Source organism: Odontesthes bonariensis, chromosome 19 (genome assembly GCF_027942865.1).
Source record: "Odontesthes bonariensis isolate fOdoBon6 chromosome 19, fOdoBon6.hap1, whole genome shotgun sequence".
Lineage (NCBI taxonomy): Eukaryota > Metazoa > Chordata > Actinopteri > Atheriniformes > Atherinopsidae > Odontesthes > Odontesthes bonariensis.
The window spans coordinates 23,475,675-23,547,763 of NC_134524.1; the positions used below are offsets into that span (position 1 = coordinate 23,475,675).

Genomic DNA, 72,089 nt, shown 5'->3' on the forward strand with positions numbered 1-72,089 from the left:
CCCAGGCTCTTATTAACTCCTCCCAATTTGTAATCTTATGAACAAGACATAACAATTGCAACACACCCTATTCTTCAACTCAAAATGGCGTTTGTCACAGTTTTGTAACAACTTAAGAAAGAGGAAGAAATGCAATTTGACACGCTGTGGACAGGGAGAAACACAGACCAAAAGATACAGAAACGATGCATAAGCGAAAAACTTTCTTTATCAGGAATGTCAAAAATCACGTCGAATGGCATGACAAACAATGGCTTAGAGACAGAAACTCTCCTCTAAGTTTGCGAAACCCTCATTTACTCGACTGATAACAACTCTGCAATTAGCACATTACCTAAAGAAAACTAATAATTATTACAGTTCAACCATAAAGTGCCCTGGAAAACAAAAAGGAAAGAAAATGTGATTACACACGAACATCTGTGAGTGTGGAACAGCATAAGAATGTCAAGGACAACGGCGTGCACCCGCACAAACAGCGGACACCAGCGTGCACGCGCAGCACCTCGCTCTCCCCCTGAAACCCAAACACCTCCAACTAGCCTGTTGAAACCAGAACTTAGAAACCTAAAACAAATCACAAGGCAAGGCAAGGCAAATTTTATTTATAGAGCACAATTCATACACAATGCAATTCAAAGTGCTTCACAGCTATATAAAATCACAAGAAGGCATTAAAAAGAAATAAGAAAATAATAGAAATAAAAATAAAAAAATAGATAAAATCAGAGAAATAAAAAGCATGATTTAAATTGGAAACAAAAATAAAGAAATAAGAACAATATAAAATCAGTAGTTAAAATGTGATTCAATAATTCAATAATAATAGGATGCACTCAATAAAAATTCACAATATTGAAGAAATCAACACACAGCGTTTGACACACAGCTCATCACTGTAACAACACCTTATTTCAACAAACTATCAATGCGGCAATTATAACAATGAAGCAAATCTGAGTGTCTCTGCACTCACTTAATCTTTTATTTAGCCTAAGATTATATATGTAAGACATTGTGTTAACTCTATGTGCGAATGTGTATGGAACTTCGATTATATTCACCAAAACTACGTGTGTGTTCTTAATCCTAAATACTCAAAATGACTAAAAATACTCAAAATTCAAGGGATGAGATGAGTTGGAACCTTGATTTCTCACACAAAATAACTTTTTTCTTTTCTTCTTTTTTCCCTTAAATTCACATAAAACAGCAGGATTTCACACGCAGTTACACACACATTGACAGAGACAGAGACCGGTCACACACACACCCCAAGTCAGTCGGTCAGAGTTTTGTGTCAGTCACCGTTCAAATCTTCACAGTTTTAAATGATCAATTTCTTTCATTTAGACTTTTAATTTTTCAGGAGATATTGGTGTAGGCAATATATGAAATACAAAAATGTGTTTTCTCTATAAGCCTTGTGATATGGTCTCTAAGGACCAAAGTAACAGACGCTGATGTGTAGCCTACTTTATCAGCCTCCCTGTGACCTCTTTATAATAACTCCTGTGGCCAACTCATGAACGAATTTGAATTTTCTTCTCAAAATGTCTTTATACTGAGGTCTCGGATAACTCCAAAGAGTTCTAAGCAGAGTTTTCTTGAAAGTCTTATTGATTCCACAAACGTTTTCTGTTCGCAAGTCAATCAATTATCAGTATTCGTCTACTCCTTGACTAGTGAAAATAATTTTCACATATATTAATATCTAATATGCCCCGTACTTCCGCAAGTATTCCCCCCCAATGCATTGAAGGATGGCTGTTGGTTGTAAGAGGCACCATGAACGATTGCTCAACAACCTGTTCGCTTCTTTAAAGCGTATTCATCAATCCAGTTCGAACTCATCCGATTCATTACCTGCCAGGGCAATAGCGACTAGTCCTTCTTAATTACCACAAAAATATATCACACAATAGCCCGACCAGCTGCTCACAGCCGTCTGCTTCACAAACACGTCTCACATAAGCTGCTGTTTACCCAATTTTTATCTCAATTCAAACATTCGGCTCCTCTTGGCCCAAAATTTCTTATACAATCTCAGCAGCCCCCCTGCGCAGAGGAAAACAATGAAATGATTACCGAATGCAGAATCTGTACTCTCTCCTGTGTTCTTTTAATTTGGGGAAAACCGGAAAGATCCGTCACCTGTAGACCACCAACAGAAATCCGGTTAGGAAAAAAATAATGGTTAGGAAAAAATCCCACCTGCCGGCCGGCTTTTAACAGCTGATGTCAGTTGTCGGGGCACAGAGGACACGCTTTGCCGGGCTCCAGATGTAGAATCTCACGAATTCGGGGTCACCATTTCTGTAGTGGAGAAAAGGAGTCAAATCCGCGTCGGTCAGCCTTTCATCTGGGAAGTTTATTTGAACAAGCCGTCACAGCAAATGTGCATAAAGAATTGTCCGAAGTTCTCCACCGACCTAATTTTGTGACAACCCTTTATACTGCTCCTGGATCATAACAAGCGTACGTGGCCAAGCCCAAATCTTCCTCAAGCGCCTAGCTTTTGCCATCATCATAAACAAGCTCATTCTAACTGTCAACAATATTCATATGAACCAGTCAACAAAGCACACGATGTAATTAGGCCATGTCATGACAGTTCTCTCCCACATAATCTGATCAGTTCAGTTCAGTTTTCTCGTGTTAAACGGTTCAATTCAAAGTACCGTTAGCCTGCTTAGCTGCCTTTTCCCTCAGTGCAGCCATAACGTTTGGACTAAAATCCGTTCACACATTGATTCCAACACAACAGACATTTGAAAGAGTTTCACAGCTTGAAGTTGAGCCTCGTGCCCTTTTAGTGTTGGAACAGCCTTAACTTTCAGCTTCAGTCATGAGCATCATACAGCTGTCTGGGAAGTACAGGGAACAACTCCAAACCTTTTTCAGACTGCGTTAAAGATTTCTGGGTCTTTGGGGAAGATGATAAGGGTCAACTTTCCCTCGTAACCAAACACACATTTTTTTCAAAAATATCTGTATAGCAAGAACATGAAAAGCATGAGAAAAGTTAACATCTGACCTTTAATGAAATGCAAAACAATGAAATACAGACGAGTGTAAAGCTCGACTTCACATCAAACTGAAATGATATATTGCTCCTTCAGATGTTTACATAAATACCCACAGCTGGTGGAAAGCTACTTTGTGGATCTTAACTTTAAACAAAACAAATATGTTCAGTATAACAGAATAAACATGTTTCTACTTTCAAACAGACTGCATTTTGTTCTGTCCATCAACTCACAATTGATGCCATGTTTGTCTTGAACGTCGGGAGATCCGTCCCCAGTTAAAGATATCCCAACAAATTATAAAGCACTTTCAATGGTTCTTCAAACATGTGCTCCCCACAGAACATTCAGAACTAAAGTCCTGATAAGAGAAGGTGTTAATCCACAAAAAAATATTTTTAATCTGAACAAAGGCAAGGCTTCTGATTGGAAGTTCCTGTTGCTGCTGCCAGGTGAATGTTTGCTCATCTGCCATATAAATTGTTGTTGATTTATGCCAATAATTTCTCTGCAGTGTGACAACGTTGGTGTCTCTTTAGATTACCTGATGCAGTGAAAGCTGCCCCACACTGGCCACAGATGAAAGGTTTCTCTCCTGTGTGACTACGTTGGTGTGTCTTTAGACTAGATAATGCAGTGAAAGCTGCCCCACACTGACCACAGGTGTATGGCTTCTCTCCTGTGTGACTACGTTGGTGTGTCTTTAGACTAGATAATGCAGTGAAAGCTGCCCCACATTGACCACAGCTGTATGGCTTCTCTCCTGTGTGACTACGCTGGTGTGTCTTAAGACTACCTGATGTAGTGAAAGCTGCCCCACACTGACCACAGATGAAAGGTTTCACTCGTGTGTGAATACATTGGTGTGTCTTTAGATGAGATGATTGAGTGAAAGCTGCCCCACACTGACCACAGCTGAAAGGTTTCACTCCTGTGTGAATACGTTGGTGCGTCTTTAGATGAGATAAATGAGTGAAAGCTGCCCCACACTGACCACAGATGAAATGTTTCTCTCCTGAGTGAATACGTTGGTGTGTATTTAGATTAGATAATTGATTGAAAGCTGCCCCACACTGACCACAGATATAAGGCCTCTCTCCTGAGTGAATACGTTGGTGTGTCTTTAGACTAGATAATGCAGTGAAAGCTGCCCCACACTGACCACAGATGAAAGGTTTCTCTCCTGTGTGAATACGTTGGTGTGTCTTTAGACTAGCTAATGTAGTGAAAGCTGACCCACACTGACCACAGCTGTATGGCTTCTCTCCTGAGTGAATACGTTGGTGTCTCTTTAGATCAGATAATCTAGTGAAAGCTGCTTCACACTGACCACAGATGAAAGGTTTCTCTCCTGTGTGAATACGTTGGTGTCTCTTTAGATCAGATATTCCAGTGAAAGCTGCCCCACACTGACCACAGCTGTATGGCTTCTCTCCAGTATGAAGCCTCTGATGATACCTCAGATTTGATCGTTTGATAACTTTCCCACAGTCCTTACAGCAGTGCCATCTGGATCCCTCTTGGGCTCTATGTTTCTGCAATGACAGAGAGGAAGAAGACTTAGATCCTTTTGAAGTTCACACAAAAGATTTCTCTAAGCTAACCTACGCTAACCAACATATTCTAACTGGAGCTGGACAGACCGAGCCACACAGGTCTCAATATCTCAGATCAAACGTGAATGCTGAGGGTGCGTTTATAAGTGCCCTCAGCTATCAGCACTGTGCTCTGATGTGTTCTGCACACGTTCAGCTTTTTAACCAGTAAACTCTGGCTTTTTGCTCTTTTACTAATTCTTTTTGTCATGATGAAACTCTGAAAAGGAACATAGATAGATAGATAGATAGATAGATAGATAGATAGATAGATAGATATTTTTAACCAGGAAAAACACAAACTGAGCAAATGGAACATTTATTAACCCCTTAACGTTTTTATGTCCCGCCGGCGGGACGTTGCACACTTCAGCGCAAATCCGGGGTTTTCCTCAGCCCGCCTTTATATGTACCTACATATGTTATATACCGTTGGAAAGCTAAGGCTCTTGTGATTCCAATGATGTATCCAGGATAAAATCAGAACTGTGGACGCAGTAAACACTTATGTAAAACCAGTCGCAAAAAAAAATAAAGTGTCAAAGTCACCTATAAAGCCTCACAGTATTCTAAGAAAAGATACAATTTCAATAAAAACGGTCCTGTCACGTTGGCAAGGGTACAATTAATGTACTCCAGTAAAATAGTTAGTCTACAACAAGTATTTCGCCCACAAAAGACACAAAGTCTGCGGCGGCTAACTTTCAGAATTTCTGTCGGAAGCATATTTTTCCGCACATTCTTGATCATAACTTCAGTTAGCATGCATGTATTAGCCCCAACGTCATACCGAAACAGCTCTAGTCGTTTAGCTTTTGAATGACATCTTACTTGTTCCAATAGATGACTGTTTACCCTGTCTGCTGGGACACAATAGTCAGTTACTCACTGATGCATCAAAAGTATCTGCACTACTTGTTTCGTGTGCGGCTCGAACCAGTTTACTTTGGAGTGGCGGATTGAATAGCAAATGACATTCTGAAAAAAAAAATGGCATGACGCGCGATGGGGGGGATTTCTCCCATAAACAGCCATAGGTCTGCGCAAACATTTCCTGTGCAAGTAGTTACTGATTTCAGGAGTTGCAAATTACGCATCGCTGTGCGTAATTCGAAATTCTGCAGTTATTCGTCTTCTTGTGTCTGCAAAATGGCTAAACGGACTTGGAAAACTAAATACACTATGGAGGAAGCCTTGGAGGTTTGTCTACGGCGGGACAGTGATGCTTTTAACGAGTGTGTGTCAGAGGAAGACAGTGATGTGTCGTTCATTGACTCTGAAGAAGAAGAAGCATTTTCTGACGACGGAAACGTTACTCTTGACACGTAAGTATTATTTACATTTTATTGTTATTTTCTTTAATATTGTTGTACTCATAGCACCCCCATGAGCTGTCACCTTACCATGGTGGGGTGGTTTGCGTGCCCCAATGAGTCTGGGAGCTATGTTGTCTGTTTGCCATTGCTCACCCATGGCAAACAGATCCTAGATGAGGGACCAGACAAAGAACAGCTCATAAAACCCCCATGATGAAGAAGATTTTTGGAGAACGTGTACCTTCGCCCGGACGTGGGTTACCGGCATCCCCCTGGAGCCAGGCCACCTTGGCGGTCTGATCCTCGGCTACTGAAGCTGGCTCTTGGGACGTGGAACGTCACTTCTCTGCTGGGGAAGGAGCCTGAGCTGGTGCACGAGGCTGAGCGGTTCCGGCTAGATATAGTTGGACTCACCTCGACGCATGGCTTGGGCTCCGGAACCAGCCTTCTCGAGAGGGATTGGACTCTCTTCCACTCTGGAGATGCCCGCGGTGAGAGGCGTAGAGCAGGTGTGGGCATACTTATTGCCCCCCGGCTGTGCGCCTGTACATTGGGGTTTACTCCTGTAGACGAGAGGGTAGCCTCCCTTCCGCCTTAGGGTGGGGGTACGGGTCCTGACTGTTGTTTGTGCTTATGCACCGAACAGCAGTTAGGAGTACCCACCCTTTTTGGAGTCCCTGGAAGAGGCACTGGAGAGTGCTCCTCCGGGAGACTCCCACGTCCTGCTGGGGGACTTCAATGCTCACGTGGGCAATGACAGTGAAACCTGGAGGTGCGTGATTGGGAGGAACGGCCCCCCCAATCTGAATCAGAGTGGTGTTTTATTATTGAACTTCTGTGCTCGTCACGGACTGTCCATAACGAACACCATGTTCAGGCATAAGGGTGTCCATACGTGCACTTGGCACCAGGACACCCTAGGCCGCAGCTCAATGATCGACTTTGTGGTTGTATCGTCGGACTTGCGGCCGTATGTCCTGGACACTCGGGTGAAGAGAGGGGCGGAGCTGTCAACTGATCACCACCTGGTGGTGAGTTGGCTCCGCTGGTGGGGGAGGAAGCCGGTCAGACCTGGCAGGCCCAAACGTATTGTGAGGGTCTGTTGGGAACGACTGGTGGAATCCCCTGTAAGGAGGAGTTTCAACTCCCACCTCCGGCAGAGCTTCAGCCATGTCCCGGGGGAGGTGGGGGACATTGAGCCCGAATGGGCCATGTTCCGTGCCTCCATTGTTGAGGCGGCCGACCGGAGCTGTGGCCGTAAGGTGGTCGGTGCCTGTCGTGGCGGCAACCCCCGAACCCGCTGGTGGACCCCAGTGGTGAGGGAAGCCGTCAAGCTGAAGGAGGAGTCCTATGGGGCCTTTTTGGCCAGTGGGACTCTGGAAGCAGCTGATGGGTACCGACAGGCCAAGCGGAACACGGCCTCTGCGGTTGCTGAGGCAAAAACTCGGGCTTGGGAGGAGTTCGGGGAGGCCATGGAGACCGACTTCCGGACGGCCTCGAAGAGATTCTGGTCCACCATCCGGCGGCTCGGGGGGGAAGCGGTGCACCGTCAACACCGTGTATGGTGAGGGCGGGGCTCTGCTGACCTCAACTAGGGACGTTGTGAGTCGGTGGGGGGAATACTTCGAGGGCCTCCTCAATCCTACCGACACGCCTTCCGATGAGGAAGCAGAGTTGGGGAGCTCGGACGTGGGGCCTCCCATTTCTGGGGCTGAGGTTGCAGAGGTTGTCAAAAAACTCCTCGGTGGCAAGGCCCTGGGGGTGGATGAGGTCCGTCCTGAGTTCCTCAAGGCTCTGGATGTTGTAGGGCTGTCTTGGTTGACAGGCCTCTGCAGCATTGCGTGGACATCGGGGGCAGTGCCTCTGGACTGGCAGATCGGGGTGGTGGTCACCCTCTTTAAAAACGGGGACCGGAGGGTGTGTTCCAACTATAGGGGGATCACACTCCTCAGCCTCCCTGGCAAGGTCTATTCAGGGGTACTGGAGAGGAGGATCCGCCGGATAGTTGAATCTCGGATTCAGGAGGTGCAGTGTGGTTTTCGTCCTGGCCGTGGAACAGTGGACCAGCTCTATACCCTCCGCAGGATCCTGGAGGGTGCATGGGAGTTCGCCCAACCGGTCTACATGTGTTTTTTGGACTTGGAGAAGGCGTTCGACCGTGTCCCTCGGGGACTCTTGTGGGGGGTGCTCTGGGAGTATGGAGTGCCGGACTCCTTGATATGGGCTGTTCGGTCTCTGTATGACCGGTGTCAGAGTTTGGTCCGCATTGCCGGCAGTAAGTCGGAGATGTTTCCTGTGAGGGTTGGACTCCGTCAAGGCTGCCTTTTGTCACCGATTCTGTTCATAATTTTTATGGACAGAATTTCTAGGCGCAGCCAGGGCGTTGAGGGGGTCCGGTTTGGCGACCTCAGAATTGGGTCTCTGCTTTTTGCGGACGATGTGGTTCTGTTGGCGTCGTCGGGCCGTGACCTTCAGCTCTCACTGGAGCGGTTCGCAGCCGAGTGTGAAGCGGCTGGGATGAGAATCAGCACCTCCAAATCTGAGACCATGGTCCTCAGCCGGAAAAGGGTGGAATGCCCTCTCTGGGTCGGGAATGAGATCCTTCCCCAAGTGGAGGAGTTCAAGTATCTCGGGGTCTTGTTCCTGCTCAATGGAGCAGGAGATTGACAGAACGAGAGAACCGAAAGAACGAGATCGCAGATACAAGCGGCCGAAATGAGTTTCCTCCGCAGGGTGGCTGGGCTCTCCCTTAGAGATAGGGTGAGAAGCTCGGTCATCCGGGAGGGGCTCAGAGTAGAACCGCTGCTCCTCCGCATCGAGAGGAGTCAGATGAGGTGGCTCGGGCATCTGGTTAGGATGCCTCCTGGACGCCTCCCTGGTGAGGTGTTCCGGGCCCGTCTCACTGGGAGGAGGCCCCGGGGAAGACCCAGGACACGTTGGAGAGACTATGTTTCTCGGCTGGCCTGGGAACTCCTCGGGGTCCCCCCAGAAGAGCTGGAGGAAGTGGCCGGGTGAAGCGGCTGCGTGTATCCCTTTTCCAACCCAGTTTAGACATAGTCAAAAATGTCTCGAACTTGATGTAAAACAGAGTGAAACTTGTCCTCACCTGTCGCCGTTGTTCTGAATCAGCTGTCCATTCTGTCTTTTAAACTCCTCACGTCACGCCACGCCCATGTCCGACCCGCGTCGATTGCGTTCACACCAAACTCGGCTCGGCAAAAAGACTAGGGTCCGACGTGGGTCGAAAGGCGAGTCGAGTTGACGCGGCAGCCCGGGTCGTCAGTGTGAATGCAACAGCAGACACGCTAAATTCACGGATTAAACGCGGGTTATTCCTCAGTGTGAAAGGGGCTTGTGTCTGTCCCTGTCGGAACTGACCCTCACTGAGCATTAAATTCCGACGCCTGCTCGGAATCGTGCAAGCTTTGTGAAACTGTACTCAGGCGGTTGAATGTACTGGGGATGCTGTTAAAAATAAATAAAAGCCATTGATCGCGAACATTGCTTTCCGGGGGAAGAATATGTAACGATCGTAGTCCGCTTTCACAGCCTTGGAAGGCACACAAGTTCCTGTTTCTCGCCGAAGGGGCGTCTGAAACGGTGAAAAAAAGTGACGTCACTTTTTCACAAAAACGGATTGGCACTTTTCTGGGGGATATTCAAAAAAGGGGAGTACTTGAAACAGAGGTTCTGACACTTGCTGGCACTTTGTGTGTACTCCCCACAGCGGGGAGACTCAGAATTAACACAAAAAACGTGAAAAAGATGATTTTGATTCTCTATCCCCTTTAAACAGTGGTTGAAAACAGCCAGAGCTGCTCTCATGGGTCACCTCTCCGTCTTTTCCCTTTTGTGTACGAACTCTTAACTTTGATGTGAATCTTTCTAAATATTTTCTGTTTGTTTGTTCTTTAGTTTTTTGTCATGGTGTATTGTCTGTATGTTTTTATGATACCTGCCTGAGGACAACGGATGAAATTTAGCAACTGTGCTAACTCCGGCATATTTACATGGATGCTTTGCTGAGATGTTGATTAATGTGCAGAGTCCTAACCCAATAAATAAGAAATAAAATAAAAACCTCCCCCACACTGACCTGTGGCCCGGTGGACCCAGAGGATGAGCCGGCTCTGTTCCTGGTGGAGGGGTTCAGCTCCTGGTTCAGCTCCTGGTTCTGCTCCTGGTTCAGCTCCTGCTTCAGCTCCTGCTTCAGCTCCTGCTTCAGCTCCTGCTTCAGCTCCTGCTTCAGCTCCTGCTTCAGCTCCTGGTTCTGCTCCTGGTTCAGCTCCTGGTTCTGCTCCTGGTTCAGCTCCTGCTTCAGCTCCTGCTTCAGCTCCTGCTTCAGCGCCTGGTTCTGCTCCTGGTTCTGCTCCTGGTTCTGCTCCTGGTTCTGCTCCTGGTTCTGCTCCTGGTTCTGCTCCTGCTTCAGTTTCTGGTTCTGCTCCTGGTTCTGCTCCTGGTTCTGCTTCTGGTTCTGCTTCTGGTTCAGCTTCTGGTTCTGCTCCTGCTTCAGCTCCTGCTTCAGCTCCTGCTTCAGCTCCTGCTTCTGCTCCTGCTTCTGCTCCTGCTTCTGCTCCTGCTTCTGCTCCTGCTCCTGGTTCTGCTCCTGGTTCTGCTCCTGGTTCTGCTCCTGCTTCAGCTCCTGCTTCAGCTCCTGCTTCAGCTCCTGGTTCTGCTCCATTCTGGTCCGACTGATGGACTCTGCAACAGTCAGCACATACGATAAGATCCAACTGTGGCGTGCAGCGTTCAGTTTTTAACCATCCAGTCACATTCCATTAAACTCATTACTGTGCTTTTTATTTAAATCCCTGTGAACTTTAAAAGACCCACTAAGGTCACAGTTCAAAATATTTGTAGCTTTTTGATCAAATTCAGAAAAAAAAATGTAATAATAACTCTGTAGACCGACAGCCACTGTGTGCAATATCCCATAAATCTCATCTGAGTCAGTGGAACACCATCAACTTAAATCATTTTACTACATTAAGACAATGATCCTGTTTGAGGAAAGGGTCCCAATATCATCCCAAAGACGGAGGTTCAGATTCTCTCCGTTTCTAAACCATTTCCAGAACCTTTTTATCATGTGCTCAGTCCTTGTTGGTTCGTGGATAACAGAAAATATTGGATATGTAAAGGAAAGTGAATAATGCAGCTTTCATGAGACACTTCTGAAGAGGACAGTCAGACTATCTTTTAATGGGCTTTTGAGTGTAAATCTGAGAAATCACACACTGATACTGAGGAGAACTGGATTTCTACTGCTCCTGTGATACTTTCCTGGATCACCCACAAGTCTTTATAAAAATGCTATGACTCCTCTTCACACAACTTAAACTCTTCATGTCATTAAAGTGTAGCAGCATAGATGCATGACCAGTTCCCTCACCTGCCTGTAGGCATGCTGTCAATTATTCAATCAGAGGAGTGGCAGAATAAAAGGAGCCCTCCCTCCTGCTTTCCCTGTCTGCTTCCATCGAATTGACTGCTTCCGGGTTAGGGGTCATTTTCTCGACAAGTTGTGGCCGTTATGCATCCCTGGCTCCAGTGGCTCTCGGGGTGCCGTCTCCCCTCGCGGTGTTAACAGGTGGACTGCCGCCTGGGTCGCTCTCCTCTCCTCCTCCAGAGCGTGTGTCTGTGTCATAAGATGCCGTTGTAATTCTGGTCGCACTGACCGGTAGGCTGGAGACACTGCTGCTCTGCACGGAGCTTTTATCCTGCTGCTCTGCACGGAGCTTCTGATCCTGCTTTACTGACTGACAGTTCATCCAACCTGCTTGGGGTTTTTATCTATCGCCGATATGTATTGCCTGAAATAGGTCTTGCTTGGGATTCCCTGTTTTAATGTTGTAATCGTCTAGTGCTTCAGCCTTAACGGCTGCGCCCGGCACCAACGGACGGCAGTCTGAGCGCTGTGCCTGACGCACGGAGCGTCTCTGGCAGTTTTAATTGATTTTGAGGTTACCCTCCCTTAGTTTCTGTTTTGTTTTCTTTGTTAGTTTCCGTTAGCTACTTTATGATAATTTGTATATTGTTTTCTTTTGGAGTACATTTATATTTTGGTTTTGTTTATTTCTTTTTCAGTTACTAAATTGACCATTACTAAGATTTGTTTATCTCCTTCTCAGTGCTGGCGTCTGGTGGTCCGGGTGGTGGTCTTCCCCCTTTCTTTTTGCTGTGTTCCTTTGGGATTTGAGTTCTCACATTTTGGTGCCTTTAAGTTGGTTTGTTGTTTCTTTATATATTTTAGTTAGGATTCTGCCCCCCTTCTCACTAGCCCCTGTTTCCCCAGTCACGCTCAGCACTGTTTAGGTCTTCTTTCATTTTTCTGTATGAATGTTTTTAAATCGTATTATAAAAAGACAACTATTATAATAAAAACTAGATCTTTTTGTATAAACATCGAACTACGTCTTCTCATTCATTGTATATTGAACCTGCATGTCCTTGAACCTAAACTTAATAATTCTCTGGGTGAAAATCCTGGAGTGCCGTTGTTGGATCACACCGAAAACCATTTGAGCTTAACTTAGTCTGCTCGGCTGCCACAAAAGGATTTATATTGAGCATAATTAAGTCCCATTTTAAGATCTAATCATGAAATATGGCACATTGTGTACGTTAAACACATCAAATCACATGTTTTGGCTGCACACTTCTATCAAAAAGCCAAATGATACTCAGATAAGTCTGGAAAGAACCATTCTACATTTGGCATTGATCATCAAACTTTTTAAATCACAAAAGATTTCAGCAAAACTACAGAAAGAAGTTAAAGGGGAACTCCGGGGCATTTGAAGCGCGTTTCCATTGCTAGAGGTTGTCAAATACTGATAGTAGGACACAGAGAGGTGCGTATCTGCGCTCCCTGTGTGAAGATCGCTCTGTCCGCACAGCATGTCATGCGAGGCTAATACGTGGTGGCTAAGGGGCAAGAGCTAACCCTTCCACGTAAAACAACAACTTGCACACAGCAGAAACGTCACACCACATCATAAACCATCCGACAATAAAGTCACAAGCCTTACCATCAAAACCATATGCATGGTTCTCACATTACTGGCATGGGAACGTTACAAAACAACTTTATAAACAGCATGTCACTCACCGGTTAGTTGTACGCTCGTGCATGTGAAAGCCCAGAAGAGTCGATGGAGAATAATCCCATATACAAAAGAATTATCTTCTCTAGAAAAACTGCGTTCAAGTATTTAAAACATTACAACAATACATGCCCAGTAATATTCTTGTAATGTTTTAAATACTTGAACGCAGTTTTTCTAGAGAAGATAATTCTTTTGTATATGGGATTAGACTCTTCTGGGCTTTCACATGCGCGAGCCTACAACCAGCCGGTGAGTGACATGCTGTTTATAAAGTTGTTTTGTAACGTCCCCATGCCAGTAATGTGAGAACCATGCATATGGTTTTGATGGTAAGGCTTGTGACTTTATTGTCGGATGGGTTATAAAGTGGTGTGACGTTTCTGCAGTGTGCAAGTTGTTGTTTTACGTGGAAGGGTTAGCGCTTGCCCCTTAGCCACCACGTATTAGCCTCGCTTGACATGCTGTGCGGACAGAGCGATCTTCACACAGGGAGCGCAGATACGCACCTCTCTGTGTCCTACTATCAGTATTTGACAACCTCTAGCAATGGAAACAGCTTCAAATGCCCCGGAGTTCCCCTTTAAGAAAACTGCAGCTTTAGTGGGAAATGTGACAGGATGGTCGAAAAGTCCCCCAAAAGGTTAGAAAAGAGGAAGAAAAGGGCTCAGAAGTATGTTTCACACACAGCTAAAAGGATAAAGCTCCATTTTATTTGGCCATCTGGCCGGCTTATTGAAATCTATAGCTGAGGTTGTGTTTCTGGGATGGTTTAACGCTTTAACGGTTAGCATTAGCTTTAGCATTAGCATGCCGGGCTAACTGTGACTAGCAGCCAGGTTATCTGAACTTTATACTCTCTGCTGCATGCTCTGACTGCCCGTGTCCAGCAGCAGCAATCAAACCAATGACACAGAGCACTTTGAAGACATTTCTGCTAACGTCTGACCGCTAAATTCATTCTTTTCTAGACTCACCTGCATGCAGCTTTCTGTTGCTATGCTACCAGATGTTCCGAGATGAGCCGAGGCTTCGCAGTGTGTGTCGGGTAATGGGCCGTTTCTCAATGTGCGTATTTGTCTGTTGTGATGTTTCCAACTATGGAAGCAAATCGTAATCAAAATTCAAATTCAAATGCATTATCAGAAATGCTTTTTCATTTTAAGAATGTGGCTGCATTATTTGACTCATAAATAAAATTACTAATCAAACATCCTATTTGCATTTCAATTTTCTTCTTCAAGACTGCTCATTCTTTCACTTAATTCAAATGAAAAGGACAAAGACATTTGAAATTTAATTTTCAAAATATGCCTCAGCAAATAGATACCAAAATTCAATTTGAAATGTAAAAGTTGAAAATTCAAATGCATTATCAGAAATGCTTTTGCATTTTAAGAATGTGGCTGCATTATTTGACTCATAAATAAAATTACTAATCAATCATCCTATTGCATTTCAATTTTCTTCTTCAAGACTGCTCATTCTATGCCATAATCAAAAAGAAAACTAAGCGGACATTGCTTTTTCGTTTTAGTGGTCTGCATGCAAAATACTGCCCACAATTCGATAATGAAAAAGCAATCTGAGCGGCGCAGGAGAGTGACGTCACGCCTGCTGACCGTGCTACCCATCATGTAGGCTACGGTAGGGGGCGGTGTGCATATTTGCTGTACAGTTTAGCTGCCCAGGTGGAGTCAAACAATATATCCGATTCTGATGCCGGTGACCGGGTTGAACGGGTCACAGAGAGCTTGGCTGCATACTCTGCCGTCACAGATTCAGAGGTTAGTGCAGCAAGGGCTAGCGCGTCGCGGCTACGACCGGCCATGACTTTCGGGCCGCGGCCATCGCTGAGGGAGCAGCCATTAATGAGGCTGAGACAGACTTTGCGAACAGGAGTCGGGGGATTACCTTTCACAGGTAGGATTCAACATTATCATTGGTTGCATTTTGTCAATAGAATATTATTGTACTGTATTTGTGTCTGCCGGCGAAATCGTAGCCAGCAAACGTTAAACTAGGATATGTTTATAGCCGGTGTTATGCCGAGAAGTGCCCCCCCTGCTGGTCGTACTTTAAGGAGAGTCTGTGATGGAATGATATGATAAAACTACATCATAATTAGGGACCGAGCAGTGAAACTGCAAGGACCCTATTGTATCTGTAAGGTTTATTATTAGGGACCGAGCAGTGAAACTGCAAGGACCCTATTGTATCTGTAAGGTTTATTATTATTATTCTTTCTTTCTTTCTTTCTTTCTTATTCTTTGCAAAAGGTATGCGAAAACTCAGGAAATTTTGCGAGCGCCACGTGCCGGTCGACGACATGAAAGAATCTAAACTTTATATTTTTGGTAGTCGCTCATTGGCTCTGTAGCGCCCCCTACGATGGTTAAAAATTGTCCCCGCAATAGGATTAGTTTTGCGTGGGACGACGAAATTCGGTACACTCATTCATCATGCCAAGACGCACAAAAAAGTCTCATGCCGCCATGGTCCCACGTCCACAGGAAGTCGGCCATTTTGGATGGAAAGTGCGTTTTCGTGCCATTTTTGACCGATTCCACGCCTTGCTTAAGATCGAACTTGTCCTACAGATTTAATGCTACAGACTTCAAACTTGGCCAGGTTACTCTTAAGACATGGAGGGAAAATTTCATTGGCCAACTTTTTCAAAACTTAAAGGGCGTGGCCGTGGCGACGCCTCAAAGTTTGATGACTCGTCATCACTCGCCACGAAAAATTAAGTCGCTTATAACTTCCACATACATAATCCAATCTTTCCCAAAGTTCAACCGGTGATTGCTGGACCCAGCCTGAACGCGCACCTATAAAATAGTGACATCCACCTATAGCGCCACCTGCTGGTGGTTGGATATGTCTTTTTTTTTCCACACCTCGCATTTGATCGAACTCCTCCTACATATTTAATGCTAAACGCTTCAAACTTGGCCAGGCTACTCTTAGGACATGGGCCGAAAAAATCATTGGCCAACTTTTTCAAAACTTAAAGGGCGTGGCCGTGGCGACGCCTCAAATTTATGATGCGCCATAAAAAATTAAGTCGCTTATAACTCCCACATACATTATCCAATCTGTCCCAAACTTCATACGGTGAATGCTGGACCCAGCCTGAACGTGCACATATAAAAAAGTGATATCCACCTACAGCGCCACCTAATGGTGGTCGGAAACTTCATTGTTTTCCACACCTCTTATTTGATCAAACTCCTCCTACATATTTCATGCTAAAATCTTCAAACTTGGCCAGGTTACTCTTAAGACATGAGGGCAAAACTTCCTGGAGAAACTTTTACAAACTCTGAACGGTGTGGGCGTGGCCAGAGGTGAAAATCGTGTGATGGCGTTTGTAATATGAAAGCCTTATCATCATCGCAAAGTCATGAAAGTTGGTACACACGTCCACCCTGACGACCTCGTACGTATGTAAAGGGTATTGTGTGTGGGCGGAGCAAAATGGCTCAGTGGCGCCCCCTAGAAATTTTCAAAAACCCCTATGCATTGGGGTTATTGTGTGCTCGTACGTACGCAATGGGAATCGTGCGTATGGGCAGAGCTGCGCGACTACGGCGTCCAGCGCATGCCCAACGTGCGCACATCCCAACGTACGCACACTCGGTCCCGCTCACAGCTGCTTGCAGCTTTCTAGTTAGGGACCGAGCAGTGAAACTGCAAGGACCCTATTGTATCTGTAAGGTTTATTATTATTATTCTTTCTTTCTTTCTTTCTTTCTTTCTTATTCTTTGCAAAAGGTATGCGAAAACTCAGGAAATTTTGCGAGCGCCACGTGCCGGTCGACGACATGAAAGAATCTAAACTTTATATTTTTGGTAGTCGCTCATTGGCTCTGTAGCGCCCCCTACGATGGTTAAAAATTGTCCCCGCAATAGGATTAGTTTTGCGTGGGACGACGAAATTCGGTACACTCATTCATCATGCCAAGACGCACAAAAAAGTCTCATGCCGCCATGGTCCCACGTCCACAGGAAGTCGGCCATTTTGGATGGAAAGTGCGTTTTCGTGCCATTTTTGACCGATTCCACGCCTTGCTTAAGATCGAACTTGTCCTACAGATTTAATGCTACAGACTTCAAACTTGGCCAGGTTACTCTTAAGACATGGAGGGAAAAATTCATTGGCCAACTTTTTCAAAACTTAAAGGGCGTGGCCGTGGCGACGCCTCAAAGTTTGATGACTCGCCATCACTCGCCACGAAAAATTAAGTCGCTTATAACTTCCACATACATAATCCAATCTTTCCCAAAGTTCAACCGGTGATTGCTGGACCCAGCCTGAACGCGCACCTATAAAATAGTGACATCCACCTATAGCGCCACCTGCTGGTGGTTGGAAATGTCTTTTTTTTTCCACACCTCGCATTTGATCGAACTCCTCCTACATATTTAATGCTAAACGCTTCAAACTTGGCCAGGCTACTCTTAGGACATGCGCCGAAAAAATCATTGGCCAACTTTTTCAAAACTTAAAGGGCGTGGCCGTGGCGACGCCTCAAATTTATGACGCGCCATAAAAAATTAAGTCGCTTATAATTCCCACATACATTATCCAATCTGTCCCAAACTTCATACGGTGAATGCTGGACCCAGCATGAACGTGCACATATAAAAAAGTGATATCCACCTACAGCGCCACCTAATGGTGGTCGGAAACTTCATTGTTTTCCACACCTCGCATTTGATCAAACTCCTCCTACATATTTCATGCTAAACGCTTCAAACTTGGCCAGGCTACTCTTAGGACATGGGCCGAAAAAATCATTGGCCAACTTTTTCAAAACTTAAAGGGCGTGGCCGTGGCGACGCCTCAAATTTATGACGCGCCATAAAAAATTAAGTCGCTTATAACTCCCACATACATTATCCAATCTGTCCCAAACTTCATACGGTGAATGCTGGACCCAGCCTGAACGTGCACATATAAAAAAGTGATATCCACCTACTGCGCCACCTAATGGTGGTCGGAAACTTCATTGTTTTCCACACCTCTTATTTGATCAAACTCCTCCTACATATTTCATGCTAAAATCTTCAAACTTGGCCAGGTTACTCTTAAGACATGAGGGCAAAACTTCCTGGAGAAACTTTTACAAACTCTGAACGGTGTGGGCGTGGCCAGAGGTGAAAATCGTGTGATGGCGTTTGTAATATGAAAGCCTTATCATCATCGCAAAGTCATGAAAGTTGGTACACACGTCCACCCTGACGACCTCGTACGTATGTAAAGGGTATTGTGTGTGGGCGGAGCAAAATGGCTCAGTGGCGCCCCCTAGAAATTTAAAAAAAACCCTCTGCAATGGGGTTATTGTGTGCTCGTACGTACGCAATGGGAATCGTGCGTGTGGGCAGAGCTGCGCGACTACGGCGTCCAGAGCATAACCAACGTGCGCACATCCCAACGTACGCACACTCGGTCCCGCTCACAGCTGCTTGCAGCTTTCTAGTTAGGGACCGAGCAGTGAAACTGCAAGGACCCTATTGTATCTGTAAGGTTTATTATTATTATTCTTTCTTTCTTATTCTTTGCAAAAGGTATGCGAAAACTCAGGAAATTTTGCGAGCGCCACCTGCCAGTCGACGACATGAAAGAATCTAAACTTTATATTTTTGGGAGTCGCTCATTGGCTCTGTAGCGCCCCCTACGATGGTTAAAAATGGTGCCCGCATTGGGGTTAGTTTCGCGGAGGACGACGAAATTTGGTACACTCATTCATCATGCCCAGACGCACAAAAAAGTCTCATGCCGCCAATGTGCCACGTCCACAGGAAGGCGGCCATTTTGGATGGAAAGTGCGATTTCGTGCCATTTTTGACCGATTCCACGCCTTGCACAAGATCGAACTTGTCCTACAGATTTCATGCTACAGACTTGAAACTTGGCCAGGTTACTCTTAAGACATGGAGGGAAAAATTCATTGGCCAACTTTTTCAAAACTTAAAGGGCGTGGCCGTGGCGACGCCTCAAAGTTTGATGACTCGCCATCACTCGCCACGAAAAATTAAGTCGCTTATAACTTCCACATACATAATCCAATCTTTCCCAAAGTTCAACCGGTGATTGCTGGACCCAGCCTGAAAGCACACATATTATCATAGTGACATCCACCTATAGCGCCACCTGCTGGTGGTTGGAAATGTCTTTTTTTATCCACACCTCGCATTTGATCGAACTCGTCCTACAGATTTATTGCTACAGACTTGAAACTTGGCCAGGTTACTCTTAAGACATGGGGGGGAAAAATCATTGGCCAACTTTTTCAAAACTTAAAGGGCGTGGCCGTGGCGACGCCTCAAAGTTTGATGACTCGCCATCACTCGCCACAAAAAATTAAGTCGCTTATAACTTCCACACACATTATCCAATCTGTACCAAACTTCATACGGTGAATGCTGGACCCAGCCTGAACGTGCACATATAAAATAGTGACATCCACCTACAGCACCACCTAATGGTGGTTGGAAACATCTTTTTTTTTTCACACCTCGCTCTTGATCAAACTCCTCCTACATATTTCATGCTAAAATCTTCAAACTTGGCCAGGTTACTCTTAAGCAAGGGGGGAATAAAAATCTTGAGAAACTTTTCCAAACTCTGAACGGTGTGGGCGTGTTCAGGCGGTGAAAATCGTGTGATGGCGTTTGTGATTTGAAAGCCTTATCATCATCGCAAAGTCATGAAACTTGGTACACACGTCCACCTTGTCGACCTCGTACGTATGTAAAGAGTATTGTGTGTGGGCGGTTGTAAATGGCTCAGTAGCGCCCCCTAGAAATTTTCATAAAACCCCTCCGCATTGGGGTTTTTATGTGCTCGTACGTACGCAGAGGATATCGTGCGTGTGGGCAGAGCTGCAGCCCCAGCGTCCAGCGCATGCCCCAACGTACGCACATCCCAACGTACGCACACCTCGGTCCCGCTCACAGCTGCTTGCAGCTTTCTAGTTATTATTATTATTATTCTTTCTTTCTTTCTTATTCTTTGCAAAAGGTATGCGAAAACTCAGGAAATTTTGCGAGCACCATGTGCCGGTCGACGACATGAAAGAATCTAAACTTTATATTTTTGGGAGTCGCTCATTGACTCTGTAGCGCCCCCTACGATGCTTAAAAATTGTCCCCGCAATAGGATTAGTTTCGCGTGGGACGACGAAATTCGGTACACTCATTCATCATGCCAAGACGCACAAAAAAGTCTCAGGCCGCCATGGTCCCACGTCCACAGGAAGTCGGCCATTTTGGATGGAAAGTGCGTTTTCGTGCCATTTTTGACCGATTCCACACCTTGTATAAGATCGAACTTGTCCTACAGATTTAATGCTACAGACTTCAAACTTGGCCAGGTTACTCTTAAGACATGGAGGGAAAAATTCATTGGCCAACTTTTTCAAAACTTAAAGGGCGTGGCCGTGGCGACGCCTCAAAGTTTGATGACTCGCCATCACTCGCCACGAAAAATGAAGTCGCCTATAACTCCCACATACATTATCCAATCTGTCCCAAACTTCATACGGTGAATGCTGGACCCAGCCTGAAAGCTCACATATAAAATAGTGACATCCACCTATAGCGCCACCTGCTGGTGGTTGGAAATGTCTTTTTTTTTCCACACCTCGCATTTGATCGAACTCCTCCTACATATTTAATGCAAAAACCTTCAAACTTGGCCAGGTTGCTCTTAAGACATGGGCCGAAAAAATCATTGGCCAACTTTTTCAAACCTCAAAGGGCGTGGCCGTGGCGATGCCTCAAATTTATGACTCGCCATAAAAAATTAAGTCGCCTATAACTCCCACATACATTATCCAATCTGTCCCAAACTTAATACGGTGATTGCTGGACCCAGCCTGAATGCGTACATATTATCATAACGACATCCACCTATAGCGCTACCTGCTGGTGGTCGGAAACATCTCTTTTTTTCCACATCTCGCATTTGATCGAACTCGTCCTACAGATTTAATGCTACAAGCTTCAAACTTGGCCAGGTTACTCTTAAGACATGGGGGGAAAGAGTCATGGAGAAACTTTTTCAAACCTCAAAGGGCGTGGCCGTGGCGACGCCTCAAAGTTATGACTCGCCATCAAAAATTAAGTCGCTTATAACTTCCACATACATTATCCAATCTGTCCCAATCTTCATACGGTGATATCTGGACCCAGCCTGAACGCGCATAGATAAAATAGTGACATCCACCAACAGCGCCACCTGTTGGTGGTCAGAAACGTCTTTTTTTTCCATACCTCACATTTTATCAAACTCCTCCCACAGATTTAATGTTACAAACTTCAAACTTAGCCAAGTTACTCTTAAGACATGGAGGCAACAATTCATGGAGAAACTTTTCCAAACTCTGAACGGTGTGGGCGTGGCCATGCGGTGAAAATCGTGTGATGACGTTTGTGATTTGAAAGCCTTATCATCATCTCAAGGTAATGAAACTTGGTACACACGTCCACCCTGACGACCTCGTACGTATGTAAAGGGTATCGTGTGTGGGCGGAGAAAAATGGCTCAGTGGCGCCCCCTAGAAATTTTCATAAAACCACTCCGCATTGGGGTTATGCTGTGCTCGTAAGTACACAGCGGGTATCGTGCGTGTGGGAAGAGCTGCGGCTCCAGCGTCCAGCGCATGCCCAACGTACGCACATCCCAACGTACGCACACCTCGGTCCCGCTCACAGCTGCTTGCAGCTTTCTAGTTATTATTATTCTTTCTTTCTTTCTTATTCTTTGCAAAAGGTATGCGAAAACTCAGGAAATTTTGCAAGCGCCACGTGCCGGTCGACGACATGAAAGAATCTAAACTTTATATTTTTGGGAGTCGCTCATTGACTCTGTAGCGCCCCCTACGATGCTTAAAAATTGTCCCCGCAATAGGATTAGTTTCGCGTGGGATGACGAAATTCGGTACACTCATTCATCATGCCAAGACGCACAAAAAAGTCTCAGGCCGCCATGGTCCCACGTCCACAGGAAGGCGGCCATTTTGGATGGAAAGTGCGTTTTCGTGCCATTTTTGACCGATTCCACGCCTTGCTTAAGATCGAACTTGTCCTACAGATTTCATGCTACAGACTTCAAACTTGGCCAGGTTACTCTTAAGACATGGGGGGGAAAATTCATGGGGAAACTTTTTCAAACCTCAAAGGGTGTGGTCGTGGCGACGCTTCAAAGTTTGATGACTCGCCATCACTCGCCTCAAAAAATTAAGTCGCTTATAACTCCCACATACATTACCCAATCTGTCCCAAACTTCATACGGTGAATGCTGGACCCAGCCTGAACGCGTACATATTATCATAACGACATCCACCTATAGCGCCACCTGCTGGGGGTTGGTAACATCTCTTTTTTTCCACATCTCGCATTTGATCGAACTCGTCCTACAGATTTAATGCTACAAGCTTGAAACTTGGCCAGATTACTCTTAAGACATGGGGGGAAAGAGTCATGGAGAAACTTTTTCAAACCTCAAAGGGCGTGGCCGTGGCGACGCCTTGAAGTTATGACTCGCCATGAAAAATTAAGTCGCTTATAACTTCCACATACATTATCCAATCCGTCCCAAACTTCATACGGTGATATCTGGACCCAGCCTGAACGCGCATAGATAAAATGGTGACATCCACCAACAGCGCCACCTGCTGGTGGTCAGAAACGTCTTTTTTTTCCATACCTCACATTTTATCAAACTCCTCCCACAGATTTAATGCTACAAGCTTCAAACTTAGCCAAGTTACTCTTAAGACATGGAGGCAACAATTCCTGGAGAAACTTTTCCAAACTCTGAACGGTGTGGGCGTGGCCATGCGGTGAAAATCCTGTGATGGCGTTTGTGATTTGAAAGCCTTATCATCATCTCAAAGTAATGAAACTTGGTACTCACGTCCAACCTGACGACCTCGTATGTATGTAAAGGGTACCGTGTGTGGGCGGAGAAAATTGGCTCAGTGGCGCCCCCTAGGATACTTAAAAATGGTCCACACATTGGGGTTAGTTTCGCGTGGGACAACGAAATTCGGTACACACATTCATCATGCCCAGACGCACAAAAAAGTCTCTTGCCGCCAATGTGCCACGTCCACAGGAAGGCGGCCATATTGGATGGAAAGTGAGTTTTCGTGACATTTTTGACCGATTCCACACCTTGTTTGAGATCGAACTCGTCCTACAGATTTAATGCTACAGACTTTTTGGCCGATTCCACGCCTTGCTTAAGATCGAACTTGTCCTACAGATTTAATGCTACAGACTTTAAACTTGGCCAGGTTACTCTTAAGACATGGGGGGGGGGGATTCATGGAGAAACTTTTTCAAAACTTAAAGGGCGTGGGCGTGGCAACTCCTCAAAGTTCGATGACTCGCCATCACTCGCCACAAAAAATGAAGTCGCTTATAACTCCCACATACGTTATCCAATCTGTCCCAAACTTCATACGGTGAATGCTGGACCCAGCCTGAACGCGTACATATTATCATAACGACATCCACCTATAGCGCCACCTGCTGGGGGTTGGAAACATCTCTTTTTTTCCACATCTCGCATTTGATCGAACTCGTCCTACAGATTTAATGCTACAAGCTTCAAACTTGGCCAGATTACTCTTAAGACAAGGGGGAAAAGAGTCATGGAGAAACTTTTTCAAACCTCAAAGGGCGTGGCCGTGGCGACGCCTCAAAGTTATGACTCGCCATGAAGAATTAAGTCGCTTATAACTTCCACACTCATTATCCAATCTGTCCCAAACTTCATACGGTGAATGCTGGACCAAGCCTGAACGCGTACATATTATCATAGTGACATCCTCCTATAGCGCCACCTGCTGGTGGTAGGAAATGTCATTTTTTGCCACACCTCACATTTTATAAAACTCCTCCTACAGATTTAATGCTACAAGCTTCAAACTTAGCCAGGTTACTCTTAAGACATGGGGGCAAAAATTCATGGAGAAACTTTTCCAAACTCTGAACAATTCGGGCGTGGTCAGGCGGTGAAAATCGTGTGATGGTGTTTGTGATTTGAAAGCCTTATCATCATCACAACGTCATGAAACTTGGCACACACGTCCATCCTGAACACCTCGTACGTATGTGAAGGGTATCGTGTGTGGAAGGAGCAAAGTGGCTCAGTGGCGCCCCCTAGGGTACTTAAAAATGGTCCACACATTGGTGTTAGTTTTGCGTGGGATGACGAAATTTGGTACACTCATTCACCATGCCCAGACGCACAAAAAAGTCTCATGCCGCCATGGTCCCACGTACACAGGAAGGCGGCCATTTTGGATGGAAAATGCGTTTTCGTGCCATTTTTGACCGATTCCACGCCTTGCATAAGATCGAACTTGTCCTACAGATTTAATGCTACAGACTTCAAACTTGGCCAGGTTACTCTTAAGACATGGGGGGAAAAATTCATGGGGAAACTCTTTCAAAACTTAAAGGGCGTGGCCGTGACGACGCTTCAAAGTTTGATGACTCGCCATCACTCGCCTCAAAAAATTAAGTCACTTATAACTCCCACATACATTATCCAATCTGTCCCAAACTTCATACGGTGAATGCTGGACCCAGCCTGAACGCGTACATATTATCATAGTGACATCCACCTATAGCGCCACCTGCTGGTGGTTGGAAACGTCTTTTTTTTCCACACCTCAAACTCCTCCTACAGATTTAATGCTACAAGCTTCAAACTTGGCCAGGTTACTCTTAAGACATGGGGGCGAAAATTCATGGAGAAACTTTTTCAAACCTCAAAGGGCGTGGCCGTGGCGACGCCTCAAATTTATGACTCGCCATTAAAAATTAAGTTGCTTATAACTTCCACATACATTATCCAATCTGTCCCAAACTTCATACGGTTATTGCTGGACCTAGCCTGAACGCGTACATATTATCATAGTGATAAACACCTATAGCGCCACCTGCTGGTGGTTGGAAACGTCTTTTTTTTCCACACCTCAAACTCCTCCTACAGATTTAATGCTACAAGCTTCAAACTTGGCCAGGTTACTCTTAAGACATGGGGGCGAAAATTCATGGAGAAACTTTTCCAAACTCTGAACGGTGTGGCCGTGGCCAGGCGGTGAAAATCGTGTGATGGCGTTTATGATTTGAAAGCCTTATCATCATCGCAAAGTCATGAAACTTGGCACACACGTCCACCCTGATGACCTCGTACGTATGTAAAGGGTATCGTGTGTGGGTGGAGCAAAATGGCTCAGTGGCGCCACCTAGAAATTTTCAAAAACCCCTCCGCATTGGGGTCATTATGTGTTTGTACATACGCAGAGGGTATCGTGTGTTAGGGCACAGCTGCGCGACTACAGCGTCCAGCTCCAGCCCCAACGTACGCACATTCCAACGTACGCACACCTCGGTCCCGCTTACAGCTGCTTGCAGCTTTCTAGTTATTATTATTATTATTCTTTCTTTCTTTCTTTCTTTCTTTCTTTCTTTCTTTCTTATTCTTTGCAAAAGGTATGCGAAAACTCACGAAATTTTGCGAGCGCCACCTGCCAGTCGACGACATGAAAGAATCTAAACTTTATATTTTTAGGAGTCGCTCATTGGCTCTGTAGCGCCCCCTACGGTGCATAAAAATGGTCCCCTTAATAGGATTAGTTTCTCGTGGGACGACGAAATTCGGTACACTCATTCATCATGCCCAGACGCACAAAAAAGTCTCATGCCATCACGGTGCCACGTACACAGGAAGGCGGCCATTTTGGATGGAAAGTGCGTTTTCGTGCCATTTTTGGCCGATTCCACGCCTTGCATAAGATCAAACTTGTCCTACAGATTTCATGCTACAGACTTCAAACTTGGCCAGGTTACTCTTAAGACATGGGGGGAAAGATTCATGGAGAAACTTTTTCAAACCTCAAAGGGCGTGGCCGTGGCGACGCCTCAAAGTTCGATGACTCGCCATCACTCGCCACAAAAAATGAAGTCGCTTATAACTCCCACATACATTATTTAATCTGTCCCAAACTTCATACGGTGAATGCTGGAACCAGCCTGAACGCGTACATATTATCATAACGACATCCACCTATAGCGCCACCTGCTGGGGGTTGGAAACATCTCTTTTTTTCCACTCCTCGCATTTGATCGAACTTGTCCTACAGATTTCATGCTACAGACTTCAAACTTGGCCAGGTTACTCTTAAGACATGGGGGCAGAAATTCATGGAGAAACTTTTTCAAACCTCAAAGGGCGTGGCCGTGGCGACGCCTCAAAGTTATGACTCGCCATGAAGAATTAAGTCGCTTATAATTTCCACACTCATTATCCAATCTGTCCCAAACTTCACACGGTGAATGCTGGACCCGACCTGAACGCGTACATATTATCATAGTGACATCCTCCTATAGCGCCACCTGCTGGTGGTTGGAAACCTCTTTTTTTTCCGCACGTCACATTTTTTCAAACTCCTCCTACAGATTTAATGCCACAAGCTTCAAACTTGGCCAGGTTACTCTTAAGTCATGGTGGGAAAAATTCATGGAGACACTTTTCCAAACTCTGAATGGTTTGGGCGTGGCCAGTCGGTGAAAATCATGTGATGGCGTTTGTGATTTGAAAGCCTTATCATGATCGCAAGGTCATGAAAGTTGGCACACACGTCCACCCTGATGACCTCGTATGTATGTAAAGGGTATCGTGTGTGGGCGGAGCAAAATGGCTCAGTGGCGCCCCCTAGAAATTTTCAAAAACCCCTCCGCATTGGGGTTATGCTGTGCTCGTAAGTACACAGCGGGTATCGTGCGTGTGGGAAGAGCTGCAGCTCAAGCGTCCAGCGCATGCCCCAACGTGCGCACATCCCAACGTACGCACACCTCGGTCCCGCTCACAGCTGCTTGCAGCTTTCTAGTTTGTTTACCTAATTGAATTAACGGATGCAAATCTCAATAAGTCCAAATTTGTATATACAATTAAAATAACCAAATTTCATAGTTTCAGGTTCATTTTTATATCATTTCATCTGGGCTATAATGACTTGAGATTGTTAATAGAAAATGTATCCAACCGTCTTTCGTGTTGACTACAAAAGTATTAGTCACGGCCCTTACTTTTGAATATATGTCCAATAACATAAAAATAGTTAGGAATAGGAATACTCTAAACTCTACAATTGTCAGATTATCATAATTGTACACGTATTATTAATTTACATGAAGAGATGTGAAAAAAAGATGCACGAATGAAACACCATTGTCAGCTCAATATTATTTTTTTTGGATAAATGTAATAATCCACACCTGAAACGGTTTACGCGCGCTCCGTGAATGGGAATGCACTTCTCGGCAGAACACCTCTGTTCACACGGCTATTAGGCCAACAGAAACTTCATAAATCATATATTCCATAACACAGGCTTAGATTACAACTAACACAAGAATGCTACTTTTGAAATAATGCAAATATTACTGTTATAACATTGACCATCACATTTTACTCAGGTTTATTAATGACGTTTATTATGCCTGTATTATTCACATGTAATTCTTTCATCCTAACAAAAGTATTTACCTCATGTCTCATACCCACCCCTCAGATTGTCCGACCGAGAGTTGGTGTTATTCCCTCCATCTTGGGCTTACAGGTTCACCTAATAAGAGTAGGTGTATCATCATAAGGCTATTAGCATTCATAAATTGAAATATTATCAATAACAGGGCAGGGTGAAATACTTATCCCTGTGTGTGTGTGTATTTTTATATATTTTAATATAATGCTTCTTCCTTTTAGCCAGAAAAGGGCAGGACTACATGTTCTTCCAGAAAAGCTGAAGAGAGCCTGTCTGTGGCCACTCAGGATGACCCAGAAGCTTCAACCTCAAACTTACTAACTCAGCCTAATGATTTGAGTATTTCTTTTTTAAACATCATATCAAAATTACCGTTCTAAATATGTTAAATAGCTACTTCTCAATATTTATACTGGTGGATGTTGTGGACAATGCTTTGTACTACATCGCAGGGTTTGTAGTCCTCCAGATTCTGCAAAAGCTGTCCTGTGGTGTGTGCCATGCAAGCTTGGTCAGAGATGCTGTACCTTCATCATTTCATGATAGCTACCACTTTCTAGCCCTGAAAAACAACGGTGTACTAGTGATTCCATCATGTGGCACAGTGAAGGTGCTGAGAGCTGCAGAGTGGGTGATTCTCCAAGCTTCAGCAAAGCTGTAAAGACGACGACAGTCACGTACATCATCCGGGAGGAGAACGGAGGATGTTTTTCAGCTTGGGGAACACATTGAGGAGACAAAGTTTGGCATCAACAACCATTATTCCAACTTGTTGTCATTGTTTGTGTCTGTGTTTCTGAAAATAAGGCCCCACCACATTGGCAAACTGACCTCTCTTGACCTGCATAAAAGGGAGCATGAGACAAAAACAAGCTCTGCAAAACACTCCTCTTTCAGGGTGTTAGACCCGATTCTTTATATTGGAAGCCTAAGAACCAGTTGGAGCAGTCTTAAGTTAAACAAAGTATTTATTGGAGGTCACAGGTCAAGTATCAGCGCTGGACTTGGAGAGACAGAGTTCTCGCATGAAATCCGTCCGACCAAGTCCCGAGATCTGGAAACATTTCATATTTATGTTCACCCTTATCTCAGAGGTTGTACCTACATTTGACGGCGCATTATTGAATATTTACTCATGCTGTGAGCAGGCCATCCACCGTCTTCATCATGTTCTTTGGATGTGATAAGCGATGTGTGTGTGTGCGTGTTGTTTCAGGCGTGCATCTACTGCACCAGACCTATCTGTCCTAAGAGACGCTTTATCTGACCCAGTTATTTTATCCCGCTACGTCATCTTAAAGTGTTGGACATACATTTGCGTTGTATGAGCAGAGTGTAACGTACAAACTAGGAACATAGATTATCTAGAGAACTACACAATATGAATACATAAAGTCTAAGAATAAAGCCTATTTATAACAAGGGCTTTTAGCTCATTTTGTTTTGCTTTAGGTTGATACCATTCAAAATATTTAAACTTGTGTATATACAACTACCTTCTTGTACAGTGTTTTTTATATTCTTTATATTTTATTATAGTATTTCTATATTTCTAGACTAACTCAGAGAGATCCCTGAACAAGTAGTGCATGTGTCTTGACTGCGGTTCATGCACAATTGGCAATTTAAAAAACATTGTACCTTGAACCTTGATGCTATGGTCATAACAAAGTTATGCTGTGAAGCCAAAAAAGCAAAAATCAAAGATATTTTCTTACATTGTTTTGGCCTTGTGAAATACTTTATTACAGATTTGATAAAGATGTTACATAAAAATCATAACAGCTGTATAGTGTCTGTATTCCTCTTCAATGATACAAAGCTTGTAGTACGTGATTGGAAAATTCGTTAGGTCAACAGCTTGAATGATCTTCAAGCAGTGTGTATACATACGTACTCATTCATTCGTAGGGCACCATAGGCAATCGTCAAATAAATACACATACAAAACAAACATCCTCTACCTTACACTAGAAATATATATATACACATACATATGTACAAAGCTGGATTCTCATTCCATCCGTTCCAAAGTACAAAATTACGACAAGGCTCGAGCTGCCAAAACAGCGGCAGCTGACAACAGGCATCGGTGTCTTATAAATATAGCCTACTGACCAGTCTATCACACATTGTCATTCTGCTGTTAATGTACGGTACCTGTAGTTGGTGTTCTGGCCCTAGTGTGAGTCCCCCCCCCCCCCCCCCACCAGAAAATGTGCGAGCCCTTGCTGTCATCCTGAGTGGTCACAGACAGGCTCTCTTCAGCTTTTCTGGAAGAACATGTAGTCCCGCCCTTTTCTGGCTAAAATGAAGAAGCATAATATTAAAATATATAAAAATACACACACACACAGGGATAAGTATTTCACCCCGCCCTGTTATTGATAATATTTCAATTTATGAATGCTAATAGCCTTATGATGATACACCTACTCTTATTAGGTGAACCTGTAAGCCCAAGATGGAGGGAATAACACCAACTCTCGGTCGGACAATCTGAGGGGTGGGTATGAGACATGAGGTAAATACTTTTGTTAGGATGAAAGAATTACATGTGAATAATACAGGCATAATAAACGTCATTAATAAACCTGTGTAAAGTCTGATGGTCAATGTTATAACAGTAATATTTGCATTATTTCAAAAGTAGCATTCTTGTGTTAGTTGTAATCTAAGCCTGTGTTATGGAATATATGATTTATGAAGTTTCTGTTGGCCTAATAGCCGTGTGAACAGAGGTGTTCTGCCGAGAAGTGCATTCCCATTCACGGAGCGCGCGTAAACCGTTTCAGGTGTGGATTATTACATTTATCCAAAAAAAATAATATTGAGCTGACAATGGTGTTTCATTCGTGCATCTTTTTTCACATCTCTTCATGTAAATTAATAATACGTGTACAATTATGATAATCTGACAATTGTAGAGTTTAGAGTATTCCTATTCCTAACTATTTTTATATTATTGGACATATATTCAAAAGTAAGGGCCGTGACTAATACTTTTGTAGTCAACACGAAAGACGGTTGGATACATTTTCTATTAACAATCTCAACTCATTATAGCCCAGATGAAATGATATAAAAATGAACCTGAAACTATGAAATTTGGTTATTTTAATTTTATATACAAATTTGGACTGATTGAGATTTGCATCCGTTAATTCAATTAGGTAAACAAATTATGATGTAGTTTTATCATATCATTCCATCACAGACTCTCCTTAAAGTACGACCAGCAGGGGGGGCACTTCTCGGCATAACACCTGCTATAAACATATCCTAGTTTAACGTTTGCTGGCTACGATTTCGCCGGCAGACACAAATACAGTACAATAATATTCTATTGACAAAATGCAACCAATAATAATGTTGAATACTACCTGTGAAAGGTAATCCCCCGACTCCTGTTCGCAAAGTCTGTCTCAGCCTCATTAATGGCTGCTCCCTCAGCGATGGCCGCGGCCCGAAAGTCATGGCCGGTCGTAGCCGCGACGCGCTAGCCCTTGCTGCACTAACCTCTGAATCTGTGACGGCAGAGTATGCAGCCAAGCTCTCTGTGACCCGTTCAACCCGGTCACCGGCATCAGAATCGGATATATTGTTTGACTCCACCTGGGCAGCTAAACTGTACAGCAAATATGCACACCGCCCCCTACCGTAGCCTACATGATGGGTAGCACGGTCAGCAGGCGTGACGTCACTCTCCTGCGCCGCTCAGATTGCTTTTTCATTATCGAATTGTGGGCAGTATTTTGCATGCAGACCACTAAAACGAAAAAGCAATGTCCGCTTAGTTTTCTTTTTGATTATGGCATAGAATGAGCAGTCTTGAAGAAGAAAATTGAAATGCAATAGGATGATTGATTAGTAATTTTATTTATGAGTCAAATAATGCAGCCACATTCTTAAAATGCAAAAGCATTTCTGATAATGCATTTGAATTTTCAACTTTTACATTTCAAATTGAATTTTGGTATCTATTTGCTGAGGCATATTTTGAAAATTAAATTTCAAATGTCTTTGTCCTTTTCATTTGAATTAAGTGAAAGAATGTGCAGTCTTGAAGAAGAAAATTGAAATGCAAATAGGATGTTTGATTAGTAATTATATTTATGAGTCAAATAATGCAGCCACATTCTTAAAATGAAAAAGCATTTCTGATAATGCATTTGAATTTGAATTTTGATTACGATTTGCTTCCATATCCAACAGGGTCTTGACTCTGAAGCGCGTGTCCAGTAACTTCGGATTTGTTTTGTGAAGCTTGTACCGAGGCGCGTGTCGATGACTATGTGGTGACGTCAGAGGCCTTTCGAACCGGCCTTACCATGTGACCGTTTAGGAGCGTTTTTTTTTTCAATAAAATGTATTGTTCTATGTAAATGCACAAAAAGCATGCCATACAAAACATTGTACAGATATCTGTAGTGTTGAGCTGACTGTAGAAATATCAACATAATCAACATGTTATTCTGTGTGTGATTAAGTTGAAAAATGAAGAAATAATACATTATACATATAAGATAAAACACAATAGACAGAAACTATTTATCAGAAAAAAATATATCTATATCTGCATATATCTCAGAAGAAATTAAAATCTATATATTTATCTATAGATAGATAGATAGATAGATAGATAGATAGATAGATAGATAGATAGATAGATAGATACTAATGGAGTTTATATTTAATTACTTTGAAGATATGATAAATAAATATATCCATGATACCCCATAGTGATGCTGACATGATTCTGTTGGACTTAAATGATGCACTAACTGAAGGTTAATTTGACTGATGAAAGTATCTTGGGAACAAAGAGGGAACAGGATGAGACGGAGAGGCTTCAGCTGAAGTTGGTGTCATAAGTCTCCCACTAAGAATCTCTGGGGAAAACAGTGAGAACAATAAACATGTAGTTCCACCATCCTGTCCTCACACCACACTGCTAAGATTCCAATAAATGTCAGTCTGCTGTAGTTCCCCTACAATCCAGCAGAGGGTGCTGTGACTAAGAGGAGCTGAATAAGTGGAATCTGTGAGATGCAGTTTTATCTAAGAAGCAGATGATGTTCTTGTAGAAAAGACATTTCCATCTTACTAACATGGCTGTGGGTGATAAAGTCAGAGGGTGGGACATGGTGGAAGATGGTTGTTCTGGGAACTACCAAGAAGCTGAAGATGTAAAAAATCTACTTTTATGGAGGAGACTAAGAATGACAAAGAGTTGTGTTCCTGAAAGTGAGTTTTCAGTGATTCAGACCTGATCCCACTCACTGGTGATTGATGGAAATGATCAACATGACCATCTAACCCAACTCCAGCAGAGTTGCTTCATGGTTCACATGAGATATACAGAATAATTAGGTCTTCTACAGAAAAGAAGAACTGATCCCGGCTCATCAGTCAAAGCATCTACAGCCACATATTTCCCTCCAAGTCATTTAAAGCTTCTTTAAAATCATTTATTCAGCCCAGCTTTGCCATTCAGCTCATTCTCCATCTGACACCAGAGAGAACAGACAGACTGAAAGACATCTTTTACAGATGGAGTGTTTGGGACAATAGGAGGAACAGACAGTCTGTTGGAGGATGTAGATCTGAAGGTAAGCTGGACCGCTGGCATGATTCAGTATGAAGGAGGACGAGGTAGGGGCACCCTCTACCATTTAAAACGCTGATAAATGTGTCTCTGCCGCTCCAAAGAAGAATGTAACTCAACTCAATGGATAAAGGAGGCAAAGAAGAAGAATGAATGAATCATTTAGGTGAACACATTATTCTTTTTACCCAAATAAAAATCCAACAGGAAACATCAGCTGTTGTCAGTTATTGTTCTCTGGTTCTGCTGTAATACAGAGTGGGACCAGCACGTCTTATCACGTCTTCTTCATCCTGCTGCAGGAGGAAAATCTAATGTTTTCCCCAGCAGCAGTGATGTTAAAGTTTTACCTGCAGGGATATAATCTGCATGTATTTCATGTTGCAGAAAGCCATCCAGCTGCAGTCTACTCTGCAGTCAGGACAGACCACCTCACTTCTGGACAAACAGTCATCAGATCCAACAGGACCAGAGGTACAGCTGCTCTTTGTTCCCAACTCTGGACAGAAGCAGGTCAGCTGTTCACCCTGCTTCCAGCCTCTATGCTCAGATAACCCAACCTGACTCCAGCTCAGCATTCAGTTTGGGTCCTGTGCAGTGTGCTGGCAGCACTTTTTGATCTCATATCTAAGTATATGTGTCTCCATGATCTCCGTGTGTATCAGCTGCTAAAACTCTGAATGGGTTATCTCTATGCTTTGGAACATTTGTACTCTTTCATCCGGCTGAAGCCCTTTTCACTGGGGAACTGAGGCCGTTCTATAAGCTTCCAAAGTGCTTTTAGGCCTTTAACACGCTGCAGGTGCAGGTCCACCTCTGCCTCTGCAGCAGCACAGAGTAAAGCTGCAGCTGCTTCAGTTCACTGTTACAAACAGCTGCTTTGCTGGGGCAGTTCTTCTCTTCAGGAGGCAGAAACACACACTCTCAGCAGACTCTGGGAGCTTCTGTGCTGCTCTTCCTTCTGCTTCTTAAACTGGAGCAGCTGACTGCCTTCACTGACTCTGAAGAAGTGTCTCACCAATCCTTTCTCCTGGAGTTGTGTTTCCTGCAGCTGGAACTGTGTGTGTTTGTTTTCAGAGTCTCCAGCAGAGCCAGATGTCCTGTACTCTTCACTGAGGTAGTCCACCAGTCCATCCACTGATGTCCAGCTGCTGGGACCAGTTTGAGGCCAGCAGCCTCTCACTGAACCAGTTTACATTAACTTTTTAAACATTTTGAATTCTTTGATATTTTCATAAACAACAAATGTGCCAATCTGGCCTCATGAATGTATTTCTGTCTGACAGAATTAAAGACAAATGAATTTCTTCAGTGTCTTTCCTGTTATTTATGGTCATGATTCCCTCGAGAGCAGCTGAGATCTGAACCTGGAGAAGTTTTAATTCCATAAATTTGTTTTAGTTGAAATATCAAGAAATGAAATATTTTCTCATGTAAATCAGGAGCTGTATAAACCAGAAATGTTCCATGAAGTTTGTGTTTTCACTCCATCTGTTTTAATACAGAATACACGTTTATTAATAATAATAATAATAAATATTTTGGACACACAAAGATGCTTAACACCTCCAAAAAATATATTAAAAAAAGGTTTCTAGCTACCTTTGATGGAGCAAGAGATTCAGTTTGGATGCAGATGCTGCAGTGATGAAAACACTGGTGTTAGCAGAAGTTTAGTGTCACTAAAGACAACTTTTAACAGCAGAAGGAGAATTTTCTGTCTTAGCAACAAAAATCTGAGAAAATGTCAGAGAAAATACAGAAAAAGCGGAATGCTGTGGATTTAAAGATGGAAACATTTTGCTGTGCTTCCTTTCACTTCCCGTTGGACGCTGAAGACGACGCACTCAGCTTTTCACCAGACAACATGGCCTCGGTGGTGTGGTGGTCAGCAGCAGTGAAGACCAGATGAAGCCTCATGAAGCTTTGAGTTGTTCACAAATGAGCTTCATGGCGCTTCAGTTGCTCAACTGCGCCATCAAGTGGGCAATAAATGTAAAGCAGCTGGAACCGTCCACCATTATAATAATAATTAAAATCATTTTATTTATAATATTTAATATTTATGTTATTCATTCTGTGTTCTTCCCTATGGGATTAATAAAGTATTTATTTTCTGTTTCACACAATTACTATTGTTGTTATTTTAGAGTTCAGCTCAAAAAGCTCGCAGACCGGAGAAAATCTCCTCTCTCTGGCTCCATGAACAATCAGCTCACTCCATCAGGCTCTAAATCCACAAGATGTTTCTACAGGAGATCTTTGGTGTGTCGCCGGCTTTTATATTTGGAAATATTCGCCAGGCCTTGAACGCTGCTGGTTTGCTGGGGCTCACGTATGCCTGAAAACGTCATCAACACGCGACTCGACGCGCGCTTTGAAGAATCATCAGCAGTTATGTCTTCGCTTTCTGACACCTGTATGTCCCAGAGATGAACAGGAAACTGGATAGTTCCCTCTTCAGAATGAAAAACTGTCCCTTTCGGCTGTCGGTCACGTGACTTTTTTCTTAAAGTGACACGCCCACTGAGCCCGACTCAGCGGCACGACGGGCGGCGTGCAGAGCTCTGACGTCTTTTGCATTTTAGATTCTTGATTTTGTGGCTCCTAAATGAGCTGACACACGCTGACAGGTGTCCATGAGTCGGGACAGATGTGGGTTCTGATGGTTCTTTTCCTCAGACAGCCAGGATGGCCCCTTTTATCAAAGCTTTGCTTTCTTCTCCTGAACCGCGTTGGTTCCTCTGGGTGCAGGCAGGCTTCAGAGCTCAGCGTTCACTGTAGAACTCGGATCATTGTTCTCACTCTATAAGCAGACAACTGTTTGCACCTGGTTCAGCTTTGTAATGTCCCTTTAATCCTCTGATAAAAGCTGATCCTGAAATTAGTTGTAGACTGGAGCAGAACTGATTGGTGTAAAGAACATGTTCTTTTATACAGAGATGGTGATCTTTATCAGGAGGCCAGCATCCATCTTATAAGAAGCGGGTGGATCTGCAGGACAGACGGATGAAGGATGGAGACGTGTCTCTGATTCTGAAGGATGTGACGACTGAGGACAGAGGAACATATGAGTGTCGAGTCGTCCAGAGAGGAATAAATGATGGAAAGATATCTGATCCCATCAGCATCATCCTCCTGGCAGTTGTTGAACCAGGTGAGTGAGAGTTTGTCTCTGGACCAGAGCTGAAGCAGCTTCCTGGTTGTTGATGTGAGAGTGAAACATCTCAGATCAGATGTTTCAGGGGTTTTCTAAAGATGTTGTTGATGAGACTCTGTAGAAAGCAGCTGGTCTGAGTGCAGGAGATGATGTGGGACAGCAATTTGAAGAGGAAATGTTCTTCAGTCATCACCCACCTGACAGCTGATAACCACACCTGTTTCTGACCTGCAGGGAACAGTTGGGGACATCATGGACTGGCTGCAGGTCTGTCAGCTGGGATCATTTTTACAGCTGCTGCTGCTCTCTGGATCTCTCAGAGACAAGAAGAAGAAATCAGACTCTCCTCCTGATGAAGCAGCTGTCCAACAGCTGCTCTGACTCAGAGTGTCTGATACTGGCTGTGTTAGAAATCGCATACTTCTCCTACTACTCCTACTAACTGTTTGAGTCAGTAAGCGAGTTTGAGTAAGCAGAAGTTCCCGGATGCATACTAGATTCTCCGAAATGTTGGGTATGCATCATGAGGTTACTACTCATACTCAAACTACCCAAGATGCAACGTAACGTGATGTCTCCGATCGTCATTTCCTGTCAAAACGGCAGTTTTAAGCTAGCTACAACGAGGGTAGGTTCACTTCCTGTTTTCAAAACAAAAGCACCAATTGTATGGTAGTGGCTTTCCCTGTGATAAAAGGCAACAGGTATTTTATTTTGTGAAAATAACCGGAAGTGCGTTGCTCACTGCGGCTAGCTTTAATAGCGCCAAATTCGTGGGAACAAAATTGTAAACAGACGGTATTTTGACAGGTTTTCAACACGTTGGGGATCTAAACGACTACTTTCTCGCCTGAAAATGTTTCAAATGTTGTTAAAGTTTACAGAGTTTAGAGCTTAAGGGAAATCAGCTTCAGGCCGGCTGATTTCGGCTCGGGCAGATTCCACTTTAATTTAAAGTCATTTTCCTCCGTCTCAGCTCCATCATGTAGACAGTCCAACCCTTTTTATCCACAGCCCCATTTATTTGTTCAATTGCAAATAAATAATTGGATTAAATATTCACCGTATTGTGTATTTATTTACATTTTACTCAACATGTAACACTGTGAATATGTTTGATCTCAGGATGTTGAGAGAGACTTTAGTTAAATCTAGATTACAGCAGATAATCAGAAATGATTCAGCTGAACCCCAACACAAACAGCTGACAGCTACAGAAGATCCCGTCTGAGAAAAGCAGATGTATTTCAGTTCTATGCTGATTTATTTATGCTTTACATGCAGGTTTTATGATAATGACATGTTTTCATCTGCGTGCTTTCATCCTTTTACAAACTTTTGTAAACAGCAACATGCAAAGAGCTCGTGGGCTCTCAGAGTCGTAATAAATGACTAAATGAAATGAGTTTTAATGGACTTCTGAACACTCTGAGGGCTTATGAAGGTGTCCCTTTAGAGATGGACATCCTTTAATCATTTTAAACGCAGGTTAAACAGTCATAAAAATAACCTTTTGTCTGTTCCTCCACACTTGACCTCATTGATAAACGCTGCGGGGTTAAAGAAAGAGCCGGATTGTCTCTCCTCTCCAGAGCAGCTGAAGATCAACAGAACCAGATGGAACCCTGAGGTTCCCAAAGCAGATGCCTCCTACCCCCAACTACACATCCAGATCCTGTCCATGTAAACCACAAACAGGGTCGGAGACGAGGGGCAGAACTGGTGGAGTCACCATAAACCAGAACCACTTCCCAACCAGAATGCAGACACAGCTCTGACTGCGTTATTCAGTGACTGGATATCCTGTAAAAGTGACTTCTGCGGCACCCCCCACAGACTCCCTGGGGGTCCAGAGTCCAGAAAACACATGTAACACAACCCTAACCCTGGATGGTTAAACTCCCATGATCCCTACAGTAACTATGTGAGGGTAAAGATCTGGTCCACGGTTCCATGACCTGAACACATTTCTCCTCCTGAAAGGTTCAGTAACCAATCAGAGCCCTCTCTTCAGCCTTAAACTTTACCAGAGAAGTGGGATTTTCCTCAATAACAGATAATGTGTGAAAAGTAGATATATTTCCAGGTAATAGCTGGAAAGCACAAATATTACAGTCTCACTGTGTAAGATTATTACTGCATGGTTTTTGTGTTGTGCACACTCAGGCATGATATACCTGCTTTATGACGTCAGATTAATGGAAAATAAATAACTCTAACCCTGAAAGGGGCTGCTGACTTGCATGGGAATTCACAAATATCACATTTATGTGACATGAGTAACTCAAAGCTGAGGGAAAAGTCATTAACGTAGCAAATAGTCCTGACATTGAGCCAATGCTACCACCATCAGGTCAAAGTGGAACATTTCCCTCAATAATTTTCATCCAGCCAGCTCCTATTCCACTAACTTCACTTATTATAATCCCTTAAAAAGGTTTTGTATTAAAACGACAAAGCTTTGTGACATTTCTATCTTTAACACTGATGAAAACAGTGTTTTGCTGCCCTGCTTAAAGTCTCTAGTGACATAAGGATGGCAGCTGACCATGGGCAGTACTCAGTTTTAATTCTTCTTGACTTATCATCAGCATTTGACACTGTAGATCATGAACTGTTGCTACAGAGAATGATCTGTGACTTTGGAATTAATGGGACAGTCCTGAAGTGGTTGCCCTCATATTTGTCAAATAAGACTTTTTCTGTTTGTGTAAACAATAGAATGTCTGATGTTTCTACTTTAAAGTATGGAGTTCCACAAGGATCAATTTTTGGTCCCATTTTGTTATTGCTGTACATCAGCCCTCTTGGCAAAGTCATTAGTCATTTTAAAAATGTCTCCTATCATTTTTATGCAGATGACATTCAATTGTATTTTTCTGTTCAGGAGTCAGAGTTGCACAAACTGTCTGAGCTATTGGACTGTCTCTCAAGCATAAAGAACTGGCTCACTGAAAACTGCCTCCAGTTAAATTGTAAAAAAAAATTCCCCTGGCCCTGAACCACCTCGGTTCTCTGGGCTCGTACGTTCAGTCGAGCATCAGGAATCTTGTTGTCTGGTTTGATCAGTCTTTGTCTCTTGACTGCCATTCTAGACACTTAGTAAAAAACTGCTTTTATCATTTAAGAAAAATTGCAAAGTTAAGGCCAATCCTGTCCAACTCTGACCTGGAAATTGTGATTCACGCTTTTATCTCTTCACGTTTGGATTATTGCAATTCTCTTTTTATTTGTTTTAACAAATCTGTTTTAAATCGTCTTCAAATGGTCCAAAATGCAGCGGTTCAACTTTTAAAAGGATCAAGCAGACAAGACTCATATTACGCCAATTTTATCTTCCTTGCACTGGCTCCCGATCAAATATCGTATAGATTTAAAAATTTTAGTGCTTACTTTTAGAGCCCTGCATGGGCAGACTCCCAGTTATGTCTCTGACCTGCTGTGTCCCTACAGCTCCGGCCGCTCCCTTCGGTCCTCAGGCCAGAACATCCTCATGGTCCCAAGGACTTCCTTTAAAACCAGAGGAGACTCGTCTTTCCAGGCTTTTGCTCCTAAATTATTGAACAAGCTGCCGGCTGTGTCCCTTGGTGAGGCGGAGTCTGTGGATTCTTTTAGGAAGCAGCTGAAGACATTCTTCTTTAGACAGGCTTTTAGTTGATTGGCACGATGTCACTTTTTGTATCTATATATGAACTTGTTTCTTCTTTGTAATTTTGTTTTACTGTGCAAAGCACTATGTGATTTTTATCTATAAAAGGTGCTATATAAATAAAAGTTCTTCTTCTTCTCCTCCTTTTGCCTTCACTTTTGGAGAACATTACTGAGAAATGAGTTCAGTGTGGCTAAAAAGTAGCACTCCTGAGTGAGAGACCTGAGCTTACCCTAAGCCTAAAGTCACAAGACCAGAGCTCTAACCCTGAGGTTGGCGTATTTTGAGTACAGGTAATTCACTTTTACAGGGTTATTATTACTTTGTACACTGGTGGATTAACTGAGTTAGTTCACTGGAAACTACACTATTGGGATAATAGGGTTCCATTGTTCACGGGGTCTCATAAATGTTCACCTTTTTTCATAAGTTTTTTTTCCTTACGTTATGGTTTAAATACTTGATCTTACATTGAGGTATTTTTCTATATACCTTTCCCTTCCACTTGGCCCTTACGCTCCTCTTCAATGCTATGCTATCTGCCCTTTTATGCTATGCTATGCTGCGCTATTCTATGCTAACTGTTCTATGCTAATCTTCTCTGCCATGCCTCAAAGTTCACCTGGAGGTCATCAGCTCTGTTCCATCACCTTTTGTCTTTGTGCGCTCGTTGTTCCTGCTCCTTCTCACCCGGAGATCCTCCTACATTTTTATTAATGACTTTACAAATGCCCGTTTGTCACAGTTGTTGAGGAATGCCGCTGTTGAAAGGAGTAATTAACATTTGGGCCCATCAATGAAACTCTTAAGGACATAATAGCTGTGGGGACGTAGTTAGCACAAGAACACAATACAACTCCAAGTCTGTCCTGAACATTTTCCACTGAAATGCTCAGGGTACGCCAAACACAGTCAGCTTAAAACTAAAGGGAACAGAAACAGCCTGAAGCAGGTTTAAATGATCAGCGTCAGAGTTTATAGATACAATCAAATAAAGTATAAGGGTGTCGTGTGCACACTGTGCCACCGGGTGTTCTGGGTAAGTTGTGTAGCCGTCGGGGCAGAAGAAGAAGAAGAAGAAGAAGAAGAAGAAGAGATGTGGACTAAAACAACGTGAGCAGCGCGACTGAGAGCATCTGAGATTACAGCAGAATGTCTGTTTGGTAAATCTGCTCAGTACCTGATTGTGTGAGTAACTGAGCAGTTGTAGAAGCAACAAACAGATCAGTTCAGTTTTTTCATGTTAAACGGTTCAATTCAAAGTACCGTTAGCCTGCTTAGCTGCCATTTCCCTCAGTGCAGCCATGACGTTTGGACTAAAATGCGTTCACACATCTGATTCCAACACAACAGACATTTGAAAGAGTTTCTCAGCTTGAAGTTGAGCCTCGTGCCCTTTTAGTGTTGGAACAGCCTTAACTTTCAGCTTCAGTCATCAGCATCATACAGCTGTCTGGGAAGTACAGGGAACAACTCCAAACCTTTTTCAGACTGCGTTAAAGATTTCTGGGTCTTTGGGGAAGATGATAAGGGTCAACTTTCCCTCGTAACCAAGCACACATTTTCTTAAAAAATATCTGTGTAGCAAGAACATTAAAAGCATGAGAAAAGTTAACATCTGACCTTTAATGAAATGCAGAACAATGAAATACAGACGAGTGTAAAGCTCAACTTCACATTAAACTGAAATGATATATTGCTTCTTCAGATGTTTACATAAATACCCACAGCTGGTGCAAAGCTACTTTGTGGATTTTAACTTTAAACAAAACAAATATGCTATAACAGAATAAACATGTTTCTACTTTCAAACAGATTGCATTTTGTTCTGTCCATCAACTCACAATTGATGCCATGTTTGTCTTGAACATCGGGAGATCCGTCCCCAGTTAAAGCAATCCCAACAAATTATAAAGCACTTTCAATGGTTCTTCAAACACGTGCTCCCCACAGAACATTCAGAACTAAAGTCCTGACAAGAGAAGGTGGTAATCCACAAAGAAGATTTTTAATCTGAACAAAGGCAAGGCTTCTGATTGGTGGTTCCTGTTGCTGCTCCCAGGTGAATGTTTGCTTATCTGCCGTAAAAATTGTTGTTGATTTAAGCCAATCACTTCTCTGCAGTGTGACTACGTTGGTGTTTCTTTAGATAATCTAATCGAGTGAAAGCTGCCCCACACTGACCACAGCTGTATGGCTTCTCTCCTGTGTGAATTGGTGTGTCTTTAGATTAGATAAATGGGTTAAAGCTGCCCCACACTGACCACAGCTGTATGGCTTCTCTCCTGTGTGAAGGAGTGAAAGCTGCCCCACACTGGTCACAGCTGTATGGCTTCTCTCCAGTATGAAGCCTCTGATGATACCTCAGATTTGATCGTTTGATAACTTTCCCACAGTCCTTACAGCAGTGCCATCTGGATCCCTCTTGGGCTCTATGTTTCTGCAATGACAGAGAGGAAGAAGACTTAGATCCTTTTGAAGTTCAGACAAAAGATTTCTCTAAGCTAACCTATGCTAACCAACATATTCTAACTGGACCTGGACAGACCGAGCCACACAGGTCTCAATATCTCAGCTCAAACGTGAACGCTGAGGGTGCGTTTAGAAGTGCCCTCAGCTATCAGCACTGTGCTCTGATGTGTTCTGCACACGTTCAGCTTTTTAAGCAGTAAACTTTTGCTTTTGCTCTTTTATTAATCATTTATGCCATGATGAAACTCTGAAAATGAACTTGAGCTACAATATTTCTAAATGATGGAAGGAACCAGAGTCTTGTCCAAGTTGTTCACTTAAACACCATGTAGAGGTTGGGCAGAAAAAGGTTGATGACCGCTGCTTTAAAGAAATAAAAGTAACAGTGGTGGTAATACATGACATTCTTTACACTACCCCTCTGTTCCAGCTTACAACTCAGAGGTCTGCAGCCATTCAGCTCAACAGCCATCAGGGAAACACAGTCCGTTCAAATCTGCAGACTGAGAGCCAGAAAACGTCCCACCACAACAATCTGCCCACTGATTGTCTTCCAGCAGATCATTCAGCCTGCAGCACATGTTGAGTCTAAGCACATCTGGATCTGCAGCTCAGAGAGAGGAGATGAAACCAGGAAACACTTTGCTGTTTTTAACCAGGAAAAACACAAACTGAGCAAATGGAACATTTATTAAGGGACTCTAATATTGATATACTTGGAATATGTGAAAGTTGGTTGACACATTCATCATCATCTACAGCAGCTACCAGCATTCCAGGACATAATGTATTTAGAAAGGCTAGAGAAGCAGGGCGAGGTGGGGGAGTATTAATCTATGTCAGAGAGAAGTTTCAACATGAACTAATAAGGTGGCCTAAAGACGTTAACGCTGAGTGTATTGGTCTAAATGCATCACTCTGCAATGTCTTTTACTGGGATTTGTGTGCATCCACCTCAGCAAAGGATGTGTTTTATGATCATCTTCAGATAATCTTAAATCACTGCAACTCGAAGAAGGAAATCATCCTACTCGCTGATTTTAACATCAACTGGGACATCAAGTCAGGGAAAAAATTAAACAGCTGATGGATGAGTTCAATTTGACACAAATTATAAAAGGAGCAACAAGAATAACTAATGCATCAAATACAACAATTGAGCTAATATTTACTAATAATCCTGAAAGAATCTCTAAGACTTTCAATCTATTATCGGGCCTGTCAGATGACAATTTTATCTTGTGCTCATGGAAAATTGAGAGGAAGCATTTAATGGCATCCACCAGAGGTCACAAGTTTTACTTCATACCCAAAAGCTAGCAACAATTCCTGAATGAGGAAATCCAAAATCTGGAAGGTCTAATATTCTGGAAAATAACGACATTGAGGCTAGCTCAGATACTTTATTAAAAAAGTCAATGATATTATAACAATTCACAAAATAAAAAGGTAAATCCATGCAACATAGAAATTATCTGCCCTGGTTGAACAATGATATGATAAAATGAATGAAAAATAGAGATAAAATCTAAATAAATCCATAAAACAAGGAACGATACCATCAACATGGAAGATTGCTCGGGTCACCCCCGTCTTTAAGGCTGACAAAATCTATCGACCCATAAGTATTTTACCTAGAATTTCCAAAGTAGCGGAGAAATGGGTTACCACAGAACTGACTGAACACTGAAATAATGGCCATGCCACTCTTCATCCAATGCAGTTTGGATTTTTGAAGATTAGTTTTATCACCGGATATTTTACCAAATCTCTTTAATAGGTGTAATATTTTAGGGAGGTTTGACAGGGGATCCGACAGGTACAATAGCAAATCATCAGCGTAAAGCGATAGTTTACACTCTTGACCTCCTCTGTCAATTCATTTAATATGAATATCCTGTCGAATAGCTAGTGTTAACGACTCAATAGCAACTGTGAACAAGTATTGGACATCCTTTGCAAGAAGCTTTGCATCTGTGTTCAGGAGAGAAATTGGGAGATATTAGCCACACTGAAGGGGATTTTTGTCTTTTTTTAAGATAAGTGAAATGGTTGCCTCGCACATAGTTGGGGGGAGAGAATTTGAGGAGAGTGATTCCTTGAAAACAGAGAGCCAAAGAGGGGCAAGTGTTTCTGAGAATGTTTTAAAGAATTCGGACGGGTAACCATCAGACCCTGAAGATTTGCCACTTTGCATACTCGTAATCACCTCTACGACCTCCTCGATAGATATCATCCTCCAGCTCAGCAGACAGCTCCGGACCTACTCTGGGGATGTCAAGATTGTGGAAAACATATCCAAAGCAGATCTATCATCTGGTGGCTCTGAAGTATAGAGGGAGGAATAGTAGCGATGAAAGCATGAATTAATTTCCAAGTGGTCGGTATGCTTCAAACCTTGTTCATCACTAATTTCAGATATGCACTGATTGACGGTTCTCTGACGCAACTGATGTGCTAAAATTTTTCCAGCCTTCTCCCCATGTTCATAAGAGCCGTGTCTAGATTTTAAAATACAATGTTCTGCTTGGTGCGTCGAGAGGAGATCAAACTCCATTTTTAGTATCAGGCGTTTTTTGAGAATGTCATCTGAGGGTGAATGCCTGTACATTATATCAAACTTCAAAATATCATCTGTCAACTGCTTAAGGCGTACAGTGTTAGCTTTCCTTCGCATTGCGCAATAAGATATGACCTGTCCCCTTAAAGGATAAGACCGGTTTTTTGACATTGGGCCCTTGATTTCACATTATAGCATGATGTTCTACTCACCCCTGCTTGTTGTTGAACATTTGGAGCTGTTCCGAAGATATTCGAGAGGCGTCTGGCTGCTCTCTTGAGATATTCGGCCATGAAACGGTTTCCTATGGGCAAGCTTATACAGGCACAAACTATGCTGTTTATAATTTATTAATTACTGTACATTAGCACTGATAACGTGGAGGTGCGTCGCTTACTTAAAAAAATCTGGGTTATTGTAATTTTGATTTTTTTTGTCGTAAAGTGGGTGTTACTGACGTCATCGTCGTGCTACTGCCACAGACAGCCCACAGACCTGCTGCCTATTTATTCATTCGGCTAAAATTCAAAATTAGTAACCCGGATTTTTTTAAGTAAGCGACGCACCTGGAGAGAGCGCACAGTTTGTGTCCCCAACTAGAATGAGGTGATGTGTTTCCATGTTAGGAAGTCGGGAGGTGTTGATAAAAAAAAAAAAAAAGCGCTGCCGTCCCAATTTGGAGCATAGATGTTGGCCAAAATAACTGGGAGTCCGTGCAATCGACCAACGACAATAACATAACGCCCCATGGGGTCAGATTCTATGCTAGACATCACAAATGGTACATTCTTACTGATTAGGATTGCTGCCCCCCTCGCCTTGGAGCCAAAGTTGGAATGATATGCTTGTCCTATCCATCCACCTCTCCGTCTGAATTGATCAGCAGTACGGAGATGAGTCTCCTGGAGGAATGCAATATCAGCCTTGAGATGATTAATATGTGCGAGTACCCTTCTACGTTTCACAGGATGATCTAAGGACTTGACGTTCCAGCTTACAAAGTTAACCAGGGGCCCGTTGCACAAAAGTAGGATTAAGACATCCAGGATAAGTGACTGAGCTGAGCTCAATGAATCCAAAACAAGAGCGTCCAGGCTTAATTGGTTGCACAAAGACCAAGCCAGGATGAGCAGACACAGATTCATCAAGCCTGGTGAAACCAATCCTGGATAAGTGCGCGCTTGCGGCTCCCTCGAATAGACCCCGCCACCGATCACAGATTCACCAGCCCCTTTCACACTGCGACCCGCTACCTTAGCTGGTCCAAATTGCACCTTTGACCCACGTCGAGCAATGTGAACGCTTGGCCTGTTGGTGACCCGTGTCGCCTGAAGCCGAGTTCAGGGGGCGTTGCCTAGTGGCAGAGCGTCACACGAAGCACATAAATTGCTGGGCGTGTACAATGACGTAGGCACAAGCCATGCGTCGGAGGTAGGGTTAAATACAATTGGTGTTGGTGATCAGGTGCTGGTGTCGCAGAACCCGAGGAACAAGACCCTCACAGAAGGCCTGCCTGCCCGCCACAGAGGGCCATATACAGTTGTAGGCCTGTCGGGAAAAGGTGTTGCCACAATCACTACAGAGAAGGGGACACGGCAAAAGCACAATATCTCTCGTCTCAAGCCATATCATCGAGTGGAGAGTAAGAGTTATCTTATCTTTTGAAGCTTAATTTGTGGAGGTGATCTGTATGACATTAAAGTTAATTTCTCTTTTATTAATGTTTTGTTGGTATATTAGCAGGCCACAATTGTCAGAGGCTGTCAGTCTATCATGACCACCATGGTTACAATTCCTGTTCCCTGAAGCAAGACCATGGATACGCCTGGTTGGGTGACAAATGGGCCAAAGACGCAGGTCCTTTTCAGGATGCCCTGGCAAGTGACTTCTGAAAAGATTATTTATTATTATTTAATTATTAATATGTTTTTTTTGTCACTGACCCATAGGACTGGCATGCTGTGTGTTAATTATGGCTTACTCCTGCCATAACTGTGAGTATGACATGCATTGTAGCTGAAATATGTCCTGGACACCATCCGCCCAGCTAATGAACTCCTCGTCAAAGATGGAGAGGTCTGCCTTCTCCGTGAAGATTTCTGGAGTTTGGGTCTCAACAGGTGCATGGATTCGACCGTGAGTATGACCTTTCGATCATTTAGGTAGTCTATATTATGACCAGACCGCAAGGATGACAATTTTGTTTTCTTTTTAGATTGGAAATGCCTGTCTGAAGTTGGTGCGCGAGGCTGCTCTAAAGCATGTAAATCTGGTTTTGATTCATTTATTTACCTTTCTAAATCTTTAGTGTATGTGTTATGAAGGTGTATTTTGTTAGAAGTGGTTATCAGTATGTCTCTGAGTAGGGAAAAGATGTCCATATTGTGGACATGTTTGTTGTCCCTACATGGAAAGCGGATGCGGACCCCCTGTCTAACCTGCCGGTAAGTGTCTTTGCAGCAGTATGTGTATGTTTATATATATACACTTCCTTCGAAATTCTGACAATGTTCATGCACCTATCCATATCAATGCCCCATATGACAGTAAGTGTGTTTTCTGTCTGTGAAATTATTCCCGAAAAACAGGACAACGTGCGTTCAAGGGATGCCATACTTTTTCCTGCTTGGAGCAGGCAACCAGGCCGAGGGGATCACTACTTGTTATGTGTTGAGTGAACATTTGAGTCTTTCAGACCCATTTCTGCCCTATTTAACAATTTACAAATTAACCATGTTGATGGGTCACACAAAATGTATGTCTGCAGGTGTTAAAAGTTCAAGACAGGCAGATGATCTTTTTGGACTCTCTTCTTCCTGAAGGTTTTGGAGATGAGGCATACAGAGCAATATTTAGGTTTATACATGGGCCTAGTTGGCCTAGTTCCACTGATCTTTTCAAAGGTTTTCAAGCCTTGTTCTATGGGCAGTCATTGGTAAGCAGTTAAGTTGTCAGACATGTAGCCCAAAGGTTGCTGGTTCGACTGCTGACGCGAGAGTTGGTGGGGTCCTTTTGAGGTAATTTTGTGTGAAGGGAGCACTGTGTGCTGTGCAATGTTGTGTCACAATAACAATAGGAGTTTCACAGGTGGGCTTTCACTTTGGGTTCTTTCACTTTTATGGCTTCAGTTTTTCGAGCCTTGTTCTGTGGTTTCATATCGCTATAGGAACACATTTGCATTTTCAATCACTGGTTTGTTCTCAACTGGTTTATTTATTGTACTTTAGGAACATTGCACAGTCCATTCAGCCAGGACAATGGACTGAGAAGACTGGCTGTGACTTTGACGGAAATATTTAAAATCAAGCTTTTATAGGTGTTGTTGACATGTGTTGTTATGTGTTTCCATCATGTCGATTGTACTGTAGTTACACCCCCATCATATTCACAGTCTAATACTTTGTTATTCATGGTTTCCCACAACAGATACAAATGTTCACAGTGGTTTCACACAATTGGTTTTATGTAGGAGGACATGCCATCAATCTGCAAATGGTGGTGTTTGGAGGTCATGGAGCGGTTCTCCATTGAAGGGTAGGACCATTTAAAAGTGGATAGACATTTTTAAACTTCTTGTTGATTTCACATCACTACATGTAGTATTCATTGATTTTCTCTGCAGACACGGGCAATGCTTTGCATTCTGGACGCAGGAGGCTAAAGATCTGCTCTGCGGGAAGCTGGAGCCTCTTTATAGGCTTCCTCGTCGGAAAGTCAAGGCATGGCCAAACCAGAGGTGTGAAAAGTAAATTCATGGTTTAAGTACAACACTTGCACATGAAATTTCATAGCTGTTACTGTAACACACTAAAAACCTAACAAGAACCCACCACAAACTTGATCCAACCAGTCGGCTGATTGTAAGACAAGTATACAGGTGTACTGGTTACCCGGATAAGTTACCTCTGTTGGAAGGAAAGACTGAAGTGTGTGTGCGCACACCTGACCCTTTACTATCCATTTGTGTGTATGTCTTCCTCTCGGACCGGTGATCCCTCATTCAACCAGGTGACTGAAAAGGACCCTGTGGAGGACCTGGTTGTGGATCCTGTGGAGGACCACGTGAGGGAGGCCGAGAACATGCCAATGGTAAGCAAATTGGCATGAAACTACAATAGTCCACAATGAATCAATGTGAAGCTATAGTTCCCCTGCGCCCTGCCCCGTTGTGTACAAAGTGTTTTTAGGGGTCAGGGGTCTGTTTTATTTGCTGTGTTATTTTATGGTTATGGTATGCTTTTAATATGGTTGCATGATACCTCTACATTGCGAACTTTGTGCTGTAAACATCTGTGTGCTGTGATTACTGTGTAGAGGTGTGCAATTATTTATTATTTATTTATTTATTTATTAATTATTTATTTTCTTGTTTGTGTTGGTTTTCTTTGTTTGCTGTGCCTTGATTACTGTGTTTTTTCCCCTTTGTTTGGAGTTTGTTTATTTTCTTATTTGTTTTAGTTTTCTTCATTTGCTGTGCAGGAAGTTCGCAATGTAGTTGTTTCATTTTTCCAATTACTGTCCACCTCTTAGTGTTCATCATCTCCTGTTCTGGCAGGCCTACATTGGCTGCCTGTCTCCCATAGAATTGACTTTAAGATTCTGCTAACAGTGTTTAAAGCATTACACGGTCTTGCTCCCTGTTACATCTCTGACGTGCTCTCTTTTTATGCCCCTGCCCCTAACCCTAGTGACTGTCTCAAATGTATACCTCTACATTGTGAACACAGTCCACTGCTATGCAGTAAGATCATGTACTAACTTCTGTGTTGGTTTTCTTTGTTTGCTGTGCTTCAAGTTCGCAATGTGTACTATACATGTTAATATCAGAGTAGCACTGTGCTTTTATTACTCGCCTGCCCTCTCTGCAACTCTGCACATTTAGAATGTTTTATACAAGAAGAAGAAAATAAAGGAAAGTTTATGTTTTGCAACAACTGTGTCCTCAAGTTCTTTCAAACCTGCAGGGGAAATTGTTTGTGTACAGCAGCCCTAGTGATGCCTCACCCTCAATGAGACTGGCGTAGTCAAAGTTTTGACCTGTGTAACATCCCCTGGTTACACATGCACCAGGTTTTCATAAGTTAGACACTTGTTGATACTTAACGGTTAGTGAAATTTCAAATAGCGTTAATTTATTTTTTTTTGTAGCATACAGTAGTAAAGACAGATTGCCCCCAAAAATGTCAGGTGGCACAACAACAGAAAATTGTCTTTGGTGTGGCTCCGGTCTTTCTCACAGACATTAGATGGTGCCCTGGTACCTAAAAACTTCCACATGCTCCACTGTCTGCCCTTGGATGGAGTGGCTGGAACAGAGAGTGAGTGTGTATGTGTGTGTGTATATATATATATATATATATATATATATATATATATATATTTATATATATATATATATATATTTTTTTTTGTCATTCACCAATGTATGCAAAAGTAATCATATAAAACCAGTTAGTATATATTTTGCAAAATTAATCGTATAAAACCAGTTAGTCTACTGTTTATGTCCCCTTAATTTTGAAATGGAAAATGTTTTTTTTTTTTTTTTACTATATTTCAATATTGACTATGCGCATTCAGCTCTTCGTTGGTCTTGTGCTTGACTCCCAACATAGATTAGTGTAATCCTAAAGTTTTAAAACAATGGTGTTTATAAGACTTTCAGTCCAGTCTGCTTGACAGCGCGTGTGTAGTGGTAATGAAGAATCATTCACGGCAGAGAACAGGTAGGCTAATGGTAGACAATAGCACCAAACGGCGTCGTACTAATCTTATATTGTTATTGTTTCGTGTCAACCGTGAGATTACTTCAGCACAACGGTGTGCTCATTACCAAGCCTTGGCTTGGTAACAACAAAAAATATCAGTGATAAGAGAATGCCAATATTTCTCCCAGACTAAAAACAGTACAAACAGTTTTTAATCACTGGTTTACGTGTGATCTTTCAATACTAGGTCGCATATTACTGTCCAAAGCTGAGGGTCTGTCAAGACTTATTTATCCCTGTCACTAAATGTTTATCTCTCCAAAGGCAATAAAGTTGTCCAACTCTATCATTTTTAAGTTCACTTGGAGAAATAAAACTCATTATATACGCAAATCCCAATTAGTTAAAGATTGTAAAAATGGAGGTTTGAATGCTTTAGATTTTGAGTCTATTGTTGCAGCTTTCAGAATTAAATGGTTGAAAGAATGCATTACCCAGCCTCAATGTGGTTTCATGTTCCCAATAAAATTTTTAATAAGGTTGGAGGGCTAGAGTTTTTGTTTAATTGTGATTTTGAAGTTTCTAAGATACCGTTAAAGTTGTCAAGCTTCTACAAGCAAGCATTAGATTTTGGGAAGTTGCTTTTTACTCACAACTTCTCCCCTCACAATTCCTTATTATGGAACAACAGGGTTGTAACTATCAACAGGAAGTCTCTGTTTAAATCTGATTGGTATGATAACGGCATATGTTTTATTCATGATTTATTATATACAGATGGAATGCTGTTGTCATACGATGACTTTATAAAGAAATACAAGATAGAGTTATAATAGTTATAACAAGGTTAGTAAAGCAATTCCTATACCATTACTTAATCTTATCCAAAATACAATGCAATATTCTTCAATCAACACTAGCTTGATCTCGCTGACAATTGATAATGTATCGCTTCAAGATAAAAGATGTAGTAACAGATTGGTCTCCCTAGCATTTAAACAAAAAATATTTTGTCATTTTAATGTCAACAATAAAAGAAAAGACCTAGATAATGCCTTTAAAAAGAAGTCATTTTCTCTTTATATGAAATATCCAATTCCTCCTAAGGTAAAAGAAACCCACTTCAAAATCATGTCTGATGTATACCCCGTTGGAGATTTTTTACATAGAAGATTTAAGTTTGATTCTGATCCATGTGTCTTCTGCTCCTCTGAATGTTTTCTGGTCTGATATTTATAGTTGGGTCTCGCTTAAAATTTCTAATATACCTTTTTCACTTCTAAGGACATTCTTTTTTTCATGGACAACCTGGACTCTGATGTCTCTGATGTCATTAATCTTGTGATCATTTTGAGCAAATATTTTATTCATACATGCAAATGGAAAGATACTGTTCCGCTGTTTACTGTCTTTCTAAACTACTTTGTTCAATATTTTAAATCACTTAAATATGTCTCTAATCCAAACAAGAAAACAAATGTGATCTATCAAAGTATTGCTAAATCCTTGCTGTTTTAAATATGATACTCAGCCCACGCCACGTTTGTTCTTATTGTACTTTTTTTTCTTCCTTTCTTTTTCACTTCACGTTCGGTTTTGTAAACTGTAACACTGTCAAGAATACTTCCCTGACTTGTTTTGTATACTTTTGAAGAGCTCTAATAAAGTTTAAAAAAAAAAAAAAAACATGCTCATGCGCCACTCACAGCGCTACTCTTTTTTTTTTTTTTTTCTTATCAAACACATTTTATTTGTGTTGCTTTGTCACCACATCTCTTCCAAAGAGTTTACACTGCAGCAGAAGCCCTCCATCACTTCTTTATGCCACATTTGCCAGAAAAAAACAGGATAGTCTTACGTTTCCGTATAGTTAACAGTCTAAAATCAACAACACAAAGGCTGCAAAAAGGTTTTATTGTCAATTCTTGCCACAAATTATCAACTGGAAAAAAAAACAATTCGGGTACACCATCTTGAATAAAAACAATCTTTGTGAAGATCTGTGATGTGTTGTGGATTTATTAACAGAGACCGTGTTTAATTGTCAGGTTGCATTGCTTTAATTAACAGTTTTCACTACTTTTAACTAGAAAATATGCTTTCCACCAAGAGAGCGCTGCCTTGAAAATCAGCTCATTTGTTCGTGTCTGACTCTTTAACTCTATTTTAGACAGATCTCACTGGAAACCAGCCTGATGCTGGACAGACTACAGTTGGTGGCTTTGAGTTTCATGGATTTATCAGAAGAAGAGACTTTAGCCTTTGTTGTTTATTATGAACCAGTTTACTTTCACATAAAAACGAAAAATCTGATATCGGCAGTTGGTATTTTGGAAAGCTGTGGAGTACGTCATCTCCCCATCCATCATCAACACCAGCAGGGTGCGTCTCTTTTGCTGAGATCTCACAACGCTACTTTTTTTTTTTTTTTTTTTAAAGAACTTTATTTAAACAATATTAGTATACAACAAACCAACATATTGAAGTATACAATACAATACAACAACGATACAAACAAACAACCAGGGGTGATAATTAAATAAGAACACGCAAAGACGTACATATTGAAATTGTCCTTAGAGCCTTTTCATTTGTAGAGTCTGTTATTGATTTGATATATATTTCCATATCTTTAATGAAAAAAGAAAAACATGGTGTTTTATTAGCAAATTTACGTTTATGAATATAAAATTTAGCAAAGAGGATTAGCAGGTTTATTATAAAGAAACATTTAGCATCCTTTATATGAAATCTATAGAAACAAAATAAAACATTTTCCCAGCATAAGGAATCTCACAGCGCTACTCACATCGGGTGGCAGTGGTACCGCAAAGCATTCGTGATGTTCGAAAAGCACCTAAATGCCCGGATATCCGGAGTACTCACATCCGGTGAGCACTCACGTCGGGTCGCTACAGAGCCATATGGTGTGACGTAATCAGCAGGCGACGGAAGCCGAGCCGATTCGACCAAACAATGCGTTCTGCGCTTCGGAACATCTGGTAGCAGAGCAACAGAAAGCTGCATGCAGGTGAGTCCAGAAAAGAATGAATTTAGCGGTCAGACGTTAGCAGAAATGTCTTCAAAGTGGTCTTTGTCATTGGTTTGATTCCTGCTGCTGGATACGGGCAGTCAGAACATGCAGCAGAGAGTAAAAAGTTCAAATAACCTGGCTGCTATTCACAGTTAGCCCGGCATGCTAACGCTTGATAGAAGTGTGCAGCCAAAACATGTGATTTGATGTGTTTAACGTACACAATATGCCATATTTCATGATTAGATCTTAAAATGGGACTTAATTATGCTCAATATAAATCCTTTAATGTCATGAAGAGTTTAAGTTGTGTGAAGAGGAGTCATAGCATTATTATAAAGACTTGTGGGTGATCCAGGAAAGTATCACAGGAGCAGTAGAAATCCAGTTCCCCTCAGTATCAGTGTGTAATTTCTCAGATTTACACTCAGAAGCCCATTAAAAGACAGTCTGACTGTCCTCTTCAGAAGTGTCTCATGAAAGCTTCATTATTCACTTTCCTTTACATATCCAATATTTTCTGTTATTCACAAACCAACAAGGACTGAGCACATAATAAAAAGGATCTAGAAATGAGAGCAGGTTTAGAAACAGAGATAATCTGAACCTCAGTCTTTGGGATGATATATTGACTCCCACATTATTCCAAAGTTTTACCGATTCCTAAAAAGGCTAGTCCTGGAGAGGATAATGACTACCGGCCCGTGGCCATCACCTCAAACGTTTTTAAATCCTTTGAGAAAATAATGATCTGAAAACTTCGCACAGATGTGCAACCAGCTCTTGATAAGTATCAGTTTGCCTACACTGAGAACCGCAGCACAGGAGATGCCATAGCAACAATAATGCATCTGGTGCTTAAACATCTTGAAAACCCTGCAGGTTATGCCAGACTTCTTTTTGTTGATTTTTGTTCCGCTTTTAATCTTATTCAGCCACACATTCTTCTTGAAAAATTAACTCAGCTGAATGTTAACCTGTTTTTAATTAGGTGGTATTATTCTTTTTTATCAAATAGGCCACAACAGGTCAAGTTCAATTCTACTTTGTCTGATATAACCTCCTGCAGTATTGGCGCGCCCCAAGGTTGCGTCAGCTCACCATTTTTGTTTACGCTATACAGTAACGACTGTGTCAGTTCTGGGCCAAATCAATACATTGTCAAATTCTCAGATGGTACTGTTATTCTTAGCCTGCTCACTAAACATGATGATTTGAACACTCACCAAACAGCAATAGATACGTTTGTTAATTGGTGTGATTCACACTTCTTACATATAAACAAAAAAAAAAAAAACAGTAGAGATGGTGTTCGATCCTAAATCCCTCTGTGGCCAGGGTACAGTGGCTGTACATGGCCAGGCTATTGATCAGGTGAACACTTTTAAGTACCTGGGGGTGCATATAGACAGCGATCTCAGCTGGCGTATCCAGGTGACCAATGTCTGTGCCAGAATACACCAGCGTCTACATTTTCTGCGCAGACTTAGAGTCTTTGGAGTATGTAAAAACATCATGTTAATCTTCTACAGAGCCACAATAGAGTCTGTTCTCCGTTATGGGATTACCTGCTGGTTTGGCAATCTCACGGTAAAACACAGGGCAGAAATCTCAAGCAGGCAGGATTATGGGGGTGATGTCCCCCCTTAACCCACAGGAGCTCTTTGAGCAGGCCACTGTCAGTCAGGCGAATGTCATTGCATCAAATGGTGATCATGTACTAAATGGGGAATATATTCTTTTAAACTCTGGGAGGAGGTTTAGACTCCCTCTGTGTAAACACAATCGCTACAAACATTCCTTTATACCTCAGTCTATTAAGATACTGAATAAACTGGGATTGAGTGGGACAAAAAGGGACCTCTGCAGTTAGTGTTTGTACTGTAGGTGGTGATGGAATGGAGTAATGACCATGAGGGTACGAGCTGAGAGGGGGGTATACATTGTTGTATAACATAAGTTGATGGTGTTCCACTGACTCAGATGAGATTTATGGGATATTGCACACAGTGGGTGTCGGTCTACAGAGTTATTATTACATTTTTTTTCTGAATTTGATCAAAAAGCTACAAATATTTTGAACTCTGACCTTAGTGGATCTTTAAAGAAGCATTTAAAGTTCACAGGGATTTAAATAAAAAGCACAGTAATGAGTTTAATGGAATGTGACTGGATGGTTAAAAACTGTGCAGAAAGGTTATAAAGAGAAGAAGAAAAGTGGGTGTGGTTTAACACGCTGCACGCCACAGCTGGATCTTATCATATGTGCTGACAGTTGCAGAGTCCATCAGTCGGACCAGAATGGAGCAGAACCAGGAGCAGAACCAGGATCAGAACCAGGAGCAGAACCAGGAGCTGAAGCAGGAGCAGAACCAGGAGCTGAAGCAGGAGCTGAAGCAGGAGCTGAAGCAGGAGCTGAATCAGGAGCTGAAGCAGGAGCTGAAGCAGGAGCTGAATCAGGAGCTGAAGCAGGAGCAGAACCAGGAGCAGAACCAGAAGCTGAAGCAGGAGCAGAACCAGGAACTGAAGCAGGAGCAGAACCAGGAGCTGAACCAGGAGCTGAAGCAGGAGCTGAACCAGGAGCAGAACCAGGAGCTGAACCAGGAGCTGAACCAGGAGCAGAACCAGGAACTGAAGCAGGAGCAGAACCAGGAGCAGAACCAGGAGCAGAACCCCTCCACCAGTAACAGAGCCGGCTCATCCTCTGGGTCCACCGGGCCACAGGTCAGTGTGGAGGAGGTTTTTATTTTATTTCTTATTTATTTGGTTAGGACTCTGCACATTAATCAACATATCAGCAAAGCATCCATGTAAATATGCCGGAGTTAGCACAGTTGCTAAATTTAATCCGTTGTCCTCAGGCAGGTATCATAAAAACATACAGACAATACACCATGACAAAAAACTAAAGAACAAACAAACAGAAAATCTTTAGAAAGATTCACATCAAAGTTAAAGGGATAGTTCGCCTCTTTTGACATGAAGCTGTATGACACCCCATATCAGCAACATCATTTATGAACATCTTCTTACCCCCTGCTGCGTCCTGTGAGCAGAGTTCCAGCCTCGTTTTGGTGTTGATGAAAGTAGTCCGGCTAGTTTGCTAGGGTTCCGAAAATAAAGCGTTTTGCTTCTCAAAACAATATGCGTTCCAAAGAGTAATACATTTGCATCACAAAATCCTCCCTCCAGAAAAAGTCAGACCTCACATCGCTTGGCCCTATTTTCTCTCCCTTCGTATCACTGCCTGCTGTGTAAACCGTGCAGACCGAAGTGCAGCCCGAGCACTTCCCTGCTTCCGAGCAGCAAACACCGTAACAGCTGCAGCTATCGCTAGGTGGCTGTTAGCATTGATATGAAGGGAGGCAGAAATAGTGGACGTCATTGAGGGATACTCCATCATACTTAGCTGCCTTCCCTGTAATTTTTCATGTGTCTGGGCAAACACACCAGCTCCCTGAGCACACTGAGGAGCACTGTGAGCAGCATCAGATGTGCACGCTGTGGCCACACACCTGTATCACACCTGTTCAACACCTTGGATCATAGTCAGTTACACGGCTTATTAAAAGAATCAAATCACAGCAGCAATTTTCATTAGTTTACTTTTAATAAAAGCGATTTGGCCCACTTAAAATGAAAAAGACCAGAATCTTGTTGTTCATGAGATGTGTAGTATGTTATCTGTTATATGTGAGAGTCATGCTTGCAGCCTTGTTTTGCAGAGTAGACCTTTCTCACTGGAAAAAGAAAAACTTTGACCCAGTTTCACCGCTTGTTCTTCTGTTTGCACCCAGACAGCCATTCCATCCAAAAAATATAATGATCTGAAATGTAGACTTGGTCTTTAATTAAAGGTAGGGTAGGAGATCCTGGATTTTGAGTCCAGCGAAGCTGCATTTTGAAAATACACAGGTCTAAAGTCCCAACCCTTTTTTTCAGATTGCCCCCGAAGCCACGCCTCTAGAGTACATGAACGCGCAATGCTTGTTCACGAGCGCTGTTCTGACGGCAAGCATCGATCGTGGCCGTATTTAGTATTTAGTATATGCTAACTATACGTTTAATAATGCTAGTTGCTAGCCAAGCTGGCTCTAGTTTAGCTTCCTTCCAAGCTTCTGGACGCGTAATTCGTTCACGGAGCAGGGTACGTGCACAGGGGGAAGGAGGGGGAGGGAGGAGCAGATTGCAGTTTGATAGACGGCATCAGTATCCAATCATTGTGAATGGTCCGTTCCCAATGATTGGATACTGTTTTTCCTAGATTGTACGTTCTAGAGGCTACTAAAACTTTTCATATTTGTGTCAAAACTTTTAATTAATTGGTTGCAATTGGGGTGTGAAGAGTATTTCAAGCAATATGTAAAAAAATGTTCCAGAAAAAGATCCCCTACCCCACCTTTAACTTTATGTTATGAATAACATAAAGTAGTCTTTGTTGTTGTTGTTGTTGTTGTTGTTGTTTATTGCCTTGTGAATTACACGGTCAAACCGGTTAAAATGTAAAGAAATAAATTTACATTATTTAGAATTTTTTAGCATTCAAATACACACAAATTTTAAGCCATACATTTTAAAGCTTCATAGTAAAACATATGAACATATCACAGCCAAAGTTGAGCTGGCTTTAACTCACATTTTACAACTTTATAAGCCACATATAATTTCCCTTTGAACACATCATCCTCAATCTGTTTGGTGAACTAAACAAGTGCTAGCATTTTGCTAACTAGCCACTAACGTACAAAACCCTTAGAAACAGCTAGTATATTTCAATAGTTTAATGCTAACCTGCCAAACAGCCCATGCAGAAAAAACACATGTCCCGATTGTTTACAACGTTCAAAATGAACTTGCCGCGTTGGGCAATGTATCAGAATGTAAGTCAAAGTATTGAGTTTCATGTCGTTGGTATGCTTCTTTTAATGACGGCAAAGAAGTTCCCGTTTTATCCCGTTTTTATTTTCTTAACTACATCACTTCCGGTTTTTGTCAAGACCCAAATCGATGCGATCTAAACAAAATATACAACCTCCCGGGAGGAGTGAACACAACATTAAGATTAAATAAATGAAATATGTGAGCATTTAAAGGGCTTCGCAAGTTCCTCAACTGAGCCAATGAAAAATCTATTGATAACTCACAGTAATCTCCAGATTGTCAGTTAGCTCATCATTTACCTGGAGCTGTAGTTCACTAAGATGGGGAGATAACTCATTTAGATTGTACCATATTAGCTTTTAATCACCATTTGCCCCATTTATGGCCTCAATATAGAATCTGCTTTCACCTTACGGGTCCTCCTTAAGATTTTATCTCTATTTTTCATTCATTTTATAATTTCATTGTTCAACCAGGGCAGATTATTTCTATGTTGCTTGGATTTACTTTTTTTTTTTTTTTTTTTTTTTTTGTGAATGGTGTTATAATATCATTGACTTTTTAATTAAGTTATCTGAGTTATCCTCAATGTTGTTATTTTCCAGAATATGATACCTTCTAGATTATGGATTTCCTCATTCAGGAATTGTTGCTGGCTTTTGGGTATGAAGTAGAACTGGTGACCTCTGGTGGATGCCATTAAATGCTTCCTCTTAATTTTCCATGAGCACAAGATAAAATTGTGATCTGACAGGCCAGAAAATAGATTAAAAGTCTTAGAGATTCTTTCAGGATTATTAGTAAATATTAGATCAATTGTTATATTTGACGTATTAGTTATTCTTGTTGCTCCTTTTATAATTTGTGTCAAATTGTACTCATCCATCAGCTGTTTAATTTTTTTCCTGACTTGATGTCCCAGTTGATATTAAAATCAGCAAACAAGAAGGATGATTTCCTTCTTCGAGTTGCAGTGATTTAAGATTGTCTGAAGATGATCATAAAACACATCCTTTGCTGAGGTGGATCCACACAAATCACAGTAAAAGACATTGCAGAGCAGAGTGATGCATTTAGACCAATACACTCAGCGTTAACGTCTTTAGGCCACCTTATTAGTTCATGTTGAAACTTCTCTCTGACAGATTAATACTCCCCCACCTCGCCCTGCTTCTCTAGCCTTTTTAAATACATTATATCCTGGAATGCTGGTAGCTGCTGTAGATGATGATGAATGTGTCAACCAACTTTCACATATTCCCAGTTTATCAATATCAGAGTCAGTAATAAATGTTCCATTTGCTCAGTTTGTGTTTTTCCTGGTTAAAAACAGCAAAGTGTTTCCTGGTTTCATCTCCTCTCTCTGAGCTGCAGATCCAGATGTGCTTAGACTCAACATGTGCGGCAGGCTGAATGATCTGCTGGAAGAAAATCAGTGGGCAGATTGTTGTGGTGGGACGTTTTCTGGCTCTCAGTCTGCAGATTTGAGAGGTTCAGGAGCTAATCTTCATTATTTGTGTTTAAAGTCTCTGGGTTACATGAATTGAACCTGGTGGTGGTAATATTTTGGGTCTTTAATGGTTAGATGACAGGTTTGTAGAGTTTTGTGGCAGGCGTTTGCCACCGTGGGTTCCCCAACAGATATACGGACCACTTTATTGCGAGTTAACCTTTTTATTTTCACTAGTCAACCCGACACTGACAGGTCATCTCCTGGTTCTCCTCCTCTCCGCCCGGACCAGCACGCTACTGATAAAGGGGAGAATGATTAGCTGATGATGTGCAGATGTGCCCATCATCTCCCCTCCCCCTGTCCTCTGAGCCCTTCCCACCTCTCCTCTGCACCTGATGCACCATGCCCCCCCCCACCGCCCGACTTAGGCCGGGAAGCTGTCCGGCCTAACCTACTCCCCCCCCCCCCCTCCTCGTGGGAGCGGGAAAGGAAGTCGGCCACGACCATCTGCGTCCCCGGCCTATGGATCACCCTGAATTTAAATGGCTGTAAGGCCAGGTCCCACCGGGTGATCCGGGCATTCGTGTCCTTCATGCGGTGGAGCCACTGGAGGGGAGCATGGTCCGAACAGAGGGTGAATGGCCGCCCCAACAGGTAGTACCGTAGAGCATTGACCGCCCACTGGATGGCCAGGCACTCCTTCTCCACGTTGCTGTACCTGGCCTCCCTCTCGGACAGTTTCCGGCTGATGTAGAGTACAGGGCGGACGATGCCCCGCACCTGCTGGGACAGCACAGCCCCCAGCCCCCTGTTTGATGCATCAGTCTGCAGAGTAAACGGGAGAGAGAAATTAGGAGTGTGGAGAAGAGGCTCCCCACAGAGGGTCTATTTTACCCTCTCAAGCGACACCTGGCACAGATCCGTCCAATGGACCGGATCTGAGGCACCCTTTCGGGTGAGGTCGGTCAAGGGGCTGGTCAGCTCAGCGAAGTTGGGAATAAACCGCCGGTAGTAACCAGCCAGCCCCAAAAACCGCCTCACCTCCTTTTTTGTCTTGGGCCTCGGGCAGGCTGCAATTGCTGCTGTCTTGTCGACCTGAGGACGCACCTGCCCGCAGCCCAAGTGGTATTCCAGATACCGTACCTCCCTCCGTCCAACTGCACACTTCTTCGGGTTGGCCCTGAGCCCCGCCTGCCTCAGTGACTCGAGCACCGCAGCCACCTGCTGCACATGCTTCGCCCAGCTGTTGCTGTGGATGATAACATCATGCAGGTAGGCGGCAGCATATGCAGCATGCGGCCGCAGCACCCGGTCCATGAGGCGTTGGAACGTGGCTGGGGCCCCGAACAACCCAAACGGAAGTGTAACAAATTGGTACAATCCGTACGGAGTGGAGAAGGCCGATTTTTCCCTGGACTCTGGAGACAAAGGAATCTGCCAGTAGCCTTTGGTCAAATCCAGTGTCGTAAAAAACCGAGCTGTGCCAAGGCGATCCAGGAGATCGTTGACCCGGGGCATGGGATAGGCGTCAAACCGTGAAACATCATTCACCTTGCGATAGTCCACACAGAACCGAATAGACCCATCCTTCTTGTATCCAAGAAGGATGAGACTACACCAGGCGCTGTTGGACTCTTCTATTATCCCCATTTCCAACATAGCTTTCAATTCCGCCTGAACCACTTTTCTCTTGTGTTCAGGTAACCGATAGGGCCGTGAACGCACCGTCACACCCGGGTGAGTCTCAACATGGTGTTGAATAAGGCTTGTGCGTCCTGGCAGGGGGGAGAACACATCAGCGAACTGCTGCTGCAACGTGGCTACATCTGTTTTCTGTGACGGAGAGAGGTGGTTTTCACAAAGGAGCGAGGCTGGATTGGTCGATTTTGGCACCTCGGGCCCCAACTCATCTCTCTCTGCAATTGTCGTCACCAGAGAAACAGACTCTACCTCCCTCCATGCCTTAAGGAGGTTGAGGTGGTAAATCTGAGTTGCACCTCCCCTTTCCGATCGCACAAGCTCATAGTCAACGTCACCCACTCGCCGTGTGACCACGAAGGGCCCTTGCCACTTGGCGAGTAATTTTGAGCTGGAAGATGGGAGTAATACAAGCGCTTTATCTCCCGGTGAAAATTGTCAGCCTCGATCCTCTGTTGTACAGCCGCTGTTGACGTTCCTGGGCCCGGAGCAAATTTGATTTATTTATTTAAACTCGAAAAATCATTGAGGGCCTGACCCTCATTTACAATGATGTCGAGTAAAAAAACAAACATATAAAATATAACAATATAAAAATATAAAATAAACATATATAAGACATATATAAAGCAACATATACACAACATATATCATGTAAAAAGTATTAAATAAACAAACTATGAATTAAAACAAGTACATGAATGTGATAAAAAACCTCTGAGCATTTCTTTAAAATGGTCTTGAGACATAAAAGTATCAAGACCCACCCTTTGTTGCATAGTGTTCCATGCTGAAGGTCCACAGATACTAAAAGCAGTTTTGCCCAGCTCAGTGCGGGCATACGGTACCTCCAGCAAATTGCTGTTACGGGTTTGGTATGGATTTGCATACCTAACTAAAAGAGAGGATATATAGAGTGGAAGCTTGTCAGTAAGGGCCTTATAAATAAACATAAATAAATGCATGTCCCTTCTTTGAGAAAGTGGAGCCCACCCAACTTTGTCATACAACAAACAATGATGAGTAATGTAGGGATCTCCAGTAATGAACCGAAGAGCTGAATGATAAACAGTATCGAGTGCCTTAAGATTAGAGAGTGGTGCATGCCTATAGATCACATCCCCATAATCAATGCAAGACAAAATTGTAGCTTCGATTATCTTTTTTCTACAGAAAACTGGAAAGCAAGATTTGTTTCTGTGTAGATAACATAGCTTTTGTCTAAGCTTAGTCACAAGACAGTCAATGTGCTTCTTAAATGTGAATTTGTCATCCAGCCAGATCCCTAGGTACTTATAATGTGAAACTCTTTCAATAACAGACCCATGTAGAGTGGAGATATTCAGATCATTTCTGTTACAATCCTTAGATCGAGTAAAAACCATGCACTTAGTCTTACTTGCATTGAGCAGAAGCTTAAGACCAATTAAGGCATTTTGCAGGATATTAAAAGACTGCTGTAATTGTTCCAGGGCCAGGTGAACAGAATCTGCAACACAATACAGAATTGTATCATCTGCATAAAGATGCACAGAGCATTTGGAGAGAAGAGGGACTATGCTATTTATGTAGATGGTGAAGAGTACCGGGCCTAAAACTGAGCCTTGCGGGACCCCCTTAGTTATTAAAACAAATTCTTGCTTGATAACTGACCCAGTGTGTGGAGTTTTGCTCTCAGGTCCAGGACGTACTGCACTTCATTTTTGCTGGGGCTTGGACCTTACTCCCAGCTTTCTTTTACCAGGTCCAAAACCCCCCGTGGTTTCCTGCCAAACAGCCGTTCAAAGGGAGAAAATCCCATGGAGGCCTGGGGAACCTCGCGCACTGCAAACAGAAGAGGATCTAGCCACTTGTCCCAATTTGGTTTATCATCGTGTACAAACTTACGGATCATGGACTTCAAAGTCTTATTCGGGCGCTCGACGAGGCCGTCAGTTTGCGTGTGGTACACACTGGTTCGAATAGACTTGATGCCCAATAATCCATGAAGTTCCCTCAGTGTTCGTGACATAAACTGAGTGCCTTGATCAGCCAGGATCTTTTTCGGGATCCCGACTCGGGAGATAACCTGAAACAGCGCTTGCGCCACACTCTTTGCAGATATGCTGCGCAGCGGCACTGCCTCTGGATATCGAGTTGCGTAATCCACGAGAACCAACACAAATCGATATCCACGTGTGCTCCGGTAAAATGGCCCGGTGAGGTCCATCCCGATCCATTTAAACGGGACCTCAATCAGTGGTATCGGGCGCAACGGCGCTCTCGGGATGGCCGGTTGGTTAACCAACTGGCATTCAGCGCAGGACGCACACCAGCGGCGAACGTCCGCTCTAATGTCAGGCCAATAGAATCGGGCCATTACCCGGTTCAGTGTTTTCTCATACCCCATATGCCCACCCATCGGGTTATAATGAGCCGCCTGGAAAATCATTTCCCGGCGGCTTTTCGGTACCAGCAACTGGGTAATTATCTCCTCATTCTGAGTGTCACGACTCACTCTGTACAACCTGTCCTTCCTTAATGAGAAGTGTGGCTACGTTAACGCTGCGTCAGGGCGCACCATATGACCATCAATTCGTATCACTTGGTCAAAGGCAAAGCGTAGAGTATCATCTCGAGACTGTTCAAGTGGAAAATCTTCCATGGAGTTAAACACGGGAGCCTGCCGGCTCCCCCTCCCCGTCTGCAGCGTCAGACAACCTCGCGTCACCACTGAGCACTGCGCACATATCCCATCTCTCTGTCGGTCGTGAGCGCACCCCCACACACTGCCCCACTAGCTTATCAAACCCCAACCAATCAGTACCCAAAATAAGAGGGTGCACCAGGCGGGAGCTAACCGCAGCCTTTACACTATGCTTTTTCCCCTTATAACGAATTTCCACTGAGGCAACCGGGTATTTGTGAATATCCCCATGCACACATCTAATCTCCAGCCAGCGCGCTTCTATCAAAGCCCCGGGCCGAATCAGATTCTGGTGAACCATGGACTGCATGCAGCCTGACTCCACCATCGCCTGATATGTACCCCCTTGGATCCTTACCGGAACGCTGTACGTCCCTCCCGGACCGGCGGAGGGTGCTGCAGGGCCGACCACCCGGATCACCTGGCCGACCTCCATGAGGGGGCACTCCCGGCGGAAGTGTCCGGGCCGTCCACAGCTCCAGCACTCCTGCACCGTCGCTTGAGGGACCGTCTGTGGGTTGGGGACCGGGTCCGCAGCGCGCTGGCCCTGTGACAGGAAAAAAGGAAACGGCCGGTTAGAGCGGGGAAGCGGGGTGGGTCGGGTGGCCGCGCTGACTGGAGGCCCAGGTGCCTGAGGAGGCCTCCTGCGGGGTGCCGGCGTGGGACGGGCCGCAGGCGCCGTGCGGACCTCCGCTGCTTGGCCATAGGAGTGGACTGCCAGGTGGTCCTCTGCCAGCGTGATGGCCGTTGCCAGGTCCGCCGGGCGGTGGCACCGCACCCAGGCCGAGGTGCCGCTCGGGAGCCCCTCCGTGAACTGCTCTAGCACGACCGTCTCCAGCATCCGCTCCTCTCCAGCCGACCCCCCTGGCTACAGCCACCTGGTTGCCGCGTCTTTTATCTGCTGCGCGTATACAAAGGGCCGGTCATCTGGCTCCAGCCTTGCCCCCCGGAACCTCCGCCGATGGTCCTCCGTGGAGCAGCCCAGCCGATCCAGGACGGCCCGCTTCACCTCCCGGAACCGCCCTTGGCTGGCGGCTGGCAGGCAGAGCGCCGCCGTCTGCGCCTCCCCCGACAACAGCGGCAGCAAGCGTACCGCCCACTCCGCCGCGGGCCAGCCACACGCCGTTGCCGTCGCCTCGAACATGTCAATATAAGACTGCGGGTCATCCCCCGCAGTCATCTTGTGGATAGTCATCCCCGCGAGTGAAGGCCCCGGTGCCCCCGCCTCTGACTGGGATAGCATCGCCTCCGCAAGCGTGTCTGCCTCTCCGCCTGGTCGTGCAGAGCCGTCAGGTGCTGCCTGTTCGCAGCGGCCTGGTCGTGGCTCATCCTGGCCACTTCCCTCAGCATCTCTGCCAGAGCGGTCACTGGCTGCTGTGGCTCTGTCATGGTGTTAGGGGTACGTTGGGCGCCAGTTGTGGCAGGCTTGTGCCACCGTGGGTTCCCCAACTGATATACGGACCACTTTATTGTGAGTTAACCTTTTTATTTTCACTAGTCAACCCGGCTCACGAGGATGCTCAGTCGTTTCTCCAGGCGTCACTCTCCACTCCCCTGTCGTCACACTGACAGGTCATCTCCTGGTTCTCCTCCTCTCCGCCCGGACCAGCACGCTACTGATAAAGGGGAGAATGAATAGCTGATGATGTGCAGATGTGCCCATCATCTCCCCTCCCCCTGTCCTCTGAGCCCTTCTCACCTCTCCTCTGCACCTGATGCACCACGCCCCCCTCCACAAGTTGTTTTAACAAAGAGAAACAAAGGTTGAGTTAAAACGGACTGTGTTTCCCTGATGGCTGTTGAGCTGAATGGCTGCAGACCTCTGAGTTGTAAGCTGGAACAGAGGGTTAGTGTAAAGAATGTCATGTATTACCACCACCGTTACTTTTATTCCTTTAAAGCAGTGGTCATCAACCTTTTTCAGCCCAACCTCTACATGATGTTTAAAGGACTTATGAAATGAATTTTAATTGTTGGAATTTCACAGTTTTTGCTGCTGATTCTAAAGGTTCCAAGCCTTGCGATTAAAATGAGATATTGTCTGGATAATAATTTATCTGGGAAGTCATGTTAAAACGGGCTCAATAGGAGCCACATTTTGTCTTATTGTGCGAATTCATTTTTTTATGCGTGACGTCATAGGGTTGACACAGAAGTTCTAGTAGTCTAACTGTAATGGCGGCGTCTATGGCTAAGACATCAAAGCACGGGGGAAAATATTGTGTTGCTGGAGGGCCAAATGGTGTTAGTTGCAAAAATAGCAGCTTCACTGAAGGCATCTCTCTGCACATGTTTCCCAAACTAAAAAATACTGGAACTGAGGCTGACAAGGAGAAGGCAAAGACAAGTGGCTGGATTTCAAAGTGCTACTTCGTTAGGTTTCAACATGTCAAAGACAGCGCAGCAGAATGCCATATCTGCGAAACCGGCATGTTCAAATCTTTTCCAGTTTACCACAGCAAACATACACTATTGTGTCATTTGATTGATAACATCTTAATAATAATCAGTGTGTAGTAGGAGCGATGGCTGTTTTGTGCCCGCCGATCCTGTGCCAAAAATGGTAACTTTCTTTCATTTCCATTACCCATACGGGAGGTGCAGAGCCTCTACAACAGTGGTGTCAAAGTGATCCGGGGAAGGGCCGGTGTGGCTGCAGGTTTTTGTTCCAACCCTGCAGCAGCACAGCTGATTTGTTTCATTCAATCAACTGAACTGGTTAAGACACTGGCTGTGTTCGAAACCGCCTACCTCTCCTACTATTCCCACTAGTCATACTTTTTTAAGTTCCCGCTAGACAGTGGCGGCTCCTGACATTTTTTTTTAGGTAGTGCAATTTCCAGTCTGTGAAAGCTACATCAGAGTGTGCTGTGCGAAGCTGAACCGATTGCACTGATGCAAACCTGTTATGTTCCCACACAGGAAATAAAATGTCCAATCGTCCAGAAACTCCTTGTCTTCCTTAAATAAACACAACGCAGAGTCGAGGGGTTATCTGGTCTGCCAAATAACCAAAGTGACTGCAATTTCCCCCCGTTATGTCCATAAGTACCATAAAAGTCCATAGGACTGAGGTATATTTGTCTAGGTAGCATAATTTATTGTAATAATTTTAAATAATTTTTGCATAATTTGCCAATCAGTTAATATTACTCCTTTAACCATTATTTATTTATTTTCCTCATATTGTTCCAGGATTCTATGAAATAAGTAAACACATAACCTCTTAATGATAAGATTCATTCAATTTTCATTCTAAAGAATGAAATTAAAATGACAGCATATAAATCCAAGTCAAGTGTTTATCGAAGTTTTGGAAAATATGACTTAGAAAAGCATAACCAGTTGTCATACATGGTTAAGTGCAGCTTACTTATGTGAGATTTCTCTCTTTTTTTAAATACCATTAACAATGAATGTGTCATTATACATTCTGCTCTCATTGTCAACATTATATAAAAGATTTAAATCATTACAAATCAATGATTGAGCACAAAAGGTTAAGTTATTTAGCTACATCAAATACTACCTGGAAAAATAGCAGGGTTGGTGGAGCCCTGGGTTTCATCTTTGCCCCACAAGGCGAGCCCGAAAATCCTGCAAAATTCTTCCAAACTTCCTTCTCCGCATTAGTACGACGACTAAAGGGTACTTCTGTCAGAAATACTACCGTATTGTTGCACTCGACACTCGCCTTCTTCTTCATAGAATGTTTTTTTTTTTTTCTTTCTTTATTGAAAACCACAATGTTACAACAACAAGTAGAAAGTTCGTGGTCCCGCCACAGCCCTTTTACAGAATCAAATCTAGCGAGTCTAAAAAATCAAACCAAGTGCCGTTTGAAAGGATAATTTATCCTGCCTTTAGGAAAATTAAAATGAAAAAATATAAAAAATTCTATCAAAAGCAATGGCTGCATCTAAGGGGGATTTCATAGTACCACCATAGAGTTCGGCGTGCTCTGCACTGCTTCGTTGGCGCCCCTAGAGTGCAGTACCAGCCGGAAATAGCCGCCAGTTTTCCCTCTCCTCATAATAGAGACTCTCTGGTCCCGCGCAACAGACATATGACGAAAGCACGTTGTGCGTCGTTTGTGCGAGCACATAAACCCTCATAGAAAATGCATTGGGAGCAGGATTTTTGAAAAAAACCAAGGTTCCATTCATGTCAATGGGAGCTTCCTGGTGCAAATTCGACCCTGACAGAAATCGCACAAAATGGGCGTAGCAACACCAGGCGCGAACTTAATCTGATTGGACAATGACATATACAACCAGTTTGCCCACAGTAGATCAGTCCCACTTTAGCAACTAGATTAAAAAAAAAAAAAAAAACTACGTGTTTGGTAGTGCGTCGCACAAATCGCCCCTATGGAGGAGCCGCCACTGCCGCTAGATGCATACTAGATTCGCCGAAATGTTGAGTATTCATCATAAGCTTACTTGTTACACTCAAACTACCCAAGATGCAATGTAACGTGACGTGGCCCATCGCCATTTGAATGGTCAAATTCCGTTGCCGGAACGAGAGCAATCAAAACGGCATAAGTTCATCTTTAAGTGAACAACTTGAACAAGACTCTGGTTCCTTCCATCATTTAGAAATATTGTAGCTCAAGTTCCTTTTCAGAGTTTCATCATGACAAAAACAATTAGTAAAAGAGCCAAAAGCAAGAGTTTACTGCTTAAAAAGCTGAACATGTGCAGAACACATCAGAGCACAGTGCTGATAGCTGAGGGCACTTCTAAACGCACCCTCAGCGTTCACGATTGATCTGAGATATTGAGACCTGTGTGGCTCGGTCTGTCCAGGTCCAGTTAGAATATGTTGGTTAGCGTAGGTTAGCTTAGAGAAATCTTTTGTGTGAACTTCAAAAGGATCTAAGTCTTCTTCCTCTCTGTCATTGCAGAAACATAGAGCCCAAGAGGGATCCAGATGGCACTGCTGTAAGGACTGTGGGAAAGTTATCAAACGATCAAATCTAAGGTATCATCAGAGGCTTCATACTGGACAGAAGCCATACAGCTGTGACCAGTGTGGGGCAGCTTTCACTAGATTATCTGATCTAAAGATCCACCAACGTATTCACACAGGAGAGAAGCCATACAGCTGTGGTCAGTGTGGGGCAGCTTTCACTCAATTAGGTAATCTAAAGAAACACCAACGTATTCACACAGGAGAGAAGCCATACAGCTGTGGTCAGTGTAGGGCAGCTTTCACTCAATTATCTAATCTAAAGACACACCAACGTATTCACTCAGGAGAGAAGCCTTTCAGCTGTGGTCAGTGTGGAGCAGCTTTCACTAGATTATGTAGTCTAAAGACACACAAACGTATTCACACAGGAGAGAAGCCAAACAGCTGTGGTCAGTGTGGGGCAGCTTTCACTAGATTATCTGATCTAAAGATCCACCAACGTATTCACACAGGAGAGAAGCCATACAGCTGTGGTCAGTGTGGGGCAGTTTTCACTCAATTAGGTAATCTAAAGACACACCAACGTATTCACTCAGGAGAGAAGCCTTTCAGCTGTGGTCAGTGTGGAGCAGTTTTCACTAGATTATGTAGTCTAAAGACACACCAACGTATTCACACAGGAGAGAAGCCATACAACTGTGGTCAGTGTGGGGCAGCTTTCACTGAATTAGGTAGTCTAAAGACACACCAGTGTATTCACATAAGAGTTAAACCGTTCAGCTGTGGTCAGTGTAGGGCAGCTTTCACTAGATTATCTGATCTAAAGATCCACCAACGTATTCACACTGGAGAGAAGCCATACAGCTGTGGTCAGTGTGGGGCAGCTTTCACTCAATTAGGTCATCTAAAGGCACACCAACGTATTCACTCAGGAGAGAAACCTTACATCTGTGATCAGTGTGGGGCAGCTTTCACTAGATTATGTAGTCTAAAGACACACCAACGTATTCACACAGGAGAGAAACCTTACATCTGTGATCAGTGTGGGGCAGCTTTCACTAAATTAGGTAATCTAAAGACACATCAACGTATTCACACAGGAGAGAAACCTTATATCTGTGGTCAGTGTGGGGCAGCTTTCACTGAATCAGGTAGTCTAAAGAGACACCAACGTATTCACTCAGGAGAGAAACCTTTCATCTGTGGTCTGTGTAGGGCAGCTTTCACTAGATTATCTGATCTAAAGACACACCAACGTATTCACACAGGAGAGAAACCTTTCAGCTGTGGTCAGTGTAGGGCAGCTTTCACTAGATTATCTGATCTAAAGGTGCACCAACGTAGTCACACAGGAGAGAAACCTTTCAGCTGTGGTCAGTGTAGGGCAGCTTTCACTAGATTATCTGATCTAAAGGTGCACCAACGTATTCACACAGGAGAGAAACCTTATATCTGTGGTCAGTGTGGGGCAGCTTTCACTCAATTAGGTAATCTAAAGAAGCACCAACGTAGTCACACTGCAGAGAAATGATTGGCTTAAAGGTTTCATGGCATGAAAATAAATGGAGGCTTTTATATATTTGTATAGGCTTTAGTGGTCCCCTCATACTATATCTGAGTTTTTTTTCCCCAAAATTCTTTCTTGGTGCAGAATTATAGCCAGTCCCAAAAATGAGCTTTCCTTAGGATCGTCAGAATGAGCTGTTTAGGGTCTGCAGCTTTAAATGCAAATTAGGAGGAGAAAGGCGAGACAAAGCGGAGGTTGGAGGTGTGGCCTTACTTACGCCCGTGGTACCATGCGCAAATGTTTTGTGAATCGCTATGGCACGGCAGCCCTATGCCGTAAAACTAGCTAAACCTGTTGAAATGAGCTTACTTTGACAATATGATGAACTAGTTAGTGAACAACTCTCCTAACACAGTCAAACATCAAGCAAGTGCTAGACGACAAAAAAGGCATGCGTGAAGGGGAAAGCAGGATCGAGGATTTTGACATTCTCATCTGATTGCTCTGGTTTGCAAAGATGCACGTAGCGCTAGCGCTGGATTCATTCTTCTTCAGGAAGCTTGAAGTAGTGGGTTTTGGTCTAAATTGAGCAAGCTAACCATCTCATTGGGATGCAAACACCTCCAACAGCCCAGTTGGCAGAGATAAGTGCTTGCAGATGCTATTAGCTGCATAGCTAACGATACAAACCCTTTCTTGTGGTAACAAGCTATGTAACTATACTGTACACACAGGAAACAAACACAACTAGAAAGCTGCAAGCAGCTGTATGCGGGACCGAGATGGCGTACGTTGGGGCAAGCGCACGATACCCTCTGCGTACGTATGAGTTCAAAATAACCCCAATGTGGAGGGGTTTTAGAAAATTTAGGAGGAGTTCGATCAAATGCGAGGTGTGGAAAAAAAGAAAGATGTTTCCGACCACCAGCAGGTGGCGCTGTAGGTGGATATCACTATTTCATATGTGCGCGTTCAGGCTGGGTCCAGCATTCACCGTTTGAAGTTTGGGACAGATAATGTATGCGGAAGTTATAAGCGATATAATTTTTTATGGAGAGTCATAAATTTGTGGTGTCGCCACGGCAACGCCCTTTGAGTTTTGAAAAAATTTCTCCATGATTTTATCCCACCAT

The 72,089-nt window shown here is 43.4% G+C and overlaps 2 protein-coding genes and 2 long non-coding RNA genes across 4 annotated transcripts; 2 read left to right on the plus strand and 2 right to left on the minus strand.

Moving 5' to 3' along the window:
• Positions 1-3,472: 3,472 nt before the first annotated feature.
• Positions 3,473-6,208, minus strand: LOC142368719 (uncharacterized). Its single transcript, XM_075450908.1, has 2 exons — positions 6,182-6,208; positions 3,473-4,564 (listed from the first exon to the last, which is right to left on the minus strand). Exons 1-2 carry the CDS (start codon positions 6,206-6,208, stop codon positions 3,521-3,523), a joined length of 1,071 nt encoding a protein of 356 aa, XP_075307023.1. The 3' UTR covers positions 3,473-3,520.
• Positions 6,209-14,639: 8,431 nt separating this feature from the next.
• Positions 14,640-29,405, plus strand: LOC142369312 (uncharacterized). Its single transcript, XR_012767574.1, has 3 exons — positions 14,640-14,969; positions 27,651-27,713; positions 27,845-29,405. It is a non-coding gene; the product is annotated as an uncharacterized LOC142369312 (long non-coding RNA).
• A 411-nt stretch (positions 29,406-29,816) lies between these two features.
• LOC142369310 (uncharacterized) lies at positions 29,817-31,332 on the minus strand. The gene is made up of 3 exons (XR_012767571.1): positions 31,007-31,332; positions 30,060-30,122; positions 29,817-29,928 (listed from the first exon to the last, which is right to left on the minus strand). It is a non-coding gene; the product is annotated as an uncharacterized LOC142369310 (long non-coding RNA).
• Positions 31,333-68,278: 36,946 nt separating this feature from the next.
• LOC142368720 (uncharacterized) lies at positions 68,279-70,980 on the plus strand. Its single transcript, XM_075450909.1, has 3 exons — positions 68,279-68,300; positions 69,794-70,215; positions 70,276-70,980. Exons 1-3 carry the CDS (start codon positions 68,279-68,281, stop codon positions 70,978-70,980), a joined length of 1,149 nt encoding a protein of 382 aa, XP_075307024.1.
• Positions 70,981-72,089: the final 1,109 nt, after the last annotated feature.

Bases quoted from the DNA above. Each gene is read 5' to 3' on its own strand.
- LOC142368719 (XM_075450908.1), bottom strand. From the start codon at position 6,208: ATGCCGGTAACCCACGTCCGGGCGAAG. The intron at 4,565-6,181 runs GTACACGTTCTC...CTGTCATTGCAG, and splicing joins TAACCCACGTCCGGGCGAAG to AAACATAGAGCCCAAGAGGG.
- LOC142368720 (XM_075450909.1), top strand. From the start codon at position 68,279: ATGTTACAACAACAAGTAGAAA. The intron at 68,301-69,793 runs GTTCGTGGTCCC...GTATTCACTCAG, and splicing joins GTTACAACAACAAGTAGAAA to GAGAGAAGCCTTTCAGCTGT. The intron at 70,216-70,275 runs GTTAAACCGTTC...TCTGATCTAAAG, and splicing joins ACCAGTGTATTCACATAAGA to ATCCACCAACGTATTCACAC.